This window comes from Astyanax mexicanus, chromosome 19 (genome assembly GCF_023375975.1).
Source record: "Astyanax mexicanus isolate ESR-SI-001 chromosome 19, AstMex3_surface, whole genome shotgun sequence".
Lineage (NCBI taxonomy): Eukaryota > Metazoa > Chordata > Actinopteri > Characiformes > Acestrorhamphidae > Astyanax > Astyanax mexicanus.
Window position 1 is genome coordinate 27246699 of NC_064426.1, and position 55766 is coordinate 27302464.

The 55766-nt window shown below is 37.3% G+C and overlaps 1 protein-coding gene across 2 annotated transcripts; it reads left to right on the forward strand.

Moving 5' to 3' along the window:
* The first annotated feature begins 1318 nt into the window (after nucleotides 1-1318).
* Nucleotides 1319-52802, forward strand: gjc1 (gap junction protein gamma 1). 2 transcript variants are annotated; one of them, XM_007256295.4, is made up of 2 exons: nucleotides 1319-1784; nucleotides 45796-52802. In XM_007256295.4, the coding sequence occupies exon 2, from the start codon at nucleotides 45850-45852 to the stop codon at nucleotides 47278-47280; it is 1431 nt and encodes a 476-aa protein (XP_007256357.2). In that variant the 5' UTR covers nucleotides 1319-1784; nucleotides 45796-45849; the 3' UTR covers nucleotides 47281-52802. The 2 variants fall into 2 exon arrangements, with proteins under 2 accessions (XP_007256357.2, XP_022528118.1); XM_022672397.2 differs by lacking the exon at nucleotides 1319-1784 and adding an exon at nucleotides 37271-37628.
* Nucleotides 52803-55766: the final 2964 nt, after the last annotated feature.

Consider the following 55766-nt stretch of genomic DNA (forward strand, 5'->3'; position numbering starts at 1 on the left):
GGATAGGTGAGATGGCATTAATCGTCTGTTTGTCATCTGTTTAGCATCTTTTTTGTCTTACCCAGAAAAAATGTATAGGAATTAAGTGAAATGTGTGTTTTAATATTAAACAGTATATTAAATGTCATTATATAATTGGTAACACTCATAGTAGTCTTTAAGAATAAGGGTAATCTAATTTATTTGGCACATCTTTTATTTTAATTTAAATTCCTTTAATACAGATAGCATCTTGGAAACAAATGGACAATTGTCATTGGATTGCAGTAGCTTTGTGCTTAGACCCCTAAGGAGAATAATGCCTGTGTGTGTGTGTGTGTGTGTGTGTGTGTGTGTGTGTGTGTGTGTGTGTGTGTGTGTGTGTGTGTGTGTGTGTGTGTGTGTGTGTGTGTGTGTGTGTGAAACGTTCCACACACGCACGTAGCCTAAAGTAACAACAATACTGTCCTCAGTATTAGAAGTGATGGCAAGTTCGATTCAATTTGTGAACCGATTCTTTTTCAGTCAACAATCAATGAATTCATTGTCAGATTTAGCTATTTATCTCTTATTTACATTCTACAGACCGAAATAAAAACGAATATATAATGGTACTACAATGTTGCTGCAATTTTATTACGACTATTTTATTTATTTAATTTTATCATATACAGCTCTGGAAAGTCCACTTCTGTTTCTGAATCTGTTTTTCTGATTTTGCTATTCATAGCAAATAATGCAAAGAAAACAAGTTCATATTCATAAAGTCCAGAAATCAATATTTGGTGGAGTAACCCTGGTTTTTAATCATATTTTTCATGCATCTTGGCATGTTCTCCTCCATCAGTCTTACATACTGCTTTTGGATAACTTCATGCCACTCCTGGTGCAAAAATTCAAGTCAATTCAAGTCAAGTCAAGCAGTTCAGCTTGGTTTGATGGTTGTGATCATCCATTTTCCTTTTGATTATATTCCAGAGTTTTTCAATTTGGTAAAATCAAAAAAACTCCTCATTTTTAAGTGGCCTCTATTTTTTTCAGAGCTGTATATTTAGCTAAGTGAACAGACACCATTAAAAACAATGCAATACGTAAATGAATTATTTGTTGAATCAATGGATTTGTGTGAGTTAAATAATGCTATAGTTACCTAATACGAACTGTTTTTTATCTCTTAACTATTTTTAAGTTAAGAGTAAGCTAAGTTGGTGTAAAGTTGTAAATACAAACGGTAAGCGACTTCAGTGAATCGATTCGCCTGGAGTCGGTTCTTGAGAACGAGTCGCGCGCTCGAGCCGCTGCTCCACCGCTAGTTATTAGTAGTGAAACTGTCAGAAGGTCGCGTGGCCGTGCGCTGAGCGGAGGCGGCTCGCGAGCGATGCTGTGCTGAGGGACCCGAGCTAAACACATAAATAAACACCTATTTTACCTCAGATAGACGGAGAATTAGGCTAATAATGGTAGTTTATAGAGATACATTAAAAATAGGCGGGAGATCCGGCGAGGCTCGCTGAATGGCTGCTGTTTCCTCACAGCTGCTCGGTTTATCAGAGAGACATGCCTTTAGACGCCTCCTGTCTCTGAGCGGAGGGACAGGGATCCGGAATCCGCTCTAAACTAAACGGGGGACACGAGAAGAACCGCCGCTAATGAACCAGCATGAGTTTCGACTCGGCGAGCTGCTCTGAGGTACCGTGAACCTGTGAACGGGGGGCAGTTAGTTAACTACCCGGGGGAGCCAAGAGCCGCGGGCTGCTGGGGGGCAACTCTTCTTCCTATAGTAATCTTCACAGACTCGCAGAGCGGTAAGACCCTGGGTGTTGTGTGTGCTCTGTTTGTCTGCTTGTGTGTTTTTCACAGCAAAACCATGTGTTACATTTAACGTTATCTGAATCATTATCATGAGTCAATCCTATAAGAACACATTCAACACTGAGGACCTTACCTGTAATACCTGTATTTAATAATTAATTACTGGAGGTCAGAAAGGAGAAGTTCAGCAAATACTAAAACTCTACTCTATTATAAAAACAAAATCTAATAAAAACACATACACTGTACAATATTTACTCTTTACTTACAGCTCTGAGAAAAAAAAAAAAAAGACCACTCCACTTTCTGAATTAGTTTATTTGATTTTGCTATTTATAGGTTTATGTTTGAGTAAAATGAATATTGTTAATATATTCTATAAACTACAGACAACATTTCTCCCAAATTCCAAATAAAAATATTGTAATTTAGAGCATTTATTTGCAGAAAATGAGAAATGATTGAAATAACAAAAAATATCAGACCTCAAATAATAAAAAATAAAAACAAGTTTATATTCATAAAGTTTTAAGAGTTCAAAAATCAATATTTGGTGCAAAACCCTGGTTTTTATTACAGTTTTCATGCATCTTGGCATGTTCTCCTCCACCAATCTTACACACTGCTTTTGAATGTTCAGCTTGGTTTGATGGCTTGTGATCATCTATCGTCATCTTGTTATATTTCAGAGGTTTTCAATTAGGTAAAGGAAAGAAACTTAATTTATAATTAAAAATAATTACTCATTATTTTTTTCCAGAGCTGTATATGCTACACATTTAACACCGTCCACCCATGTGCAGTACTGTAGCTAACTGTGTAGCCTACTACTTACTATGTGCAATATATAACCCTAGCTATCTATTTAAAATGTTCATTATCCCCATTTATTATGCACAAAGTACAATCTATTTAATCTCACAGTGTGAGAATTAATGATGGTGTTAGATAAGTGATTCAACTAGTACTATTAACATTTCTTTAATAAAACTGATTAATACATTATTACAATGTATTTACCCAGCTGGCATTTCAAGTAGAATCAATACTGTACAGCTACAAACAAAGGGCTAAAAAACACTTCAAGTAGCTAAAACTAAAAAATCCACTAGAAATGGTTAACAGTGTTGACAATAAACTTACATCACTGCAGTATAGCTGAGTGATTTAACATTTGATCTCAAAAACAAATAGAACATGAACAATCCTCCAGGAATGGTAAAGAATTGGTGGCAAAGTAAAAAGCATTTACTGCAAATTAAAGGTAAACCACTTTTTCATCTCTCTATCCAACCGTTTTCTGAGGTTTTAAGGTTGAGGACATTATGTTGATTCAGTGTTAAAATTTTAATGTTTGCACAACCCTTTATCATTAAAAGTTTCAACATTGAAACAACAACAGACATTACTTCAACCACGTAAAGTCATGTTTCAATCAAATTAAAGGATGTTTAAGGGTGTTTTTTCCACCAATAACAGTGAAACAATGTAATACAAATGAACAATGATGGACTTTTTTAACACTGTCCACCCATGAGCAATAAAACTACTGTACTGTTTAGGCTACTATGTGCAATTTATAAGCTAGCTTTCCAATTACTGATTATTGCTTTACTGTTGTGCTATGTGCAACATTCCTCCATTTATTATACTGAATGTAGAACAATCTATTGAATTTCACTGTGTGCAATTGTATTATATTTAACAATTGATTTGTTATTTATTTACTTTTACTTTTTGATATGCAATATCACTGGATACTGCTTAGTACAATACATATATAGGTTACATACACACATACATAAATACATTGGAACAATGTTTCCTCTAATATTATAGTTTTATGTATATGTTTTATTTAGTAGATATTTAGACAAATGTATGTTTTCATTTTTTTATTATCTAATCTTAAAAAAATATTAAAATATAATTAAAAAATATATATTACTACAAGTATTACTACCCTCGAAGCTTCAAGTTAAACCTAAAGTAGCAAGCTTCACATAATAAACATGTCTTTGGCTGCATTTGGTTTAAGAGTGAAATTGTGTGAATTAGATTTTTTTGTACTGAACGTCTCTTTAATTCAGAGCTGAGGGGTTTGCCGTATTTATAATTGTCCCTGACTGCCCCTCAGTGTCGACGTGTCTGTGGTGATAAATCTGAGTAACTATTCTTAGTCTATCTGATGAGTTTTTCGCGCCACGCTGCGTGACGTCTCGCTGTGCTGTAGAGGCTACCCGTGGAAGGTTCACGCGCTCCAGAACGGAGCAGAGCGGCGCACGTGCGCAAATTGGGGATATTTGGCGGGAAAAAATCTCACCTTGTTTCTGTCAGTGTTTAACTGAATTCAGCCTGAAACAGCTTCAGTAAAGAAGACATAAAGGAAGGGAAGGTGGCTTAACGTGTATATGATGGTAAATCACTTATTTCACTGTTGTTTTTTTTATTTGTTTAATGTATGTACTTATTTATTAATGTATTTATGTTTAAATTGCTTATTTTGCCTGACCACCTGTTTATGGAAAGAGTGTTGACACTCACTAATATATTCAGGTAATTCTATTTAAAAAATATGTAAATAACGAAACAACAATAACATAAACTACAATACTACTACTACTACTACTACTACTACTAATAATAATAATAATAATAACAATAATAATAATAAGCACACACTGATACTGATTATGATTTATATTATTACTGCTTATAACGATAGCTATTCAATTAAAATTTTGTCACTGTTAAACCTTACTATCTTTAATATGGCAAACACACAGGAGAAGGAAATAAGTCTTAACTTTCACAAACTTTGATGTAAAAAGATTGTATTCAATTTTGGAGCATTTCTATTGGTCCATTCATTAAGAAAATTTCTGAACTTTATTATTATTATTATTATTATTATTATTAATTTTATTAACAATAACAAAAACACAAGTGCTACTACTAATTCTACTACTACTACAACAACTACTACTACTACTACTACTATTACTAATAATAACAATAATAATAATGTTAAAATGAATGGTTCAGCACATTCCACATTAGCATACACATACTAATTATGATTCATGTTATTATTACTTATAATTATATCTATTAAATTAAAATGTCACTGTTAAGCAAAAGCTTATATCTACAAAATGGCAAACAGGAGAAGGAAATATACCTTAACTTTCACAAACTTTGCTGTAAAAAGGTTTGATTGCATTTTAAGTCATTTTGGAGTATTTGTATTGGTTCATTCATTATGAAAATTTCTGAACATTATTATTATCATTATTACTTTTATGAACAGCAACAAACACTGAAACTGCTAGTCTACTTCTACTTTTACTAATACTACTACTAATAATAGTGCTACTAATAATAATAATAACAACATTAATAATAATAATAATAATAACAACAATATTAATAACAACATAGCTATTAATTCACCATCATTCTACCATTTCCTCAGTTACTATCCTTTTTCCATTTCATTTGCTACTTTTAGTATGTTGATTAGATCTTCACTATCTATCTAGTGGCTTTATTTTCTGCACTCTTTAAACCCCTTTTAACACTGCTCTTCTTCAATTCATTCATTATATAATTAATGCTGTGTGAAGTGTTACCTTGAGTTCATCAGCGCTAACAGTTTATGTTATTTATGTCGGTTAGTCAGACTGAAATCTTATCACTGTGTGGGATGTAATATACCAAGTCGCTTGTGACGCTGCAGTTATTACTGGTGGAGTTTCGGTTGTTGAATGTGTCTTGGAGAGGTGGATGTGTTTACACTGCTGTAGCATGTGTAAAATGCGATGCAGACTATGTTTATGGGTGTGTTTACACTTGATTTTATGTTGCTTGCCTTGGTTTATCCAGAAAAACCTTGATACTTAATTGACACATTAAATGACCAGATGTAAGTAGGGTTTGTATTGTTACTGTAAAAGCCTTGTATGTACAAAATGCCAACTTTACTTGAGATTTTTGACACGATGTAAGGCACAGAACTGGCAGATTCACATTATGTCAAAAAGTGAAAAATGAAAAAAAAAATACATTAAAACTTGGGGTGTGAAATCTAACTCATTCACACCTCAAGCTTTTTTTCTCCACAACCCACCCAAAATTATACATACACAATATAGACAAAAGTTTTAGGACACTTACTTGTCTACGGAGGGCTTGCTATAATATTTTGGGGCATTGCTGTAAGGATTTAATTGCATTCAGTGGCAAAAGTTTTAGTAATTGTGTGTGATCAGCAACCCACCTCGTCCCCCGACTGCATTTGGCATTGTACCAAAAGGATTATTTGCTCCAGAGAGCACTTCTCTACATGGACTAGACAAGCTGTGTTTGCGCATTTGCACATTTTTGACAGCAATAAGTGCAAATGTTTGCACATTGTGGAGTGTACCATGCATTTTTTTCCCCATATTGGCTGTAGCTCAGCAAGTGCTGGAATGAAGGGAATGAAAGGCCTCTGAAATCTGTATGCAAGCAAGGTTAAAGGTTAATCAAGGACTTTTAGAAGCATTCCATCAATAGCATTTATGGCGCGTGTGTGTATGTCTGTGTGTGTGTGTATATGTGTGTGTTTGTGTGTGAGGAGTTATTGATAAGAACGGCGAGGCAGCGTTTAAACATTGCATTACTGAATTCTGAATTTGCTGATACGCTTTTCTGCAGTAAGTGTGTGATAAGTATGTATTTATTCACTGCGTTCATGTATGCATAAATGCGCAACTGTCTGGGTACTGTTATGCATTTATTTCCACACATACTGCACACCAGTGTGTGTGTGTGCATTTATAAGTATTCATGTATTCACAATGGGTTTTCTTGATGGATGAGCACAGTCATTGCCTTGTAGCCTTGTTGTCCTTTTTCCGTCCTGTCTTTTTTATCTGTTTATTTATTTTTTATTCTTTACTCAGGCAGTTTTCCATCTCAGCAGCCGTACAGTAGTGTTTCCCTCAGAATCAGGGGACAAAAGAGAGGCAGGGAGATTGTGCTGCTCTGCCTGAAAAGAGACATGAGGGGCAGATTCTGTCCGGCAGGCAGTAATACACACACGGACACGCACGTGTACACATACACACACACAAATAAACACACACACACATACACACAAAATGAGGACAGACCGGTCCGTTCCAGTTGGTCAAGACCAGTTTGGACCACCCCGATTCAGAAGACATCTGACGGAGAAAGATTAGCTCATGCTACTGTGATGCAATGCTTTGTAGTAAATTACAGAGCAGTGCCGTGCTGTTTACTGTACAGTAGCAAGCCCTGCAGAAATAACACACAGGTATAAAAGCATCTGGGACTGGGGCCACAGTGATTAAGGGGCATATTGTGATATTTCTACACATTGCAAATCTGCGATATGCCTCAGAAGTAAGGATGCATGAGATCAGATGTGCACTTAAAATAATAATTTTCAGAGGTTGGGTTTAGACTTATCTACATGAATATTTCAAGTAGAGATAAACAAATAACAAAACAGCTAATTTAAACAGCTAATTTTATTTAAAAATATTTATTTAACACAACATTTTCTTAACCCAGCAGACAACAAAACACAGTATACCTCAGCAGTGCTATTTTATTCATGAATTTACTTCAGCAGTGGTACTCTAGTAACAAGTTTAGCTACCTCAGCAGTGCAGTTTTAGGCATATATTTATATCAACTGTGCTATAGTCATACATTTACCTGAACAGTTCTATTCTAATAAAAATGTATAATTAAAAGTGCTACTCAAGTCACATGTGAGTGAAATTTACACAGAGAAAGACTTGAAAAATATTGACTTAAAATAAAGAAGATCACACACTATTGCCCCAAATCAAATGTGTTCAAAGTAAAGAAGTGTGTGGTTTAGGATACAGGCATAAATTTCTCTGTAGAACAAGCTGTGCTTTGATTGCTGTTAATTTGTTTAACACACAAACACACAAACGTCTTTGGAATCATCAATAAATTAGTCAATAGATTAATTTTCTTATGCAAAATGTCATTATTAGAAATCCTTTCCTGGACAGTAGAGACAGTTACTTCAACAAAAGCAGAATAAACTCTTTTAATACCCTTTATTATACCTGAAAAGCAATAAATTAACAATCGTCGTAACCGTCATTGTTGATATATAATTTCCACTGTATAGTATGGTTAAAATGCAAACTGCACATGACAGAGAATGTAGAATATGGATAGTGTTTGTGTACATTTAAATATGATTCTCATCACTGTCTGGACTCCATCAGCCTACTCAATAGTTATTCTTGTAATACAGAAACACACAAGTGTGTAGACACCCTAACTGACCCACACGCACACCCACCCACCCACACATGCACACACACACACACCCACACACACTGTAGATGTTGTTGTACATGGATCCTCAGTGACATTCCCAGTGGGTAGGAGTCTCATGTGAGACTTTATTCCTGTTGAGTAGAACTGAGGTGAACCCCCATCACAGACACCCACACACACACACACACAGTATTGTTTGCCGTGGAGCATGAATACATATTCAGCTACAGTTGCTGAATGAGTAGTTCTTTGGTCAGTTTTAATGGTTTGTGACAGGAGTGGATGACTGAGAGCCAGGACACACTGAAATAGCCGAATCACACACATACACACACACACACACACGCACACACACACACAAGCCACTCTGATTTACAGCTTTCTTTCCCATGCCTGCCTAACATCATCTTGCTCAAAAGACACACACACACACACATTCCCTCTCTCTCTTTTACAGACTCACACATACTTGCACACACACATGCACACACACACATACACACACACAGAGGCTGATCTCTGATGACACAGGATGTGTGTCACAGTGTGGCGCACATGCTCGATCAGCTCAGACAAGGCTGGGGTCTGTCAGAGAGAGAGAGAGAAAGAAAGAGAAGACACACGAGAGAGAGAGAAAAAGAGAGAGAGAGACATATAGAGGGAGAGATAGATTAAGATATAAATGCACCATAGAAGCAGATAAAGAGGTCAATTCACACCATAAGAGAGAAGACACTTTCATGGGCTGCAGAGGCTTAGAATCAGAGTCTCAGTAATGAGCTTAATAGCGCTTGATGCAGTGTGGTGATGGGCATATCAGCCTCTGTACAGCATACCAGGGTTCAGTTCCCTGCTCAGGCAAGCACAGTACACTAAACCTGTCAGAGAAACGTAGGCAAGAATACTAATGATACATTCACCTACACTTTACACTTGATCCGTACATGCTAGTTTTAGGTCCCATGACTTGTTTCCCATGTCCATGTTTCAGGGTAGATAAAGAACACTGCACATTGTTCCTGCACAATTGTAGTCAGAAGCCACCGGTCACAATCAGTAACACCCATTGTGCTGTCCACTGTGGGTGGTAATGCTTTCTATGACATATTCATGGTATGCACTTAAACTTTGAAAATGAAATGTCCTATCCATTTGGCACTAGGGCTGCAACGATTAGTCGATATAATCGACAATGTCAATTATTTAAATTTGTCAACTACACATTTTATTGTCGACTAATCGTTAATTTATAAGAGTACCCCATTACACAAAGTGCTTGGGATAGAAACACAATAAGGAGATGGGAAAATGTCTCACTCACACAGTTTATACTCAACTCTAAAAGTGCCCAAACACAAAAGATTGCATATTTACTCACTAAATATCAGTACTTATCATGTTTAAACAACATCTGGACATTTAAATAGAGATGGAGGACATGGCAGAAATAATCTTTGACTAGTCGACTAATCAAAAAAACTATCATCAGTTTAGTCGACTGCCAAAATAATCATTAGTTGCAGCCCTATTTGGCACTTACTGTAAGGGCTGGGTATTGTTTTAATTTTTTTATACGGGTAGGGTACCTTGAATTCGGAACCGATACCCTTGTTTTGAACATACAAAAAGCAATAATTATTCTCACACAATGAATTTCTTTAACAGAAATTCTTTCACCAGGAGAGGCTGCCATACGTTTGGATCTTATTGAAACAAACAATGAACAATTTGATGGCACTTTATTAAGAACAAAAACAAAACTAAAGCATTACTTTAGCTGCTTAAACTACAAATATTATTCTAAAGCATATCAATGCGTTTAAGTTTTTAAGAGTTCTTTTTAAGGAATATCGCATTTGCTTGGCAAAAAATAATTATATTAGTGGTATCAATCACATACAAATTTATTCAAATCATGATAATTTGAATTATCATTGGGCAATAATAATAGTGTAGTGTGGTTTAGGTCTGGCAGAATAGATCATTTTGCACTGTATTATCATATCTCAGAGTAGAGAGAGAGAGGAAGATGGTGCGAGTAAGAGAGTGAGAGCAAGTGGTTGAGAGATAGAGCGAGTACGAGAGAGAAGGAGAGACAGCACAAATGAGAGCGATAGAGAGAGAGAGAGATAGACAGCATGAGCGCATAAGAGATTTTAGCTCAGTGTAAAATTAATGTAAATAAAAACAAGCACAATTTTTTTAGACCTTTCGGTACTCTGTAGTACAGAGAAAATTTGGTCTGTGCCTTTTTGGTATTAAATTTCCACACCCAGCCCTAGTCACAGTCAGGCCTCGCTTAGACTCGATAATTTATGTTGCCTTGCCATGAGAGTGCTGTCCAGTGTTCATCTCTCTCACAAGATAACACCTCAACTTTTACAGGACAGTGTTAGTGTTTTCAAGCCATTCCCTAAGGAAACACTTCAAGATCAGATTAAATACTGTCCCGTAACTTTTGGCACATCATTGCATTTATCACAGTGGTTTAGTATCTTCATTATGTCTATGAGATAAAGACATTATGGCTGTCTGAAGAGTGTGTGTGCATGATTAAGCCTGAGAGTTTCACTCAATTAAGCATCTTTAATGCCATCAGCAGTTGCCTAAAAAGAACTACAGAGTGAAGAAGGCATGAGGAAGATGGAAGAAGACTACTTTTACAATACTGAGCATGTATCCTACATTCACCCTCATTCTCATAACTCATGGTTTACTCTCACATTAGTCATAATTTGCCATTATCTCACTTTATATGACTATTATTCTGCTGCATTCTCGTTATCTCTTACGCTATACGGGGTCAGCCAGAGAGGGAAGGGATTCCCTTGAATCTTAAGTCTTATCAAGGCTTCTTCCTTTTGATATAAGGATTTTGGCTTGCACAAACTAGGCATAGATTTCTGTGACCTTCATTTGTGACAGCATCCATCATGAAAATGCACTACATACTGTAAATGTACTTTAATTTAATTGTTGATCATTCTATTAATGTTTATCTTTTTATCTAATGTGGATTATTTGTTAACCAATGTGTTAAATATTTAATATAATTAAAGAAGCTGAGAGTGGGGGCAATATAAAAAATACAGAAATATAATGTCAGTTTCTATATCTTTTGTTAAAACTATATTCAGATCTTCTCGTGTTTTTAGTGTGGCTTTAATTCTGTCACTTTCTTGTCCCGTTCCATGTCTCTGTGGTATCTTTCTCCTCTGTGCCTGTATTCTTTTCCCACGTGCTCCCCTGCACATGGCCCTGTGTGCTGCTCCGTGTCTGCCCTAGCCATCTTCCCCTCGTGACTATCTGTAGCTCCGCCCCCTTGTTACCTGTCCCCAGGTGTTTCCTGTCTCTTTCCCACCTCCGCGTCTCCCTTGCTGCAGCACCCTGAAAGTGACAGTAACACTGATGTGATTATTGGTTTGAAACTTGAATAGTTCTTGACCTTTCAGAATATTCAGTCCACTTAATGTGTGTGAACTGTTTTGGGCTTTGATGGCCTCAAAAAACTTGAAATTTTAGAGTAGTGGAGAAAGATTAGACAGTTTATTCATTCCCAAAGTGGATCTATATGACAATATGAAGGTCATTTAAGGGAACTCACTCGCTCGCTTAACTGTATCCCAAAACAGAAAACAAATTTACTTTACACTTAAATTAAATTACAGATGAAATCCTTCTCTGACCACCTTTGATTGTAATCCGATCACAGTGTGTCTTGGGGTTGTTTGCACCTGGGTTTCATGCTGTTAGATCCTCTTCTGCATTTAAAAAAGACAGATACTTAATTTTTGATTACATTTGGATCACAGTGGGCCTTGGTTGTGTCTTTTTATGTGGCTTTTTCAGGACTGGGTTCTGTTTACACTTGTCACTAGTATGCGTCCCTAGTATGACCAGATTTTGCTTTCCCCCATGAATAACTAATTGAAACATACTTACTTTCCAATCTTAATCAGCTCACAATGTGTTTTGAGGGGTGTTTACACCTGGCTTCTTCAAGCGAAATCTTAGCATGAACCAGTCACCAAGAGCACAAGAGTCTGAGCCAAGATTAATTCGTTTTTGACATTGTAATCATTTGGTCTGGTTAGATTTAGTTTGTCACTAAAATTACTAAGCCACATTTTCACCAACAAAAGTAGGTACCTGTCCATTTTTCAGTTGATCTAGACTAACATTTCTTCTTTTTGTCATACCAAATTTTGGTCCTTAGTTCTGCACTTTGGTTCACAACACCTTTCACACCTACTTTTCTGAATCCTGATTTGAACGGTGAAAGTGAAAGATAGAAAATTTGAACTAAATTTCAGTTGTTTCATAGCAGTTTCCAAGTAATTGAAACAGTTGGATTCTTCATAGGCTCTTTATTTATTTCTCTCTCTCTCTCTCTCTCTCACTCGCTCTCAGTCAGCAATATTGCTACTAGCATGATGACAGAACTCTTGTTACATCACAACACGAGACAAGTGTCCTCCGTCGCACAGGGGGAAAAGCGTTGGTGAGAGTGAGAGTTTGTCTCTCCAAATTTGTAAAACGTCCTTTCCCCCTTGCCTTTTCCCTTAGTCTCGTTCTAAAGGGGGTATCATTCACCCATGGCTGGGTTTCCATGGCCACGAGGGACGAGCCAATCAGAGCGCAGGACCACCATGTGTTTCAGACGAGGAGAAGAGCCCGCTGGCGACACAGATGCTAGCATGCTAATGCTAACCCAGCATCCTTCTGTCTCCTCCTCTCTGTCAACTCTCCTTCATTTGCCTCCTCTCTCGCTACCCCGTCGCACTCCGTCCTAATCCGCTGTGCTCTCTCTGCTGCTTCTTGTGCCCTTCTGCTGTTTTAGGCAGCCTAATGCTTTTCATAATGTGTTCTTGTTTGTCACTGTTTCTCTCCTGCAGGGAAGATATGAATAATGAGAGAAAGTAGAGATGGGCAGAATGAGGGAGGGCAAGAAAGAAAGAGAGAGAGAGAGAGAGAAAGTTTCCCCTTAGACAAACAAGTGCTAACTCAACATGTTTAGACAGTCAGAAGGAGATTTCGGTTAGGAATGTAACTGCTCTCCCCTCCAGACGTGTGCGTCTGCGCCGGAGAGAGAGTGTATTTATAACGGCTGTGTGAGGGAGGGAGGGAGGGAGACAGAGACAGAAACAGAGTTTGGAGAGTTTAAATGTCGTCTATCAGAGCGAAGAGCAGAGCAGGCAATGTAAATATTTTTCTAGCCTCACAGCGACAAGATTTTCACTACAGCATGGAGTCATAATCCCTGGAAACAGTCTACAGTTATTGGTGAAGTTTATGCTGGGGACAGGGTCCCTCCGTTTCTTGAGAAGTCTGATCTTGTCCATTGCCTATTAAAGCTGTAGTCTGGTAAAACTCTTTGATATATTATCTTGTAACAGAAACCTCTTAACTTTAAAAATAACTACTAAACTTCTTACATACATACATGCATACACATTATCCCAGAACCGGACATCCGGAGCAGCTGTAAATGTGAACTCAAATATCCCTAGTGCAAAATCTGGGCAAGGTTCAAATGAGCCCATGTGAAGGGCTGGGTATTGGTTTTAAAAATTTTAATACCAATACAATACTTTGAATTTGATACCGATACCCAAACAATACTTTTTCCGATACCTTGTAAATGTAAATTGTAACCAAAAATATAAAAACGGGTTACTTATTCCAAACAACTTATTTATTTAATAGCCGACATGATTTAGGTAGTACAGAGATATTTCAGTCAGTGCCTTTTTGGTTTCAAATTTCTGTACCCAGCCCTATGTGAGAATAGGGCAGGTAATTTTCCTGAGAATTCAAAGTTAGTCTTTTGCCTGTGCTACACAGGCACCACCCCTTGCCTCAACAACACAAAACAAGTGTAAACACAAAAATGCTATCTTCAGCTGGAGCATCTCTGAATAGAGTCTGGACCCAATTCTCTGGACATCTAAGAGTTTAAGAGAGATATACAGTACCAGTAAAAAAGTTAGGGATGTTATTTAGAATCATGTAGTAAACTTGATTAAAAAAGTGTTAAACAAACCAAAATACTGTAGGTGGCTTTCACCTGGGGTGCTGTTAACTTGTGCTTTCTGAGGCTGGTAACTCTGATGAACATACACATCATAACATTTTTGATGGTCTTTGCAACTGCACTTAAAGATACTTTCTGGAAGATCTGGAAAATCCAATTCACTGATCTTCATTTCTTAAAGTATTTTTTTCTTTTCTTAGTTGAGTAGTTTTTGCCATAATATGGACTAAATTAATATGGGTCTGCAATTAAGTTTGGCCACGGGCCAGATATTTTTCAAGCCATTATGTGGCGGACCACAAAAAAAAAACTGTTTAGGAAAATAAAGTGTAATGGGATGGAGTGCTACAGACCAGTAGCTCTCCAGCCCAGAGGGCTGTTGAACCCAATTGCAGAACATTCGATTTCAAAGATGGTAAACCCAAGTAGATCTCCCGATCACGCGGGATCGAACCCGTGCCGTCAGGGTCCCGGTCCAATACACTACCACTGCCCCAGCTAGTGAATTGGGACACGGCTGGGGAAAAACGCCTTTATAAGGAGATACGGAACCCAAGAACGAGCGGAAAAACAAGAATGGACAGAAACTAAAGTCATACCAACTCTACCTCTTCATAACACAGCTGATGCTCCCAAACACATTAAGAAATTCAAATTATTAACTCTTTATGAGTTTAGCACAGCTGTTAACTGAAAACCATTCCAGGTGACTCTACCTCATAAATCTGACTGAGAAAATCCTGCCAAGATGTGCAAATCTGTCATCTAAGTGAAAAGTGCTTAATATATAAATCATATTCTGGTTTGTTTAACACCTTGTTCTTCATAGTTTTTATTCATAGTTTGGATGACTTTAGTATTAATCTACAATGCATTTTTTTTAGTTTAGGGTGTGTCCAAACTTTTATCTGGTAGTGTATTAAAAAGCCACAAATGTTTTTGCACAATTTAAAAATACTTTTTAGCATGCTCAATGCAAATTACACATTCTTCCCAAAAACCTTTAGACTGTCAATTCGTCTTTGCAGAGCAATAATTAATGTTTTAGATGTTAAAATCATTTTTAGAGTTAAAGTTCTATAGTGTATAAGAGCATAAGAGTTGTTTAGTGTTGTCTTGCAGTAACAGACAAATAAAAATGCTGGATTCAGAATGCAGATATCTGAAGCTAAGAATACAGAAATAGCAGGAGCTTCCAGATCGGCTAGCTGAGAATAACACAAAATCTTTCTCTGATATTTCTAATAATAAATGGGTTTTGAAAAAGCCCTATTATCCCGAGCTCTGTGTGTGCGTGTGCCAGTGTGTGTGGCTGCAGTGTCATATAAGTAATTGTGCCTCTCCGGAGAAGTATTATTGTCTCAGAATTTATTGTCTCCTTGGAACTGAGATTGTTCGAGTCTAATCTCTGGTTTCATTCCTAGACGACTATTATTTAGCGAAAGTGAGGTGATGGAATCATTTAATCCCTTGTGAAGTAAAGTACGTATATATAATTGCTGTGTGCACTCTCCCTCTCTCTTTGCTCACACACACACATACACACACCTAGATTTGAGGCTTAGTAGCTCAGATTTTGGAAAAAAATCCCTCCAGTGGCAATCCATAGTTTCCATGGAGACTAAAATATCCCCCCAACCCCTACCCCCTATACTTGCCGTGTCTCTCCTCAGAACATCAACATCGTCCTCTGGCTCTTTCTTTCTTTTTTTATTTATTTCTGTTTATATCTGTAACTGCACATTCCTGGGAGAGAAATTACAAATCAGAGTAAAGAGGCTATTAAACTCTACAATTTTACTGGGTGGTGCATTGGAACATGTAAAATGTTGATGAGTTTAAGGACAAAAGTTTGTTTGTATCAAATTTTATGTAAACAGACACATAATAACAATATGAAATTGTATCAATAATTTTTGTCTTTTCTTTTTATTCCATGCAAACAAGTTTGGATTTACTAGTCGGACTGTAGCTCTGAGAGTTCAGAAATAGCAAGCAGTAGGGGTGTGACGAAACACACATCTCGGGAGATAAAAGTATGTAGGTACTGCAGCTGGTTTTAAACCCAAAAAATTCACTCCTGTATGATTTCACATGAGTCTCTTCATACCTTACAACTTTTGTCACAATCCCACCAGTGAGGGATCTTTATTCAACTGGCAATCCCTCCTGAGGGTTATATACAATATGGCAACCTATGACTGAATCTCTATGGCATGCTTTTGCATCGTTTCAACTCATTGTCTCCATGTTTGTCCACGACTCTGTGTTTCTCTGCAGTTTAAACCACAAAGGCTGAAGAATGTGTGGGTAGGCACATGAGGTTCGGCGGACCACAGAATTAATGAAACACAGAATAATCTGTTAATGTGTTTTTCTCACAATAAGGTGCACTTTAATTCCTTTAATTTTCCAAAAAATAGTCAGTTCACCTTATGATCCAGTGCGCCTGCTGCAAACCCCGGCTAACACTGCTGGAAAAGCATTAGCATTACCTGCTAACCATGCTAGTTCTTTAGCCGTTCAGAGGTGAGTATTATCAGCCTGCTGCTAACCCCGGCTAACACTGCTGGAGCAGCATTAGCATTACCTGCTAACCATGATAGTTCTTTAGATGTTCAGAGGTGAGTATATTATCAGCCTGTTGCCTGCTGATAACCCGGCTAGCACTGCTGGAGCAGCATTAGCATTATCCACTAACCACGCTAGTTCTTTTGCAGCTAAGAGGCGAGTATTATCAGCCTGTAGCCTGCTGCTAAACCCGGCTAGCACTGCTGGAGCAACATTAGCATTACTTGCAAACAATGCTAGCTCTTTTGCAGCTAAGAGGCGAGTATTATCAGCCTGTAGCCTGCTGCTAACCCTGGCTAGCACTGCTGGAGCAACATTAGCATTTCTTGCAAACCATGCTAGCTCTTTTGCCGTTCAAAGGTGAGTATTATCAGCCTGTAGCCTGTGTGTTTACTCTGTTAAAACAAGCTACCTGGGACAAATGGCTACCTAGTATAGGACTAGCTTACCGGAACACTAAGGTTTCCTCAGTGTAGCACTGTCAGCATCATTAGCTAACCGCTAGCCTTAATGGGAATTTGCAAATTATAGCTTACTGTAAATAAACAGAAGCGCTTTACTCACCCAAATAAACAGTTTTCAGGAGAGAAATCTGTGTAGTCATCAAGCGCTCGTTTGACTTTAAAACTTACTTAAGACCTGCTGAATTATAAGGAAAATATGCCGAACAGTCCTGACTGGTGTCGTATAATGCGCCTTATAATCATGTGTGCCTTGTGTATAAAAATAGGCATTTATTGATAGTGCTTTTTATAATCCGGTGCACCATATAGTGCGAAAAATACGGTATATGTCTGTCTGCTCGAGCGGCTCACTCGAACAGAACAGCTCTGCAGTTTTACACCATAATGATCAAAAATTTGTATAGATACCTGTGCAAAAGTCTCGCAAAACACATTTAACACCTCACAAAAAATATTGTGCAGTTTTAATTTCAGCAGATGCAACAAATGCCTTAAGCTGTTGTTGTGTCAGGTTCAGCAGAACTCTTGGGGACACAACTGCTGTACACACTGTCCAAAAAAATGAAAATTAGAACAAAGGAGTGATATTATGACAGATAAGGACAAAGAACTGTGAAAAAAATAATAAAGAAGATGGTGGACTGAAAAATAGAGTTGGACTAAGTTCGCAGTTAATTCCTCTCACTTTTGTTTTTTCTATCCTTACCCTCTGCTTTTCAGAACACATGAAAAAAACGGAGGAAGAAGAAAACTAAATAAGTGATAACTGTTGCTATTTACTGTGTTAATGTGTAAATATATTTAACATTTTTGAATTTAGAGTTTAATCAGATGGAAATTCACAATATAGTAGATCAACATAATCATTTCTTTGTAGCTCATCAGTTACATTGGTGTGTAAGGTTATTTACCTAATAAACAAACAACAAATGTTTGGAATGCCCACTGAGAATATTACTCTGCTTTTAATGACCGGATTAGTGGATGAAGTTATGGTCAATTTCCTTAAAATAAAAAAGCCTGTTTGTGACTGTATCTGTTCAGTTGAGTATGCATGCTTTGCTAACAGCCATAAGCACATAAGAGAGAAAATGGCAATTCTGGGGCCCAAGCAGTTTTTGCGTCGCCTCTAATGCCTGCGAGGATGTTCAGTTCTTGTTCTTGGCTGCCTAGCTTGTAGTAAAATTAATCGAGAATCAGTTAATTGAGCGTTTAATTAGTGAATGAAAGACACAAATGAGCGGGAGGTCGCTGCTCTCATTTGCTGTGTGATTTCTGCAGCTTACTGTCTAAAAAAGAAAAGATACTGTAGGTGCAACCAGTAAGAAGAGGCATGCATCCAGGGCTTGGCCGCATGACACCAGACAAAGAAATTTGTAAGGAGATTTACAAATTACTCCAATCAATACAGTAATCCTATTTAGTGAAAGAGAGAAAGAGAGGGTGATAGAGAGAGGTAGAGGCAGAGATAAACTGAGGCATTTTGTGTGTCCTGGGGCTTTTTTCACTTTAATTCTTTTAATTCAGCCTATTAGCAGAACAACCACTGCTAGATATTTGCTAAACCCTCATTAGCAACCCTCATTCGAGTGCATGTGCAGGCATTTGCTTTCCTGTGCTTGAATGCTTGCATAAGCAAACTGTACACAAGAGCTTTAAATGAACGTCCCGGACCGTTCATTGGTTTACTCTCATTTGGACTGTCAACATCAACATCATGCTAGGTGGAGGGACTTTGAGTAAAAATAGAAGCGATCAGAGGAAAATGAAGGGTACCCAACTGAGGCTAATTGAGGTGAAGACTGATTCCTGGGCTCAAAGCCTACCGTCTGTTCAGTATGACCTGCTACACTAGGGGATGTTGGTAGGAGGCTTCTTGTAGGTATGGTTTGGGGTTGGGAAGAGTTGGGGTGTGTCCTCATCACCACCTGGTATGCTCTGATATCTTAACACATTTTGCATCTTTTATTGATTTTTTTATGCAGCTTAAATTGTATTTTTATGGATGTGTCAATATGACTTTACAATAAATCAACAGAGGGAGCTCTTCACACTGCAGATTATGCTCATATAAAATCACTAGGCTGGATGTAGAGTGAGGCAGAGCATGGTGGAGCAACCGAAAAGGTCCTTCGTGGAGTTTGAACTAATGTAAGATCCTTATTTTTCACATTTTCACAGGACACCCAACAGCATTATCACACATCACATTTTTTGTTTGTATCATACAATACACCAATGATTGCAGGTCTCTCTCTGATGATGTTTCAGTACCAGGTTCTAGATATAAGCTCAATAATGCTGGATTTGGGGGAAAAAAGAGAGCCATTTTTGTGAGAAGGAAACTTAATGTATAATAACTTCCTTGACTAGTTTATACTACATAATATTGATGCAAACCAGAGGTTATGTACGATATAGACAAAAATACTCCAAAAAAGATGCTCCAAAACTGTTATAAAACCTAATAAATAAGGACACATTAGTTTCAACTCCTAAATACAGTTTTCAGCACTTGACTTGAATGCACTCGCTAAGAAGTACCGTATTTTTTGCACTATAAGGCCCACTCAAAATCCTTTAGTTTTCCCAAAAATCATCAGTGCGCTTTATAATCCGGTGCGCCTTATGTATGAAATGTACCAGTCAGGTTGTAAGTAGCAGTAAAGCCACTCCACTGAAGTGCAGCATTATACAGGAGTTTTAGTTTAGTTCTCCAGCAGTATTAACATTAGCCACTAACTGTGCTAAACACTAGCTCTTTAGCTGTCCAGAGGTAAGTATTATTGGACTGTAGCCTGCTGCTAACCTTGGCTAGCACTGCGGGAGCAGCATTAGCATTAGCCGCTAACCACAACACTAGCTCTTTTGCCGTTCAGAGGTGAGTATATCAGACTCTAGCCTGCTGCTAACCTCGGCTAGCACTGCGAGAGCAGCATTAGCATTAGCCGTTAACCACAATACTAGCTCTTTTGCCGTTCAGAGGTGAGTATATCAGCTGCTAACCTCGGCTAGCACTGCGGGAGCAGCATTAGCATTAGCCGTTAATCACAATACTAGCTCTTTTGCCATTCAGAGGTGAGTATATCAGACTCTAGCCTGCTGCTAACCTCGGCTAGCACTGCGGGAGCAGCATTAGCATTAGCCGTTAACCACAATACTAGCTCTTTTGCCGTTCAAAGGTGAGTATATCGGATTGTCTTTTTAAAACAAGCTATGTGAGACGAACTGCTAGTTGATATCTCCCTGGTTTATCGGAACACCCAGTGGCAAAACCTGCCGAATTAGAAGGAAAACATGGCAACAAATGCACCTTATAGTCCGGTGCGCCTTGTGTATGAAAATAGAGCAGAAAACACACATTTATTGATAGTGTGCCATATAATAAGGTGCACAAAAATACAATAGAGTCCTACCATACACTACCACACTCTACCTCACTCTACATCCAGCCTAGTTATGTCATGTGGGCATAGTCTACTGTATGAAGAGCTCCCACTGCAGGCACTGATGCAGGTGGGCAATGCAATTTTATGCAAGTTTGCTGTTACTCATGATGTTATCACAGCTCTGACAACGAGTTTAATGTAAAACTAACTATATGAAAAATGTGATTAAAAAAAGTGTCGTGTGTGATGATAGGTTCGTCCATATTAATGTTAATCATAATCCAGCATTACATTTTTAAGTAAATGGTCCAGCTTCCCAGCTGTAGATGAGATGTTGTCTGTGGCCACTCATTCTAACAGAATCACATGATTTTATGGCTTGATATGCTATTGTTAATTTTAAAACCCCTTTTCTCTCTTTTCCTCTTTCTCTTTTTTGTATTTTGGCAATATAACATTTCCACCTAATTTTATCTGAATGTTTTATTTTAAATTCTGTTTTTTTTTTGTTCTATTAAGGTATTTTTTATCTACGTTTTTAACATTTGCAAAAGCTTGACTACTAGCACTATTATCATACAGAATATCTCATTTGTAAAGCCTTCATAATGACTGGACCATAGAATTTGACAAGTTATGTGAAATAAAATCTCATTACATTAAAATACACACAATTTAGAGTTGGATTCATTTAGATCCATATTAATGTAACATTTCTGACATATTCAACGCCATTATATATTTTTCTAGCTAAATAAAAACAGCTGTGCTCACAACACAATACATATTAATATGTTTCACAAATTTGACATCATATAAGATTTTTTAATCGTATTTTGTTTTGCTTACATTACAACACAGTAGAAGTCTCCTCTGTGTTCTTGATTTAGCGGAAAAGAGAGTGAAGGTAGAAACAGAGGATGCTGCTTCCAGTTCCGTGCAGATGGATGAATGGATGGATGAATGGATGGATGGATGGATGGATGGATAAAATAATTGAAGTAAACCCCCAACCTTCCCTCCCTCCCCCAAAAGAGACACAAAAAAACACACATATTTCTACAATGTGGGCAGTATATGTGCTAAGCTATGACTAAGCTGTGTGTGTGTGTGTGTGTTTGTTTGTTTGTGTGTGTGTGTGTGTGTGTGTGTGTGATTTCAGATAATAGGCTTGGCATGCAGGCCTTTATTTGTGTGTGTGTATTTGAGTATAAGTGTGAGTGTGCATTGGGGGGCAGTGCTGAGTCTTCTCTCTCCCCTCAGGCCTTTTTCAATTTGTGCATGCTTTGATGAGTGCAAGCCTGTGTGTGTGTGTGTGTGTGTGCGTGTGTGTGTGTGTGTGTGTGCGTGTGAGGCAAGGTTTAGCCTGTCTTCTCCATTTTAAGCCCATTCTTACCCCCTATGCTTAGTTTCGGCAGTGTCCATGTTTAACACTGACGTCTCTGCAGGCCATGTTTTAATGCAGTGTTTTCCTAATTTGTCTCTACACTGTAGAACATCTTCAGGTTTGTTTAAAAAAGCAGCGCCTTCACTTTACTAATTCATATTTACTTATTCTCGGCACCCCTTCAGAGATTTGGCACGATATTAGGGTGCTTTCTCGCGAAAGCTGGGCAATCTGATAATTTGTTTATTGTGAAAATTTAAATAGAGATGAATAAGTAGGCTATTGTCATCTATTAAACAACAGAAGAAGGAAAATTTGTTTTCTTCCAAAATATATGGATGAGGCTTCGAGTCGTCCAGCAGGCTAAGCGCTGCCACTATGATCAAGAGGTCGCTGGTTTGAATCCTGTTCATGCAGCTTCCCATCAGCTACTGGAGCCCCGAGAGAGCACAATTGTCCTTGTCCACCTTGTCTCTCTGGATGGGTAGATGTGCTGGTCTTCACCCTCCTAATTGGTCTTGTAAATTGGGGAGAAAATGGGATAAAAAATAAATATATACAACTCAACATTTCTCCCAAATTCCAAATAAAATATTTTCATTTAGAGCATTTATTTGCAGAAGATGAGAAATGGCTGAAATAATACAAAAGATGCAGAGCTTTCAGACCTCAAATAATGCAAAGAAAACAAGTTCATATTTATTAAGTTTTAAGAGTTCAGAAATCAATATTTGGTGGGATAACCCTGGTTTTTAATCACAGTTTCCGTGCATCTTGACATGTTCTCCTCCACCAGTCTTACACACTGCTTTTGGATCCTGGTGCAAAAATTCAAGCAGTTCAGCTTGGTTTGATGGCTTGTGATCATCCATCTTCCTCTTGATTATATTCCAGAGGTTTTCAATTTTGTAAAATCAAAGAAACTCATACTTTTTAGGTGGTCTCTTACTTTTTTTTCTAGAGCTGTATATGAATGGATCATAAAATAAATGAAGAAGGCAAAGTGGTTACTGTATTTTTGTGTTTATAAAGGAAATCTTTCTGAACATTTACTTTTTTTTACATCTTTACATTTTCTGAAAAATTTGAATGTTTTTTTGGGGACAGTTAACAATTCAGCACAGAGGAAGTGATGTAAGAACTGTAGTTTTTCTGCACCTTTTGGGTTTGGCCCTGCACACACTGATGTTTTGACCAGATCAGCGGATATTTTATGGCATATTTAATGATGTTTTTAAGAACACATAAACCAACCTCTGTGTCACACGGAAGCACGGAAAGCTTAATTTCCTTAATTAACACATTTCATCTAATTAATAAGTGTGAGTTATATATTCAGCACAACACAGTGCACAGTGCTTACTTAGAAAAAAAAACACTTCAGAAATGACCTTTGACCCTGCAGCTAAAAATCACAACCCAAATCTGCCTTAGTTTAATGGTTTGTAATTTGTCCACATCAGCTGTCCTGACATTTTAAAAGAAATTCTGTTAAAGTAGCTGAGTGGATTCATTAGTGGATTTATTAGAAGTGTCCACAAACATGTGAAGATATAGTGTAAGTGCCTATAGTGCTGAATATGCTGCAGATATGCTGAGCTGATAGGCACTTATGCTTACTGGCAATTAATTAAGAAACCAAACTGTGATGTTTTATAGCTTAAGAGCTGTAATATATGTTTTTTACTGATAGATAAAAGACGGTATAATGTTGTGGTTTGCAGAAGCTAATGTGAGATGATGTATCGTGGGAAAGCAGTGTGTTCTCCTCAGATCTAAATGAGGAGTTCAACTTAAGCAGCTCATTTGTTCGGCCACAGAGTACCATGGAGATGTTAGGTAACAACTATCATTGTTATCTAATCGTCATCCAATTTTGGGAAGGTTTTTGGTTTAATAACAGAATGAAATGGTCACTAGGAATAAAATCTCACAACATTTACATGCATTAAAGTTTCTTTAAGAACATTTTTCTTAAAGCTGTTGGTGGTGTTACGAAAAAAAACATGCCTCAATTAGCTCTACATACTGTATATCCTTCAGTTCTATCTTAAATTAACGACAAACAACTTTGTACCCGCTGAGTTGCTTCAGCATTGCCTGAGGTCAGAAAACCCTGTGGTTCCTCACTTAACCCATAGATGGCAATACAGACCTCACCACTAACCAGATACCCCTCATAAGAGTCCATAGCTCAGCCCATTACAGTGCATATTGGAAATGCAGTAGATCTAGCAAAGATAGCTAACATCATACTGAGGTCCACAGTGCAGTTTTTGTATGTAAATTCACAGGTACTTATAATTAAATAGTAAAACACTTACAGCTCTGGAAAAAAAAATAAGAGACCACTTAAAAATTATGAGTTTCTTTGATTTTATCAAATTGAAAACCTCTAATTTGATAAAATCAAACCATTTTTTGCACCAGGCAGGAGTGGCATAAAGTTATCCAAAAGCATTGGAGACTGGTGGAGGAGAACATGCCAAAATACATGCAAACCTTGATTAAAAACCAGGGTTATTGATTTCTGAACTCTTAAAACTTAAAGAATACGAACTTGTTTTCTTTGCATTATTTGAGGTCTGAAACTTCTGCATCTTTTTAGTTGTTTTAGGCATTTCTCATTTTCTGCAAGTAAATGCTCTAAATGTTACATTACCAATGCTCTAAATGATACATTACCAAGTAAACACAGATCTCTGTTTATTATGATGAACTGTATCACTTCATGCTTCTTCGTAAATATTGTTGATATTATCATTTACAGAACACAAACCAGCTACCTGTATGTTTTATGGTGTTTTTGCAACACAATTAGCAATACTGCAATGTGACAATTAATACTGCTGTACACAGAGTCTGTTAAAATAAAAATTAAGGATAAATTAAGTATAATATTAACAGAATTGAAATATGCTAATGACAATATTCATATTGTATATTAGTACTTAACACTATCTGACCACACTACATGTTTCATTACAAGCAGCATCATTACAAACAGCTTAATTAGCAGAATTAGCATTAGCAGCATAGGAGCTCATACTGTCTATGAGGCAGTGTAAGGGATTGTGATGTGTGGACATGCCAATTACAGATGTTAACAGATGTTACACGGTTGGGTTGATTAACATTGTAGGTCACTTGGCTATTTCCAGGCTGATGTGAGGCAGGATACTGGGCACTGGATGCTGTCAGATTCTCCTGAGGGGTTTAATGCCATAAATATAAAATAGCAGTTCATGATGCAGAGCATTTGTGTGTGTTTGCGCGTGTGAGTAAGTGTGTGTGTGTTTGTGAGCACGTGTGTGCATGCGTAACTTCAGAAAACTCCCATATGGCATCGCTATGCCCCTTAACACTCTGTCATTGCGTAAGTTAGCAGATGCTCCCTCACCAAATGAATCCTGAGTTAGAAACTAAACTGATTCATTAATGACTCTGCTATTACCTCTCCTGCTCTTTCTCTCTTTCTCTTACCCTGCCTTTCTCCTTTGTAGCTTTTTATTATTACAATGCACTGTTCTGTTCTGTTTTAGAGTTTACATTGTTCATAGTGGTGGCAATAAAGATTATTTGCCCATAAAAGCCATACGAGACCAAGTTCTGAATATTGAAACAAAATCTAACCTGAATTAAAAATCTAACTTTTTTTTTCTCATATTGTGATAAGGAAGGCTATGGAAGTAAAACAGTGTCAACAGATTTTGAATTTTAAAAGCACTTGAATATTTAGCACTGAATTATTTTACATTGAATTATTGCATGTGATTTTTTTTGCCTCTGAATTAAACGCTTTAATTTTTCAGTATATCATTTTCACTTATTTTATTTTAATGTAAAAAAATTCAAAAGCAAAAATTCAAGTTTTAAAAATTCAATTAAAATAAATTCAGGTTGCTCAAATTCGACCTGTCAAATTCGACTGCTAAAATACAACGCTCAAAATTCGCTGTAAACATCCGGGACACACAGGATGAGCAATCGATTCAGTCTTCAATCGAGCCAACAACCAGCCAATCACATCACGCTCCGAAGATCACGTGACAGGTAGCGCCTCAGTACAGCAGAGCCGCTCAACGCAGCTCGCAGCCCCCTCCGCTGCTGCTCTGGAGAAGGTGAGTGTAAAACAGCTGAAAACAGGGCATTTACCTCACCACTGTGGCCATGTAATATCACTTAAACGGTGTAGAAATCATCACTTTAACCAGGGTTTGCTCTGTGGTTTGTAAACATATTAAATTAAGATAGATATCCAGATATACCTTGTTAAACTAACTAAATAAATAAATAAATAAAGCTCCTCTGTTCATTTCAGAAAGCGCTTCAAACACGAACACTAGATCAATTATTTATAAATACAGCCAGACTGTGTGGAAGATAATTACTACTGTAGAATCTGAGATAGTAACTTAGTTAGCTAAATTATAGCTACCTATCTTGCTAGTTAGCTGTGGGACTGTGTGATTATAGACAAGATACTACCTAGTTAGCGGTTTGTTTAGCAATACCTTATTTACACTTTGCTGCAAAGTATGTTGCTTAGTGTACTGGCCACTGTCTAAATAAATATATTGAGCTATATTACACTTACTGTACCCGTCTCAGGCCGGTCCTTCCTCTCATTAAATAAAGGAGATTTATTACAGTTACTATATACCTCTCAGGCTGGTAACTAGGTCTAGATGTATGTGTGGGCATTATCTAATTTGTAATCAGTGCAATTTTTATTAGTGATGTCTTTTATACATTTTTATTTATATTTAGGTCATGTTAATAAATGAGAATCAAATATTGCAACCCATGAGAGAGTATTATTAGTAATATTTATTAAATGTTTTATGTTAATAATAATTATCACATTTTGTAAATGCTGTCGCTAAAAGTGAATCTGATGTTTTTATTTAAGGTTGAAAAGAAGATGAAGAAGTTTCAGCTTGCAGCTATGGAGAGTTCACCACGAAAAGAACGAAGTCAAAGAATACAAAGATCTGTCCATATTCTGAAGTCACCACTTGAAGATTTTATGCAGAATTATTTGGATTATGAATAGGAACCACATTATTTGCAACAGCTTTTATTATTTATACAAACAAGATGAACATGATATGATGTGCCAGAATATAGGGAGGCTGCCTAAAACATACAAATAAAATACAGAACTCATGTAAACAACTAAAGAAAAACAGAACATGGCACATGTAAATAAATCAAATAAACACAGCACAGACTGCATGAAATTGGATTTCTTTATTTGTTCTTTAAAAGTTTGGAGAAAGGAAACCTGTGGAATACAAAAGAAACTTGAAAAATTACTGCATTTGATACATGAATATAATTAAACATTTTAAGAACATTACCTACCTTTTATTATCCTTTCTTTTTCTGGGAGAAAATATCCTGTTTAAGAAAATGAAGACAAGAAGTATGACTGTGTTAAACTTGGTGTTGTTTGGATTCAGTATTTACTTCATTTATATAAAACATTTTCGCAATTATTATTGCATTGGTTTTGGCACAAACCAATTACTAATGCATCTCAGAAAATCTGAAGATCATGAGTATCATAATTTAACAGAAATTATACATTACACTACATGTAAAGTGACATATTCCAAATCATTTTTACCTGGCTAAAAGTTCATTAAACCAGAATTACTGTCCTAACCTTAACCCAGTTTACTAGAATATGTAGTTTAAACACAAATATATATTTTTCACTATTGAGATGCACTTGTAAACAGGACTAATCATGCTGTATCTTAATTACACAAGCATTTTAGGACTATTATTTACTGTTGATATCCTCAGTTAAAGCCTGAGTTGAATTGTTAACAAATTTATAAAATATATATTAAATATAAACATTAAAATCAATATCATAAAATAAATACTGGTCATATCTTAATTTATCTCTGTTAAATTAGTTAGTAAAGAGACAAAAAGCAATTCTAATAAATCTCCTTTATTTAATGAGAGGACCGGCCTGAGACGGGTACAGTAAGTGTAATTTAGCTCAATATATTTATTTAGACAGTGGCCAGTACACTAAGCAACATACTTTGCAGCAAAGTGTAAATAAGGTATTGCTAAACAAACCGCTAACTAGGTAGTATCTTGTCTATAATCGCACAGTCCCACAGCTAACTAGCAAGATAGGTAGCTATAATTTAGCTAACTAAGTTACTATCTCAGATTCTACAGTAGTAATTATCTTCCACACAGTCTGGCTGTATTTATAAATAATTGATCTAGTGTTCGTGTTTGAAGCTCTTTCTGAAATGAACAGATGAGCTTTATTTATTTATTTAGTTTAACAAGGTACATCTGGATATCTATCTTAATTTAATATGTTTACAAACCACAGAGCAAACCCTGGTTAAAGTGATGATTTCTACACCGTTTAAGTGATATTACATGGCCACAGTGGTGAGGTAAATGCCCTGTTTTCAGCTGTTTTACACTCACCTTCTCCAGAGCAGCAGCGGAGGGGGCTGCGAGCTGCGTTGAGCGACTCTGCTGTACTGAGGCGCTACCTGTCACGTGATCTTCGGAGCGTGATGTGATTGGCTGGTTGTTGGCTCGATTGAAGACTGAATCGATTGCTCATCCTGTGTGTCCCGGATGTTTACAGCGAATTTTGAGCGTTGTATTTTAGCAGTCGAATTTGACAGTTCGAATTTGAGCAACCTGAATTTATTTTAATTGAATTTTTAAAACTTGAATTTTTGCTTTTGAATTTTTTTACATTAAAATAAAATAAGTGAAAATGATATACTGAAAAATTAAAGTGTTTAATTCAGAGGCAAAAAAAATCACATGCAATAATTCAATGTAAAATAATTCAGTGCTAAATATTCAAGTGCTTTTAAAATTCAAAATCTGTTGACACTGTTTTACTTCCATAGAAGGCACATTACTGTAAACGTATAAAGGTTAAAATCTGATGTAAAATAACATGTCAGAACTAGTTATATAGAAAGTAAAACATTTCATTAAAATTTGAAATAGGGCTGCACGATATTAGAAAATGTTTACATTGCAAATGTAAAAAAAAATTGGCCTCTCTGTGGTGCTGCTCATAAGAGGCGTGGACCTGTTTTTCCTGTAAAGCTGCTTTGTGACAACCTTTGTTGTAAAAAGCACTATAGACATAAAATTGAATTGAATGTTCTTTTTACAATGATATATATCATGATATTAAACAGTGCAGGGCCCATGACGTCACCAGTCCCGCTATCTCACATCAGGACCGATTAAGAGCTAACCCGAGGAAAACAACAGTAATCAGCCCTTTAATCAGGCATTTAAATTGCTTTTTAAAAGGTAAATAAGAATTCAGCTGTAACTGGAAATATCTGCGCACAACTGTGCTGGACTGAGGTGCACAGCTTTCGAGCATGTGCCCAGCCATGTGGATGGAGACATGTTTGATTTAATTGCCTAAAATGACATCACACGTCCTGCGATGTGACTACTGCGCATGCTCACATCGCGATGACGATGTTTAAACGATATATTGTGCAGCCCTAACTTCAATTGTTAAAATAATTGGAACAGCACAAAATGCACTTGCCCTCAGCTTATTTAAAAGTATCTGTGGGCTCTTTTGGGTTTATGTGATTAATACATATAGAGAAGAAGATGCACCTTTTATTGCCATCGTACTTATGTATAGAGTACAGAATATTTCAGCTTCATGCTAAGATGCCTCTGGAGCAGAAAGATCTAAGGCTCAACAGTGGCAGCTGAGTGGACCTAGAGTAGGTATGGACCTAGACCTAGTGGACCTAGAGTAGGTATATACTGTTGTGATCAATACCTTATGAGACCTTCAAGCTGCCTTGTTGACAGTTATTTTATAAATTGGTTACAGTGCGGCTCTGCAATTCATCAAAAATATACTCCTGTGGACCACGCACTGAATGATGCAACATGAAGGCTTGTCCAGGTTGGATTATCAGTGGCCAGTGTTTGATATTAGACCCCCCTACCTCCCACCCACCACAAAATCTATAGCACTATGTCAATATCAGAATCATGTATTATCGAACAAATTAAAAAACATATTGTATATTGATATATATATATACATTTTGGCCATATCAACCAGCCATTAATAATTTTAATAAAGTCATAATGTTTACAATTTGTCATGTTGTACATTTTTATTTTATTTTTATTCTTTATTTTAAAAACATGGATAATCATCACTCTGGTAAGAAGAGTAAAGCCTGCAGGATGCGCACCGCTTTAGTCAGACTGTGCCATTACCCAAACTGAATACAACTTTTAGATGCATTTTAGAGCACAGTGATTTTAGATTGCACTCTCTGCTCCAGGACATGGAGACATATTTTTACATGGCGGTTAAATAAACACTTTGCACACTAGAAGGCCAAATCTCTTACTCTGCTCTCTAAACTGATAGTTAATAAGTGTGGGACAGGCTCTGTTTAATGCCACTGAAACAGCCACAAATTAACCAAACAAGCACAAGAGTATGAGTAAATAGTATCATAGAGCAATAATCAAACAACTGCATTATTTTTCATACAGAAACAAATGAAACACGAACAGTGCCTAGGTTGAGGTGGGAAGTGAGGGAACATAACTACTTTACTACTTGAATTACTTGTGAGATACAATATTAAAGAAAGGTTTTATTTTCTTTAAAGCCCTAAACCCCATTGAAAACCTCTGAAATGTAGTCAAGATACTGATAGATGGTCACAGGACATCAAACAAAGCTGAGCTGCTTGAATTCTTGCACTAGGAGTGGCATAAAGTCTCCCAAAAAGCAGTGTGTAAGACTGGTGAAGGAGAGCTTGACAGTTGTGATTAAAATCCAGGGTTATTTCACCAAATACTTATTTCTGAACTTTTCCTGAGATTAAACATGAGTATTGTTGTTTCTAAATGAATATAAACCTTTTTCTTTGCATTATTTGAAGTCTGACAGCACTGCTTCTTTTTAAAATTGTTATTTTGACCATTTCTCATGTTCTGCTAATAAATTACTGAATTGACAATATTTTTATTTGGAATTTGGAGGAAATGTTGACAGCAGTTTTTAAAATGTCTGTGTTCTTTGGTACGCAGCCCCTGTGGCACATGGTCCAACCATCTGGGTCTCATCGCTATCAGAGGCACACTGCTGCTGCTGCTGTTCAGCCAATCAGCTCTCCCTCTTGCCCTGCATCTAAACCCATACATCACCCAGTGCCCCTCCCAACTATTCCTCCCATTTTTTTGCCTTTTTCAAATTTGAGCTGAGGGTGAAGTCAGCAAAAATCAGGGGGTTTAGTGGCCCTTTAAAAGGTCTGTGACACCATGGGCTCTTATAGGTTAATATCATTGTAGCCTTCAGCTGGAGGAAGGCTACACTGCTATAACACGACTGCTCACACCAAATGTTTCTCTTCCACAACTCTGTACTCGGCACAGGTGGCCGATTTATACAGGGCAGTGACAATGTGCTTTAATAGAGGAACTGGAGAGCTCCGGACACTTTTGACTGGACAGATGGTCCTATGTAGGTGCATAGTACTTCAAATGTTGGCCTTGTTACATGAAAAACCTGTAGCCAGAGGCTTTTGGAGAGGATGTTCTGGACAGTGTACTCCAAAAAAAATCTGTCTGAGCATGGAATAAAAGTGTATTAAGGTAACAAGTTATCTGTATTATTATATAATGTGCTGAATAGTTGATACAAGTTAACTATTATACTAATCAATATTTAGCAGCTTCAGTGTCTTTTTAATATCTTAATGGAAAATGATAACAGTGAAGGTATAAAGTTTTTTAAAAAATATGTGATTTAAGAGAATAGAGAATTTCTATTTTTTTGCTCACTCAAGCTTGATTGATTGGACAGACATGTAGCTAATATGATTTGGTCTAAAAGATAATGTCCAGAGACATACAGCTCTCATAGTTTTCATGCATCTTGGCATGTTCTCCTCCACCAGTCTTAAACACTGCTTTTGGATAACTTTATGCCACTCCTGGTGCAAAAAATCAAGCTGTTCAGCTTGGTTTAATGGCTTGTGATCATCCATCTTCCTCTTGATTATATTCCAGAGGTTTTCAATTTGGTAAAATTAAAGAAACTTTTTTATTTTTTTTCCAGAGCTGTACATTACATAGACAAAAGTGTTGGGACACCACCTTCTAAAAGAGTTTATCATGCTTTTGTTGGAGTAACTGTCAAAACTGCCCAGGAAAGACTTTCTCCTAAATTTTGGAGCATTGCTTTGAGGATTTGATTGCATTCAGCATAGCCTGGCAGTGTCAGTGTGCGATGATGTACACCACATGCGGTGGTATTTATATTGTTCGTGTTGATATCTGAATTATATTGTATTGAGTTAATCGATATTAGAAAAATATATTGTGATTTAATTTTGGTCATGACGTCCAGCACTAATTCAGTGACAAGTATATGATGCAGAGTGCTGTTCTATTCTTTTGGCAATACTTCTAGACAAGATGTGTATATTTCTGCAGATTTGTACATATTTGAACATATATATATTCTTCCCCACATACAGCTCATTTCTCACTGTTTATATCTCTCATATAGTTTAGGTTTGAAGGTCTGAATGTTTATGGAAAGTTCCTGATACTCCTAAGTCTAACCTTAACATTAGTGGTGGTAATTTATAGAAAGTCCCAGTTTCATCCTAAACATCCGTTCTTCTTTTTCAGAGCTTTTCCGTCCAGAACGTTCTTCATCTCATATAATCCTGTCAGTTTTTATGAATTACACTCCTCACGGTTTCTTTAAATATACTTTATGGGCCGGAAAGTGGAAATGTAACTAAACGCAGACTCATATAGATTGATAACAGATTGCAGAGCTCTGTATGTGGTTCACAATTCCTCACTCTCATATCTACCTCACATTAAGTTTTCTTAGAAAAATAATAACAGAGATGTACTTACAAGAGTACAAAGCTTGTCGTTGGAGCTGTATCCTTATATTGAGGCACAACAAAGTACCTTCCATTTAAAAGTCTTTTTTGTACCTATGGTTTTTGTACAAATAAAGATTATAAAAATTATTAACATTATTATCAACTGAATATGTCAAGAACTTGATGATCCAAAATTGTCTGGCTTTTACATGAAAATTGTATAATTAAAATATATATTGTTTATTAGTACAGTGATACAGAATACTAAATGCATCTTTTCATTGTTAAATTGTACATATTTGTACTTCAGAAGGAACACATTTGATCCTTGAAAGAACCTGCCAGAGTAAACTCTTTTATGTGGCATTGATTTTCATGTGTAAACTGAAATATAAGACGGTTATTTTTACATTCATGTTCAATATAAAAGTAGCTTGTAAGGTTTTGTAATGGAGCAACTTTCTATTCTTCAAAACAGCTAAATTGAACTTTTGTCTTATATTGGTTTGTATATCATATCAAAGTTTAACTGTGCTTAAACGTAAAGGATATTGCAGATATTGAATAATAATCTAAAGATTATAAACATGCTTGCACTGTAGACTTCTTCCACTTTAAATCCATCCATTAGTTGCAGTAAACACACACACTCACAGTAGTGTGAATATAGCAGTAAGAACACACAGCAGGAATATCCTAACAGTATCTGGAGATGAGGAGAAAAAAATAACCCTAAATATCCCATTAAATAAAATTTTATTTAGCTTTTACTTTAACCAGGCAGGCCATTATATGAAAATATTCCTATTTATAGTATATATATTTATATTTATAGCTTAATAATACACGTAAAGAAAGACAAAAGACAGAAAGGTGGGAAAATGAGAAAAAAAATCTTTAAAACGTATTATTATAAAAATACAAACATGTAACAGATGACTTTTAGACTCCTTGTTCCTTAAACTAATGTGATATACTATGATTTGGGGTTCTATAGTGTGTTTGTATTAACTATAGCATCAGGGGTATGTTAAAACCAAATAAAGGCATGTGGTTTTCCCGCTGGTAAAAAAACAAAACAAAAAAAAAAAAAACATTTGGATGCTTTGAATGAAGCTTTATGTAGTTTTAGAACTCCTTTTAGTCCGGTCAGCTGGGCAATATTAGGTGCACCAATAAGTGTTCTGAATGCGGTGGTTAAAACAAAGACTCAGAAATGTATTGAGATTAAAATAATATCTGGATCTTGGGTCACTGGATTGGAGTTATTAATAGACAACCTGGTGTCTTTTAAAGTCATTTGGTAGAACAATAAAACAGTTTATTTAATATTGTTTTAAACTGTAATGACCTTGAGCTGCCTCTAAAACATTTTTTGAGCTGTAATTACATCACTGCCCACCACCGGAGGGGGAATAACAATTTTAACCAATAATAACATTTCACCCCTCTTCCTTCCACCATGCAAGATCTGTCATCTTGAGAAAAAAGCTCTGAGCACTTTTTTGATATCATGTTTCAACTGGAATTACACCATGGTACATTCCTAAAAGTGCTACAATAGGTGCTGTGAGCAATACCAGAGAAGAACAAAGCTTAAACTGTGAAAACTTTTTTTATCAACTTCTTTAATCATTTCAACTTCTATAAAGTTTTAATTTTTTTTACCACATACACTACATGTATGTGTTTGCATTCAGCAACACTTTCTAATAAATACATTCAGCTACTTTAACTTGCCCCTTCTGCACAGCAAGTTTCTGGAGTTTGAAAATCTGGAGTTAAACAAAAATGTGTGGAAGTGTTAACTTGTGTGAGTTTATTCTCCAACTTAGACTACAAGTTGAGTTGAGGGGAACTCTTGGGTGGTGTAGAGTTTATTTCAGAGTTTATTCCAAGGTCACGCATGTACACTAAAATGAGTTGATATTAACTCTCAGGGAGTTTATTCCAAAAAACAGAATTTGCTGTGTGCCTTTTCTGACACAAACATTGGTAATAGAAGTATTACCCATAGAATATAATAGAACTCTTTGGAGCAGTGATCATTAACCTATTTGCAGCATGCTTAATTCCAGACACGAGTTGGGGTACTTTAGGGAGGCGAGTAGTGCTCATCCAACATCCTGATCTCACCAAGCAATGTAATCATACAGTACTTATGAAATATAGAATTTCTATAATCAAACACACCATTAGTATTCTCATAATATATTCATGTTTTTTTATCTGTGTTACAGAATTTGAGGGCTTAGAGTTCAGAAGAAGTTCAGAACAAGTTCTATCTCAGCGACTCCCTCGCTCTTTGTCCAGGTCTTATCATTTTTCTTCCTCTACCAAAGCCTGGCTAGCTGATAGAAGCTACAGTGCGTTATTGTTAAAGTGCCTTGAGTATTGTCAAAGCCTATCATAATTATTTATTAAACCGATGTAAAACATTTTTACATAGATTACATGGTCGTTTAACTTTTCCAGCGTGTGGCATTGCTCAAAAATCAGATCGATTTTAAAGGATATCTTTTAAACTTTTAAACTGTGTATGCCTTGTTTAATTACATAATTACGTATACATAATGGTGTATTGTAAATCAAATATACAGCAACAATAACACAACACGCCTTGACGTCCGATAATTAAAACACAGCAAATGCATTTACTGATTTACTGATCAGGCTTGAACAAGAATCTTTCCTCATGCAATAGCAAAACGAATGTGTGTCGCATTTTAATTAGATTTTACCCATTTGGATTGTAAATGTCTGTGGGTGTAGCTGTGAAATCCTCTGATTGTAATCTGGCTTCATGATAAACTGTGAGGGAACGGCGTGGAGAAGAGAGGACGGTGAACAGATAAAGAGTATAGAGAGATAGCCCCAAGCTCCAATTTCAACCATGACCAAAGATGGGAAGATGAACACAAAACCAAAAATATTAAAGACGCTCTTTTACTCTGAGCGCTGGAGCTGAGAGTGTGGGGGAGAGAGAGGCAGCAAAGACAGAACAGAAGAAAGAGATATGGTGAAGCAATGGAAATGCATACTGTATATTTGTCAGTATGTGTGTGTAGAGTAGGGGTTGGTGCAGAGGGGCTCCCCTGGTCTCCCTTTAATCTATCCCATCCCCCACTCTCAACACCCCTTCAGTCAACCCCTTAAAGTGATACACTCTCAGAAATGCTGCAACAAAGGGTTTTCTTGAGTGATGACATTTGAAAACCATATTTTGGTTCCATAAAGAACCATATTTGGGAGTAAAGAACCTTTACATGTGTTTTTTCACACGTTTTTGTATAAAAATGCTTCTTTACGTAACGTAAAAAAAAAATTATAATAATTTAAATACTTTTCACCTTCATCTCAAGGAACATTCTACATCTAAATGGTTTTAACATCCTTTTTAATGAATGTTTACATTTTAGAAAGGATTTACCAATAAAATATGACCCTCTGGAGGAGATAAAAATGAATCTATTGGCACCATGGGCTAGTGTTCTCTAGAAGGATAGCTCTCCAGCCAATACTTTTGGGAATAATATTGGGGTATTGAGGTATTAGATGAGGTTGGGTGTGTATCATCCAACACATCCAAGATGTCCCTTAACTGTTTTTTTATTTATTAATTTATTATTAAAACAACTGTATCAAAAATGACAAATTTAGCACAAAATAAATTAGTACTAAATAGCCATATAAAATGCTTTTTATAAATAAATATATAAATATAAATGTTCATTTAAATATGCATCTTTTCTTAAATAAATGAACTAAAAAATCTTACATATAACAACTAAGATCATGATTAATTTTTTTAATGCTGTTATTTTCCTGTACGTTTGGGAAGGAGACAGTAATATATATTTTTTACTGTATTATAATATTTTATAGTAGTTTTGATACTTTTCAAATAAGAATGTTGTAATGTACTGAGTTACTAAGTCTAGCTGAGAGCATTAATGAATGAAATATACCCTAGTGTAGCTCCATATATTGCTCCTTCTTTTTTTTTTTTTTTTTTTTTTTTTTTGTTGTATGAAGCGTGGATGAAAGTAGTGGATGGCTTGATAGGTAGCTTGCAAGATTAGCATCCATGCAGGAAACACTGATAAACAGCACAGATAGGTGCCATAAAACGGTAAATTTCATTTCTTATTAGTTATATTACCTCAAGTACAATGCTAAACCAAGAAATCAGAGAAGTTCAGACACCAAGCATGTCATGATTTCTCTCAGAACCTTCACATTCATTTCACATTTCACCCCCTCTTCACCTGCATTTTCCCCCCGCCTGTGAGGACATTAGCCCCCCCACGCATACACACGCCTCCCTCCCATATCTGACCTAATTTTGGTCAATGAGGGGTAAGAGGGGTCTTTTGTGTGTGAGTGTATGAGTGTGTGTGTGTGTGTGTGTGAGAGAGAGAAAGAGAGAGAGAGAGTGCATATGCTATAGAAAAAAGGAGGAGAGGAAACAAGGGGATATACAAAACCCCCCACACGCCCCACTGCACACATACACAGCCCCGCAGTTCCACATGGTTGTCAGATCTTGGGTGTGAATGTCAGTGTCCGGCCGCTCGCTGGCTGGAAGGTCAGTGCACGTTCCTCCAGCTGGTTTTAAGAGAAAAAGAAGAAGAAGAAAGAGAGAAAGAAAGAGTGGAGAGAGATGAAAGGAAGAGAACGGGAGAGGAGAGGCAGACACAAAAGAGGAGAGGCAGTCGGGACGCCCGGGTGTGTGTGAGTACGCCTTTTGGCATGTGTGTGTGTGTGAGCGTGTGTGTGTATATACATGTGTGTTCAGCTTTAAGTGTCTTTTTGGAGCACTTTTTTTTTTCTTTCCTCGTGTTTGAAGCAATGCACTCTGTTTAATCTCAAATATTATTATTACAGATACTTCATGTAAACTGTGTTTGTTCATACAGTATACAATTGCGTCAAGTAGAAGTAGAAGCCCATGCATACACACACACACACACATTCACACACATTGCTGATACAGTAAATCCCCCCTTCCTCTCTCTCTTTTTCATTCTTAGCGCTGCACGATTGCCCCTAAATGGTCAGGAATTCTATTTTTAGTCCATTCTGCTAAAAACAACAAGCTTTCGTTTCCAGTCTTTCTAACCACTAAAAGCGCCAAAAGATTAAAGACATTTCTAGTTTAGCTTCAGTGTATGATTCTATGAGTTTTTTAATAGACATTTCCTTTTTATATTACCTTTTAATTTACACGTGTATGTTTAAATTGGTTCTTTGTTTTTGATTACTGTAAACAAAAGAAAACAGTCAACCAAATGACAAATTTGACAAATTGTGATTTTTTTTTTTCTTAAAGCCCTTAACTAATTGTTTTTCTCATATTGTTTTTAGTAAGAACAATGGGTCAGCCATTGCAACATTGGTGCTGTTGGTTCTATACAGAGTCTGTTAGAATGGGTCTCAAAAGCGTTTGACTGTAATTCTGAGTATTTTTAGAGGCTGTAAAAATTGGAAAAATGAACTCTCTCAGAAAATGATGTAACAAAAGGTTGTAAAACCATATTTTGGTTGCATAAAGAACCATATTTGATAAAAAGAACCTTTACATTTACTTTTGTGAACCTTTAAAATGTTTCTTACACACCTCTTTGTAGAGAGCATAAATAATTCATACTGTATTTTTCACACTATAAGGCGCACTGGCTTATAGGGCGCATTATGCGACACTAGTAATGAACAGGGCTGTCACCGTGTTTTCCTTCTAATTCAGCAGATCTCACTGCTGAGTGATAGTGGGGGATGTGAACAAAACTGTAATTCCTAAAAAAACATTTTCCTTTAAAGTCAAATGAGCACTGGATGTTAATCTACACAGATTTTTCTCCTGAAAACTGTTCATTTGGGTGAGTAAAGTGCTTCAGTTTATTTACAATAAGCTTAGATTTCCAGATTTTCACTAAGGCTGGGTGCAGCAGCATTAAAATTAGATGCTGAAGCACTGACAGGCAGCATTTACTAGCGTTATCCACAGCTAGCGCTAGTAAACTCTACCCGACAGCGCTTCACTGAGGAACCCCGAGTGTTCTGGTAAGCCAGGGTAACACAGTAAACGTGCAGACAACAGTCCAATATACTCGGCTCTAAACGACGAAAGAGCTTGCGTGTAGCACAGTTAGCGGCCAATGCTAATGCTGCTTCAGCAATGCTAGCCAGAGTTAGCAGCAGGCTACAGAATGATAATACTCATCTCTGAACAGCGAAAGAGATGATAATGCTAATAGTGCTCCAGTCTTGGTGCCGGAGAACTAAACTGAAACTCCTGTATAACACTGCACTTCAGTGATTAGTGAAATGTATACATAAAGTGCACCGGATTATTAAACGCACTGGATTACTGGATGACTTTTGGCTTGTCAGTATTAAGAAACTAATGTTGCATTTTTGTAGTTCTGCCTTCACCAGACATCCCAATGTAAAGCTACTGTTTGAAGTTATACAGAGCTTATTTTGAGTTCACTAATACTTCAGCCCAGTTAGAGCCTGTGTTTAAAGCATTGCCAATAGTGTAGCTATTTTTGTTATATAGAGAGAGATTAAGTTAAATACCTTAAATTCTTAAGGCTTAAGCAGTAAAGACAAGCAGTGAATAGTTTCTGCTCAACCTCCTATGGTGAAAGCAAAACTAAACTGCACTGACTTTTTAAACTGTTAAACATATGTTTACTAGTTTTATGTTTGTTGTGTAATTACTTAGGTACAACTATGAAGAGTTTTTATTTTACAAAGCAATATATCCTGTAATTCTGCCAAAATATCCAGCAGCAGAAGAACACAGCTACTGTAGTGCCCCCTGTAGGCCACCATTAATGTTTCTCCTGTGAGAACTATGCTGATACATTGAGTATACAGTTCATATCTGAGGAAAAAACTGCGGGCGTCATGTTTTTTATTTTTTTTTGGCGGGGGGGTGTCTTCATAAGACCTGTCAGTACTTATGATTTAAGAAATTTTAGGATCTGAACTGAAATACTGCAGTAAGAAATGCCACAATCTTAAGTAAAGACACCAAGTATAGCTGGACAATAAGACAATACCTTATTGGATACGTTTGTTATTGTGATTAAAGATTCACATTCATTGGTTTGGTTTGTAGAACCATCTTGTCAATACATTGCATCAATCACATTGTCGGTTTACAGATAACCCTTGATGTCCTATTATTTCTAAGTATAAACATGGTTTAATCTACAGTTACAGTAAATTTAAAGATGCCTGCAGATTTCAGCACAACACCAGTTCTTTTTCGTCTTCTGTTGTTTAATGGTTGATAACTTACTGTAGTTAGTCCCAAATCTGAAGCACCATGTTTCAGCTGATCCGAACAGAGACTGCCCCTTTAGGTGGGACCAATTTTTTTGGTTTGCTTGCACAGATGTGCAAGTGCACACCCATCACCTGTGTAGTCCCATTAAGCAGTGAAGCAGTAAAACTGTTTCCTTTGGATTAATGATGCAGCATCCATTGTTGTTTTTGGGATAAATTTGGGAGTTGGTAATGAATCTGGATCCAAAATCTTGGCCTCATTAATACATGCAACAAAAGCAGAATAAACACTTTTTAAATAGCATTGATATCAAAAGAAACAATTCATGAGCTGGTGTCCTTATACTTTAGTCCAGACTGTGAACCTACATACAAGTTACAATATATAATATACAATAGTAGAACTTAAAATCATACAGAATAATTTCTTACTTGAAAAGGCTGTATGCTCTTGTATGCACATAAGAAGCTGCACTTAAAACAGGACATCTTAGTTTTTAGAGATCCATTGCACCTTCCAAAAGGAAGTTTGAAAAAGATGATACGCTGAATGACCTGAATCTAAAATGATCATCTTTTGCTTAAGGCTGATCTGAAAATAAACAGAATCAACTGAAGGATTCCAATTATCTTTGAGTCTTGATAAGAAATACTTTGTAATTTATTGCAAATTTACCAGAGGCAATTAAATGGTAGTGGGTGAAAGCTGTGTTGTTAGGAGATTTGCTTTAACAGTGTTAGTAGTTAAAGCAGCTAGAATGGATAGGCAGACTTTGGACACTTTAAAACTAACAGATATTTTCACCCTCAAAGCTTCTTTAGTGTTTGTCTAATGACTAACAACCAGTGCTTAATAAAGTGCTTAATATAATCTTTATAAAGCGCTCTGGGATGCTTGTGTTTTAAGTGTTCATACAAGCTTACAGAGCACCATATTAATAGATATATGTGCAAAATGCTCACACAGTTTCAGAGGGTGCATGCCAATCAACATATTTCCGTAATTAGTGCCTACTTTTGATTTTTGTACAATCAGTGTTTATAAAGGATCAATTAGTACTAAATGAGAATGAATGTATAAATGACTACAGCAGGCCGATCTCCAAACATTGGAGAAAGCTGTCTTTTAACGTCTTAGAAGGCATTACCACCTACAGTAGACAGTAGTGCAGTGGGTGGTAATGAATGTGATCGGCAACATGTAGCAAGAAATGCCAAGCACTAGATTTTTCTACGCCTACAAAGAGGTTGCACCATTTTCTGCTTCTCACCATCCAAGTCATCCCAAATACATTTAGTGATAAGATTTAATGGTCTTTTCTTCTCAAAGCAACTGTTTTTTATTTTGTTTAATTAACCTTTGATTTATTTGATCAACTCCACATCCTTTCACACCGATAGTGTTAGGTCATCTTGTCACCTTTAGATGAAAAAGTGGAGCTTAATTTTCTTCTCTCTCTGTTTTAAAGAGAAATGAGAGTACAGTCTTTTTGATGGAGATGTTTTTTTTGTTGTGGTCATCTGGTTTTGCATGCTTATTAGAGGTTGATTATTAGAGGTAGATTTTACTCCCTATCTTCTTAAAGCTCCTTATAGAAACTCCAGTTATTCAGCTTGTTTTCCCTTTTACTTTCTTTTTCCTTGTAAAAGTAGATAATACTATGGTAATCTGATCTTCTCAAAATGCTATGAATTGTTCATAATATCTGGTTTGCCTGGGATTTGAATTAGCTTAGATCAGGCCCAAAAAATCTGGCACTGTCCTTTTGAGCTCAAGCCTGAATTAAACCCTCCATTTTTTAAGTAAGTAGAGCATTAAAACTGAGCTTTTTAAAATCATGTTCGGGCTGTTTAAATGAGCAAAATCTGTTCAGAATGATGTTAATTAACATTGCAACACTAAAGAAGCATTTACCTATTATATAAGAACAATGTTTGTTAAGAACCAATCTCCCCGTCTACACTAATATAAATAAAAAAAAAGAAAAGAAAATAATTTCTGAACAAACAATTTTTTTAAACATAAAGCCCATAGCAAAACAAAAAAACAGCAATATGGCTATGCACTGCACACTCATTAAACCGAAATACACAGAAAACAATAACATCATTTACAATTACTTTCATCTACTCGCCAAAAAAAAATTGGTGAGAAATCGGGTTCAGGCAGAGAATCTGACTGTTTTGGGAATTACATGAATGGGGAAATACATGTATGAGGATCCGTCATATTTACAAAGTATTATATTGTTTTATGTTGCTATAATTAGAGATCCCAAACATTTGAACGGTAATCCCAGTTTAGTTCACAACGACAACAAGTATTGCCCTAAAACAGTTTTATAAATTTGGGAAATCTCTGATTTATCAAAACATTTTTCTGTTTCATAAATATAGCTTCCTCCTTAGGTCTGTTGGAATGAGACAGCAGTCCTGGACTGGTGGCTTAATTGCCTCAAATGAGCGGTTAAAGTGCTGCTGGCAGGAATGAGCTGGCTATGTAGACTTTGCCTGGAACCTTGCCTGTATCACCGGAAATGTTGTGGTTTATTCACGGTTAGAAGAAACAGCGCACTTCAACTTCAATAGAATCGCATTGTTCATTGAGCTACATGAAGGATTGGAGATGAACAGAAGCAGAAAAAGGGAAAGGAAGGAAGAGAGAGACAGAGGCTCAGAGAGAGAGATGAAGACAGCAGATGAAAGCAGGTTGGCACTGATGTGGGCACAAGGACATTCTGCTGAGCATGTGCCCTGTCTGCCATTCTCCACTGCCCAGGGCGAGGGCACAACCGATGAGATAACTCTGTGTGTGAGTGTGAGCGTGTATGTGTGTGTGTGCCCTCGTGCTGTGGACACACAGCAAATCCAAGCAGCAATCACTAAATAGCATCAGCAGTTTCTTATGAATTCACAGTATTGGAGCGAGATTGCGTAACATTGCATCAAGATCTGCACAGTTGAGTGAAGTCATTGTATAATTTCACAAAATCAGAAACGCAAAGCTTCAGAGCAGTTATTATGATAAGCGTCTTTCGAAGGAGAGTCTGTCATAAAGTTACAGTAAATTAGCTATAACAACTTGGGAATGGTCATGCCTGTATATGTTATGAGGTGTTTTCTTGTTGTGAGTGAGCCAAAACGCTGACCAGACCACTCATGGCAAGGTAACATGAGTTATTAGAGTCCAGGCAAGGGCTCATAGTGGGTGCCAGATGAATGGGACTTTCCATTTCTGAAGTTACAGTATGTGGACATTTATCATTTCTTGATCCACTGTATCATGTGCATTAGGAAAACCGCATAGAAGTCAGTGCAGTATTCTTTAGCTTCCATTGGACAAAATGGCAAAAGTCATGGAACACGAATCATGATACTAGTTCCTGCTTCATGACATGTGGCATGTCATAATTGGGAAAGAAACAATGAATGAGAAGGTGTCCCAATAATTTTTGTCAGTGTAACATTTGGCAGTTTAATTTTCTGACCATATTAAGCAAAATTCGAAAATAGAAAATGGGATATAGAATTTAATCTCTGTCATGTCTTGGCCCTGTCTCGTGTCTTTGTGTGCATTCCCCACGTGACCTGTGCTCCCCTGTGTCTTCCGTCTCAGTACTTTTCCACCTGTGTCTCATTTGTAGCTCCGCCCCTTCCCCAGGTGTTTCCAATTCTAGTGTGTTTGTGTTGCTATAAATAGCCCTGGTCTACCACTTTGTCTCTGTCGGTCTTTGCACTAACCCCTGTTGTTTGTCTCTCCGTGTCTCTTTGTTATTTCAAGCCTTAGCCCTAGCCCTAGTTCCTTGTTTTCATCTTCTTGTTTCTTGTTCCCTCTAGTTCCCTGCTTAGTTTAATTATCCTTGTCTAGTTTAGTTTTCCTTGTCTAGTTTAGCTTCTTGTTTGTTTTCCCTTGTATATATATATATCCCTGCCCTGTTTAGTTTTGTTTATCTTCTTGGTTATTCTTGGTAGTTTCTAGTTTCTTTGTGTTCTTACCTCGTTTGTTTCTTTGTTTATTTACTCCCTGTTTGTTTATCATTAGTACTCCTTGTTTTGCTTAATTTATGTTCTCTAGTCTTACTGGTTTGTTTTGGTTATTGGTTATTTGTTTATCTAGTTTCATTTATTTGGTTCACTCCCTTGTTCCTTGTATATATCTCCCTGTTCAGTATTTAAGTGTTTACTTGTTTCTTGTTTCTTTGTTACTTGTTATTTATTTATTAAATTATTATTTATTGTTTTCACCCTACCTGCACCTGTGTCCGCCTCCTCGTCTCCCTGCCTGGGTCATTCGTGACGATCATACTTTTTTGTATTCAGTATAGTGAAGAAGAAATGGGTTTTCATCCCAATTATTAATTATCTAGTTTTTAATTTTAGCTTTACGCAAATAGAATTCTAAGAAAAATGAAAAGGCAAATCTTTCAAGATTTTCAGATTTGTCAATTTTTGTATCTTGTAACACAAATCTAATGGTATAATCCAACTTGCCAAATGCACAAATGAAAAAAAAATAATAAAGAAAATATATATATTTTTTTTTTCATTTTTCCTGAAATTCCGATTGTAAGGGGCAGTGATAAAAAAACTAAAATTCGAAAAATGGATGAAAACTATTTCTACACTAAACTGCATAAAATAATCAATTTTTTACATCCAATTTTCTATTTTTGCATTTAGCCTCAAATGGTCAGAAAATGAAATTAATAAACGTTACTGAAAACTTTTGTTCACACAGTGTACAAGATGTATTTAGACGGAGTGATTTATGCAACAGAAGCAGGCATATTTTATTGCTTGTTTACTCTGAGCGGTCAAGAGAAAAGAGAGAAAGAGAAAGAGAGAGATTGACTGTGTATGTGTGGGTTGGTGTTTTGATGCCCGAAGGTTCACAAACACATGACCATGTAAACGCCCCCTTTCCCCTATGGGAAACATTGTTATTTCAACCTTGAGAGAAAGAAGAGGGATAGATAGATAGATAGATAGATAGATAGATAGATAGATAGATAGATAGATAGATAGATAGATAGATAGATAGATAGATAGATAGATAGATAGATAGATAGATAGATAGATAGATAGATAGATAGATAGATAGATAGATAGATAGATAGATAGATAGAAAAGTAAAGCATGTGTCTAAGTGTGTGTGTCTCTGTGTGAGTCATTCTTGCTTGGTGGGTCTTTCTTTCTTCACCCTCAATGCCCCTACAACCAGTCTCAGACACAGATTAGAGGTGAAGGGCTAGCAGGGGCTGCTGGTAGGAGAGCGAAGGGCAGAAGACAGCACCATGCCCCGACCGAAGGCTCTCTCCTGGGCAGGTGAATGTAGGAAAGCCCCAGGCTTCTGCTTCTGCCTGTTTCGGCCTAGCAGTGTGAGAACACATAAAGGGTAATTCTGTCTATGAGGCAGGAAAGACATTGACGATTCATAACAATTCTCACACTCTCTGTCTCGTTCTTTCACACACTTATACACACACACAGATCTGGCTGTGGCTTTAACCTTATTGTCTTTGAGCTACCTTTTGTGGGTGATGTTACCATTAAACCCTATCTGTTTTCATTAAACAAATCTCTTTATCTTTTCCTCCTTCAGAGTCTGTGAGCTGTGCCGTCTGGGACACTGTCTGCCCCATTGTCATCGGACGTCATGAGCTGGAGCTTCCTAACGCGTCTGCTGGAGGAGATCCAGAACCACTCCACGCCGGTGGGGAAACTCTGGCTCACCACTCTGGTCGTCTTCCGTATCGTGCTTACGGTGGTGGGCGGCGAGTCCATCTACTACGATGAGCAGAGCAAGTTTGTTTGCAACTCGGGGCAGCCGGGATGCGAGAATGTCTGCTACGATGCCTTTGCACCTCTATCGCATGTACGTTTCTGGGTCTTCCAGATCATCCTGTCCTCCATGCCCTCCCTTCTCTACATGGGTTACGCAGCCAACAAGATCTCACACAACGAGGACGCTCGAGGGACTGGTGGTGGAGCTCCGGTTGAGAGCGGAACAGGGGGCGGTTACACACAGCGGAGGCCCAGGAAGATGTACTTCGGGGCGCGGCAACATCGGCCAGGACATGAGGATGGAGAGGAGGAGCGAGAAGATGATCCTATGATCTACGAGGTTCCAGAGATAGACAACAACCGGAGAGAACTGGTGCCCCCTCGCCCTAAGCCCAAGAAGCGTCACGATGGGCGGAGGCGAATTCGTGACGATGGACTGATGCACGTCTATGTACTGCAGCTGCTAATTCGTTCTGTTCTGGAAGCAGGCTTTCTTGCTGGGCAGTACCTGCTGTACGGCTTTAAGGTGGTGCCTATTTTCGTGTGCACGGGTGAGCCTTGCCCGCACAAGGTGGACTGCTTTGTTTCACGACCCACAGAGAAGACCATCTTCCTGCGCATCATGTATGGTGTCAGCTGCCTCTGTCTGCTCCTCAACATGTGGGAGATGTTCCACCTGGGAGCAGGGGCCATCAAGGATGCCCTGCGCAAGCGCAGTTCCACAGGAGCGGAGGATGAATACCAGCTTGGCCTTCTGGGGCCTGGAGGTGTGTCTGTTGGAGTGGGTGGGCCAGCGCTCAGCGAAGGAGAAACCACAGACGATGTCGGGGGCGCAGTCAGGGAAGCGGACTATGTGGGTTACCCCTTCTCCTGGAATGCGCCTTCTGCGCCGCCAGGTTATAACATAGTGGTGAAGCCAGAATCCATGCCGTACACGGACCTCAGCAACGCCAAGATGGCGTGCAAGCAGAACCGTGCCAACATTGCACAGGAGGAGCAGCAGCAGTACGGGTCCAACGAGGACAACTTTCCTTCTGCTGGCGACGCCCGGCCTCCGCCGATTAACAAGGATGTCATCCAGCTAGAGGCCGCCATTCAGGCTTACACCCTTCAACACCATGCCAACAATAATGATGACGACATGCATGACAACCCCGATAATGAGGATAAGCCACAGAGTAACATCCCACCTGCCCCTCAGAAAGAGCGCAAACATCGACTTAAGCACGGCAAAGCAGGCAGTGCAGGGAGCACTAGCAGCAGCAGCAAGTCTGGAGAGGGAAAACCTTCCGTATGGATCTGATGCTGTACGTGTGCCAAACTTCCATATACACTGATGAAGCATAATATTATAACCACCCATACTTTACAACATACCATACATTTTTACATACTGTAGTCCATTTGTTTCTCGGTGTACTTCATTTTCCTCCTTTCACCTTGTGACTTCTTCAATGATCAAGAAGTGTCTACCTAGTGTAATAGAGTGAACAGTGCGATATAGCACTGCTGTATCTAAACCACTTAGGATACTTTGTGGTCATGCCTAATGAAAAACAATGTGAAAGGAAGATATAATAAAGTATGCAGAGAAATGGATTAAGGACTGCAGAACTACAAAAGCCCTATCCGGACAGGATTAGTTTCTCAGGGGTCCTGGGGTAATTTTCTCTTTTATGGGGGGGTCCTCTATGATTTTATTCTAGCCCGGAACGACTGTGTTTGTTGTTTTTCTCAGACGTGAAAATAAAAGGCAGAATAACCTACTGTTTTTCGCTGAACCCCGTGATCGTAAAGTAATTTTAATTCCGTCTGGACTCACATCTCTAAGTTTCATAACCTCACGTTTAATAAAATAGCAATTTTCCACTGCTACGCACCGTAATTACACTTTGGGCGTGCATTTCCATGGAGATGCAAGTAAACACAACAGTGAGTGGAAATGGAGGAGCTACTGAATGTGATGTCATGTGAGAGAAAGTCTAAAAACTCACTGGTCCTCCTGTTTTTTCAATTGCGTCCGGATGCAGGAGTTTTACCACTGAGTAGAAGTGTGAAATAATTTCACGGACGTCCTCTTAAAAAGAACTAATCCTGTCTGGATAGGGCTAAAGGCTCTTCAGTGGTCAGTGGAGCTAAGAAAATGTATAATGGGTTCCTAATGTTATGCTTTATTGGTGTATATTGGTATATTTTTCTTTTATCTCTTTGATAAATGTTGGGCATTGACTTAAACACACTGACACTAACAAGGCATTTGGAGTTTTCGAAGCAAGCACCTTTTGTGCCTTAAAATCCAAGAAAGTGGAAGTGTACTTTTGACTGAAACTCCCAAATATCTCTTTCTGACTTTTCTGAAACCTTGCTCCGGTCTTCCTGTTCTTTAAAACTTTTAACTGTGAACTATTCAGGCTGTCTTTATCTCAGCCACAGTCCATAAAAATGTATCGCAAGAACACGTGACTTTGGTGACAACAGTTCGAGACGCTGTGACATCACTTCTGAAGGGTGATGAAGGCACATTCCAATTCCAAACCAGCCATCTTCCTAACTTCACTTTAGTGACAACAGTGACAAATTCTACAATGCCACGTGTTATAATACCGTAACGTCACCACTCTGTAAATGAGAACGGGTCTTCTTATTCTTATTCTACACCAACTCTTTCAGTTGCGCACTGGCTTTTTTTTTTTTTTTTTCAGACCAGTGTCTGCGCTCCTACCACACTGTTCACTGTGAGTCAAGCATTACTGTTCCTCTTTTCTTATACTGCCCTCTTCTGTTCCTAAGTAGCTATTTCAGTCCAGCCAGCTGTACAGTTGTGCAAGCCAACAGAGCAGCTAGAAGGGGTTGAGTGATCTAATCTGTTAAAGTAGTTTTTAGTGGTTCAGTAGGTGTGTGGAATTCTTCGAGGATTACAGATGCCAAAACATCTGGTCACTTAGAGCAGGGCTGCTTAAACTAAGGCCCACAAGGACTGTCGATTTGGCCTGCTAGAGAGTTCCTTCAGGAATTCGTCCAATTGTGAACAGAAAAAAAAAGCATATCGCTGCTGTCGCACAAAAAAACTTTTTTTTTTAAATCTGGCAAGGGTCCTCTATATCCTCTATAACTGACCAATAGAAATACTTGAAATTTCTGACTTCCATTTAAGTTTCTATCTATCTAGTTTTAAAGTACACATTTTAATGTAACAGGCTGTTGTTCCCTTAATATACAATTTTTAAAAAATGCACCAAGTCACTTTTAGGGTAAATGGACTTTTCATAAATTCCAGCTTATGAGATTTAAACTGTTAAAAAGGAACACAACAGCCTTTGCAGTCGCAGAAACCATGTACAGTAATTGTCGTCGAAACATTAGTTAAAAAAACATACCAGTTTTAGCATGTACCGTACATCAGGGCAATTCTAGGATCGGGGTTACAGCACCACAACCCTCCCTTAAAAAAAATAAATGAATTTGGGTTCCCTGACGGGTTGTCAAAAAGGGCTAGTGATGCCCCTGCTGTACATGCTCACAGATAACTGTTAGTTCACTGTAGTTAGCATTAGCTATTTTACTAAGCTTTACCCATAAAACCACTAAAATTACTTCAGAAAATGAAATGGCTTTTATTTTAGTGCAGACAGTATTAATCAAAGATATTTAATATTTTGTCTGGTTATTTACCTACTTTGGCAAACCCTTGTTTCACAAGGGCAACATTCACAAATGACACTCTTTTCTTTAGTATTGAAAAAAATGGATGTTGTGACAGACTCAGAATACCCCAAATTATTTTATGTTATGGGGTTGTGATAGTTCTGAGATAAAGTACCGTATTGACTGGACAAAATGTGAAATATCTTGGGTTTCTGCTGTCTGTGAAGAAATAAAAGTCTAAATAAATGTAAAGACAGTAAGTCTATCAGCCAGTTCGAACACTTACACTTTTCCCCTAAATCACAACAGACAGTTTGGGCACCCCTGCTCTAGAGACACTGCAATTTTTTTATATATATAAAATGATGCATGCCTACATACTGTGCATATGAGGGACTATTTTTTTAGAGTCATACACTGTGGTTAAAAATCTTCCATTCTGTATCTTACTGTCACATTCCACTCTTTCTTGAGCTACAAATAATTTTTCTTTTTTGATTTTTTCTTTTTTTTTTTCTTTGCTGGACGTTACGGTGCAACAAAGCAATCGCTGTGGGAGACCAAATACTGTTTGCCGCCATGGAGACTCTGTGCTGCTATGCATTCTTATGCTGTCCACAGAGAACAGGCCATAGAACTCCTGAGTGTGTGTTTGTTACCTTTATTTGTGGTGCAGCGCAAGAGATGGAGAGGATGGAGATAAACCCTTTATATTTCAGCAATACTTTTTCTACTGATGATTGTGGATTTGGGGGTATTGTTAATACAGACAAGACTTGCATTTTTCCAAAAATTTGTGTCGTTTTTTTTTTTATCAGAATTTTTTTATATGTGAATATTGAATATTGAATTCAGTCCGATGTTGACCATATCGTTTGGTTAAGGCAGATTGTTTTGTAGGGTTTTATCATTTCATTGCCTTTGAATTGTAACACAAAAAAACAGCAAGGAATTAAGCCTTTTCGTAGTATGTAGCTTTAAATGATTAATGAGAAATACATTCGTTTCCTAGTGTTTAGTTAGTGGAGTGTGTCCCTTGTGTGCTGTCAGAGTGGCTTTTTTGTTCATTTGCACTATGTGAGAATGTGAAGAAAAAAAAACAATAGCGATGGGAAATGTCCAAACTGTGTTGGAGAAACTCCAACTGAAGAGATTCTCTGAGGTGTGTTTATTTTTAAGGGTGTTTTTAAGGGAGTGGGTACGACTGGTACGGTTCTGAGAAACCATTGGTACTGAGAAAGTGTGAAAGTGGTCCAGAGCACCGATCACGGGTCCTCCTGAAATCTGTCATCTGAAGGTATAGGTGCTTTAGGTAGACTTTAGGTGGACAGGTGTGGAAGTTTACCACTCCTGGTGCTGATTGTGGGGTCAAGTGATTGGTTCATTTTGTAACATGATTACTTAGACTTATCGCACTACCTAACATTTCTGTCAGTGTAGGTCTCGTAAACCCACACTTTTTAATTGGACTAGAGTGAGGTTACTGCAATAAGCTCACCTCCATGGAGATGTGGACAGCATGGATAAACATCATGGATCTTCTCATACAGGAAAGGCTGCTTGTTTGGAGGAGCTCCTGCACAGTGAAATGCCATGCAAACACACTGTTCATCATCACTTGAGTGTTTATATCCAAGCTTAATTCTAAAAAGCACCAAATGATGCACAGGTTTACAGATTTGTGTGTATTACATCAATCCACAGTTCAGAAAGAGTTCTTGTGTGTAAAAAATTTCTAAGGAATGAAAAAATTCATAAAGAACTTCGAACGTATCCTCAAGTGCAGTTGCAAAGACCATCAAAAATGTTATGATGTAACTGGCTCTCATCAGGGCCACATCCAAGACAAAGTTACAAAGGATAAGTTCACCAGAGTTACCAGCCTCAGAAACCGCAAGTTAACAACACTCCAGATAAGAGCCTTCAAAATGCTTTACAGAATATTTTGGTTTGTTTAATACTTTTAAGTTACTTTAGATTCTTTATGTGTTTCTTCATAGTCTGGATGACTCCAGTATTCATTTACAAAGTAGGAAATTTGAATGAGAAGGTGTTTACAAACTTTTGACTTTTACTGTAAGTTCGCACCAAACAGACAAGAACTCTTCCCGAACTGGCAGCTGTCATTTTCAAGCACTTATAATTCAGAAAGCTAAGTTTATTTCAGTACCGTCTATTCAATCCTATGAAATTGTGGCATTTTAGGGATATACAGAACGAAAGAGACATACAGTAATGTGATCATTTCGAAACAATCACGTTACAAAATTAACTAGTGAACCAATAACACAACCGCACATGCAGCAACAGGAGCGGTTCCAGGAGCTTCCACACCTGCAGGGGTCTGAACCAGAGTCTGCTTGAAGCAAAACACAAACCACCAATTTTAAGAGGGACTGAGATCGGAGCTCTGAATCACTCTCAGGCCCAAAACAGCTTTCACACTACAGAGTCTGGATTATTTTAAAAAATATCGCCTATTTTTAGGGGGGGACAAGTGGGAAAAAGCACTAAGGATGGATGTGTGTTGGGAGGTGGGTGGGGGATGTTAGTGGAGCATGGAAATAATGTAAGGGTGTTTTGTTTTGTTTTTTGGAGCAGCTGAACACCAGGGAGAGGAGGACCAGATGACAGAGCTCTGTGGCTACCAGTGTGAGACAGGAAGTGTGTGTGTGTGTTTACATGTGCTTTGGTCCTCGGTCATGATGAACTTCCTTAAATTACTTTTTCCCCTTTTTCTTTCTTTATTCTGTGTGTGTGTGTGTGTGTGGTACCTGATGTACTGCTCGGCAAGCACATCTGCCCAGCAGGTTCACTACCAGAGCTGATGGCACTGTACACTCTCATTACTCCACTAAGAGTGTATGTTCCTGTGCCTGTCTAATGTGTGTTCATTACTGTCTCCCTGGAGAACTGCAGAATACAGCCTAAAATGACCGTCCGTTTAATATCATTCTTTAACCCGTTTCTTGGTACCTTTTCTACAGTGTTTCTCCTCTGTACAGTTCAGTAAGAAAAAAAAGTTTGTTCTCTTACAAATAAGAGGAAAAATAGTTTTTGGTTTCGTTTGCTGGAGACCCCAGCGATATGTGCTTATTTCCATTTTTTGGAAACCCTGTCTTTATGGATTTGATGAAAATGCATGTTTGAGAGCTATTTTATTAATAAAAGTGAATAAACACTGTGAAAGATGTGTGTCAGTTTCCAGTTGACAAGAGGTTGAGTTGCACTGCATTAACCCCTTAACAGACCTTAATTTGTATATGGGCTGCAGGTGTAGGTGATACAAAACCCTTTATCTCTGTAGTAAAATAAGTTATTTATATTCTGAAACTTTAAGAGCTTCGAAAAAGATTCTCATACAGATAGGAGAAGCTGCCTGTTCACTCTGTACTCTTATTCATTTTAGATCAGTTTAAAGAGGAATCAGCCCCAAATTCTGCATGAATAAAAATAGACATAAAAAAAAATGGACGATCGTAACAAAACAAAAAAAGTTTGGAGGACATTAAATTATTCAATTGTATTTAGAAAAATATTGATTTTAAAATGTTAAAAGTTCAAGAAAGTGCCAGTTTTATTATGTTTATAAATTATGTTTTGACAGTTGCAGATTTACTTATATTATACTTGTAACTTTCAATATTTTTTATTACAACTACAGTTAGGATTTCCAGTAATGTTTCTTATCAAACATGAAACCTTTATTTGTAATGCTTAAAGATAAATCCTCAAGATATAGCTGTGTAATATCAGGCAGAAATTTGACAAAAATGCTAGCATGTTAAGGTGTTAAATACAAAGGTGCAACAAAGGGTTCTTTGTTGGGGTGATGGAAGACGAGTTCAATGCAGGCAAATCAGAGAATGAATGCTCTGGCACACTTCTGCAGCAACACCAAAAAAATCTGTAAAAGCATGGAAAACTAATGTGGATGATCTCAGATCATTTTTGATATTTAAATGTAAAATAAAAGAATCACTGGAAAGATCACCACAATGCAACACATGTTAAAATGCCAAACCCTGATAAAAACTGCAAAAAATAATGAATATATCACCAGTTGGAGGCAGGACAATACATTTATACTGAAACAATAAAACCAAACAAATGACTAGCTTGAAAGAAGAAGGACTAACAGAAGTCAAAGCAACAGACAAAAAAGATAAACCCTTAAAAATAAAACATGACCAAACAAATAAAGCCTGAAAGTGGGTCAAAAAGTATAACAGAGAACGAAGGAAAACGTGGGGTATGTACTAATGCATCTAAAAAAAAAATTTAATATCATTGAAAAGTTACTTAATTTTAGCAATTTAGTTCAAAATGTGAAAATCATATAGATGTATTACACACAGAGTAATCTATTTTAAGCGTTTATTTCTTTTATTGTTGATGATTATGGCTTACAGCCACTGAAAATCCCCAAAAAATCAGTGTCTCAGAAAATTTGAATATTATATAAGACCAATTAGTACTTATGGCAGTGTGGGCAGCGTGCCAAGTCCTGCTGGAAAATGAAATCCGCATCTCCATAAAAGTTGCCAGCAGAGGGAAGCATGAAGTGCTGTAAGATTTTCCGGGAAAACACTGCACTGACTTTAGACTTGATAAAACACAGTGGATCAACACCAGCAGACCAGCAGTCTCTCCAAACCATCACTGACCATCAGTAAATGTTGCATTTAATTTGGAAATCAAGAAACCAGAGTCTGGAGGAAGAGTGGAGAGACACAGAGTACAAACTAGTGTGAAGTTTCCTCAATTAGTGATGGTAATATTGTAGTGAAAAATAAATAGTAACTTTTCAATGACATTCTATTTTTTTTTAGATACACTAGTATACACAGAAAATGAACACCTGAGGAGGATAACAAGGGGTGGAGTTAAAAATGAGACAAGGGCTAGTGTGGAGACAAGACAGGATCAAAACAGAGCCATGTTTTACAGAACACATGCTGAGAAAACAAGCAGACCAGAGAAGACAAGCAAGAACACAAGACATGAACAGAAAGAAACAAGAAAAGCAAAAATAGTTAATGCATTAAAAAACAAATGAACAAGTTAAAGTTTTTAGATTAATTCTGTGCATTAACATTGACAGCACTACAAATTATTTCAGTAGTCATGTAAACGGCAATTCCAATTTTTTTCTGAGACTTTTTTTAGGAAATGGATTTTAGCTCAGTATGCATATTTCTCAGTCATTTATGTTCGTATCTTCAGTTTTATCCCATTTCTAAATCTGTTCATGAGTAAAAACAGACCCTGGTACCAAAACATTGCTTGAGCAATGTTTAACAAAGCAACCACAAGATGGTGACAAAATACTTTTGGAGAAAAACTAAAACTGAAAGGGTTTCCAAACTATGGCCCTTTTTTGGAGTGGCCAGCCAGGTATTCAAGAAATAAAATGAAAATTTGTCCACTATTAATTATTATAGCCTATTATTTTAGGCTTTTATAATGTGAGATTTAATGTTTAAACGCTAGGTGTCGCTATCACATAAAACGCTCCTCATCTCTTTTTCTTCCTTCCTTTTGTTTACATTCAGAGTTGTCAGGTTTGCGGGTTTTCCGCAAAATTGGGCTTGTTAGAAAATCCAGTCACAGGTGAAAATTCAGGGGTGGCGTGGTGCGTTTTTTGGACTACTTTTAAAAATTACCGCGGCTGCCAAAATACAAATATATATTTATATATATATATATATATAGTATAGTATATATATATATTTGGTTATAATGTTGCTATTATTTTGTAATAATGTTCTTGACTTAAAAACACTAACATTACAATATTATTATTTCAAGATAAATAACAATACTGATAATAAATTCCTTATAAACAAAATACTTACGGTGAATTTACACTGCTCCGACGCGACAACGCACAGCGACGGATCCCATTCATTTTCAATGGGAAGCGCCGCCTCCGTCAGACGCAGTCGCGCGGTGCATCATGGGTCCGACGCGTCGAGAGCGGGGGATGCGATGCGATGAAAAGTTGAGCCGAGCTGAACTTTATGCAAATGAGTCCGTCCAACGCAATGCGTCTATCCAATCAGAGAGCAGGTGTTGGCCTGTAACGCGTCCTCAGCGCAGCGCATGAAAACATTTTAGTTCCGCTTTCAAGCGTCCAGAGAA

Coding starts and splice junctions, on each gene's coding strand:
- gjc1 (XM_007256295.4), top strand. CDS start 45,850: ATGAGCTGGAGCTTCCTAACGCGTCTGCTGGAGGAGATCCAGAACCAC.